General features: G+C 45.7%; 5 protein-coding genes across 6 annotated transcripts in view; 2 read left to right on the top strand and 3 right to left on the bottom strand.

The window, feature by feature from the left end:
* Nucleotides 1-32,131: 32,131 nt before the first annotated feature.
* Nucleotides 32,132-32,614, bottom strand: LOC124700793 (histone H4). Its single transcript, XM_047232865.1, has one exon. It carries the CDS (start codon nt 32,580-32,582, stop codon nt 32,271-32,273), a length of 312 nt encoding a protein of 103 aa, XP_047088821.1. The 5' UTR covers nt 32,583-32,614; the 3' UTR covers nt 32,132-32,270.
* An 8,086-nt stretch (nt 32,615-40,700) lies between these two features.
* Nucleotides 40,701-41,296, bottom strand: LOC124700791 (mavicyanin-like). The gene is made up of 2 exons (XM_047232863.1): nt 41,125-41,296; nt 40,701-40,984 (listed from the first exon to the last, which is right to left on the bottom strand). The coding sequence occupies exons 1-2, from the start codon at nt 41,294-41,296 to the stop codon at nt 40,701-40,703; spliced, it is 456 nt and encodes a 151-aa protein (XP_047088819.1).
* Nucleotides 41,297-55,633: 14,337 nt separating this feature from the next.
* Nucleotides 55,634-58,811, top strand: LOC124704525 (zinc finger A20 and AN1 domain-containing stress-associated protein 6-like). Of its 2 annotated transcripts, XM_047236794.1 has the most exons (3): nt 55,634-55,841; nt 56,252-56,254; nt 58,006-58,811. In XM_047236794.1, the coding sequence occupies exon 3, from the start codon at nt 58,014-58,016 to the stop codon at nt 58,488-58,490; it is 477 nt and encodes a 158-aa protein (XP_047092750.1). In that variant the 5' UTR covers nt 55,634-55,841; nt 56,252-56,254; nt 58,006-58,013; the 3' UTR covers nt 58,491-58,811. The 2 variants fall into 2 exon arrangements, with proteins under 2 accessions (XP_047092750.1, XP_047092751.1); XM_047236795.1 differs by lacking the exon at nt 56,252-56,254 and having other exon boundaries at nt 55,635-55,841; nt 58,013-58,811.
* A 928-nt stretch (nt 58,812-59,739) lies between these two features.
* On the bottom strand, nt 59,740-61,388 carry LOC124697659 (glucan endo-1,3-beta-glucosidase 8-like). The gene is made up of 2 exons (XM_047230213.1): nt 61,036-61,388; nt 59,740-60,958 (listed from the first exon to the last, which is right to left on the bottom strand). The coding sequence occupies exons 1-2, from the start codon at nt 61,386-61,388 to the stop codon at nt 59,824-59,826; spliced, it is 1,488 nt and encodes a 495-aa protein (XP_047086169.1). The 3' UTR covers nt 59,740-59,823.
* Nucleotides 61,389-67,259: 5,871 nt separating this feature from the next.
* LOC124700790 (replication factor C subunit 5-like) overlaps nt 67,260-71,402 on the top strand; it is a 4,743-nt gene continuing 600 nt past the window's right edge. The window contains exons 1-10 of the mRNA XM_047232861.1: nt 67,260-67,392; nt 67,489-67,599; nt 67,717-67,749; nt 68,106-68,274; nt 69,074-69,255; nt 69,652-69,788; nt 69,943-70,041; nt 70,584-70,653; nt 70,743-70,817; nt 71,037-71,082. Coding sequence (XP_047088817.1) covers nt 67,309-67,392; nt 67,489-67,599; nt 67,717-67,749; nt 68,106-68,274; nt 69,074-69,255; nt 69,652-69,788; nt 69,943-70,041; nt 70,584-70,653; nt 70,743-70,817; nt 71,037-71,082 — 1,006 coding nt within the window. The 5' untranslated portion in view covers nt 67,260-67,308. The remainder of the gene's footprint in view (nt 67,393-67,488; nt 67,600-67,716; nt 67,750-68,105; nt 68,275-69,073; nt 69,256-69,651; nt 69,789-69,942; nt 70,042-70,583; nt 70,654-70,742; nt 70,818-71,036; nt 71,083-71,402) is intronic.

Below are 71,402 nucleotides of genomic sequence, written 5' to 3'. Positions count from 1 at the left end.
TCCGGCACGCCGCCGGGACGGGGAAGTGCCCCCGGAAGGCTTCTCCATCGACGCCACCGCCTCCATCATGCTCCGTGAGTAGTTACCCCATGGACTACGGGTTCTAGCAGTAGCTAGTTGGTATTCTCTCTCCCATGTACTTCAATACAACGATCTCATGAGCTGCCTTACATGATTGAGATCCATCTGATGTAATCGGTGTTGTGTTTGTTGGGATCCGATGAATTGTTATATTATGATCAGTCTATCTATAAAGTTTGTGAAGTTATTGTTGCTACAATCTTGTTGTGTTTAATGCTTGTCACTAGTGCACGAGTGGCATGATCTTAGATTTAAGCTCTATACTTATTGCTTAGATTGTATCTACAAGTTGTTTGCACATGTCTATGTCCGGAACCCGAGGCCCCGAGTGACGGCAAGCTGGGATAAGCTGGAAGGGATGGCTTATATATGAGGATCACATGTTTTCACCAAGTGTTAATGCTTTGCTCCGGTGCTCTATTAAAAGGAGTACCTTAATTACCGATAGATTCCCTTGAGGCCCGGCTGCCACCGGCTGGTAGGACAAAAGATGTTATGCAAGTTTCTCATTGCGAGCACGTATGACTATATATGGAAAACATGCCTACATGATTAATAGACTTGATGTTCTGCCTTAATGCTATTTCAATACTATCAATTGCCAACTGTAATTTCTTCACCCAACACTTGTTATTGGAGAGTTATCACTAGTGTAGATAGCTGGGAACTCCGGTCCATCTTTCATCATCAAATATTCACTCGGTCCTATATGTCATTGGAAGTAGTATCAACTATTTTCTGGTGCCATTGCCTGCTGTATTCTCGCTTACTGCTGATGTGTTACTGTTACTATTGCTCTCATATTACTGTTGCTTTCACATCACCCCTGTTACTAGTGCTTTTCCAGGTGCAGCTGAATTGACAACTCAGTTGTTAAGGTTTATAAGTATTCTTTGTCTCCCATTGTGTCGAATCAATAAATTTGGGTTTTACTTCCCTCGAAGACTGTTGCGATCCCCTATACTTGTGGGTTATCAAGACTATTTGCTGGCGCCGTTGCCGGGGAGGCATAGCTCTACTCATAAGTTCACCTGGGGAGTACACTCTACCTCTCTCTCTCTGTTTTTATTTTATTTTTTTTTGCTTAGTTTACTTTTGTCTAGTTTATTTGTGCTTAGTTTATTTCCGTCTAGTATTATTTTGTTTACTTTTGTCTAGTTTGTTTTTGTCTTGTTTTATTTTCCCTATATACTCGAAAATCCATAAAAATTTGAAAAACCGAAAAATAAAAACTGTTGTTATGGAAGAACCCACAACCTATTTGGAGCTTATTGAATTATATATGAATTATAGAGAATCAAGAAAGGGTAAAGTCATGAGTCTTTGTGATAGAAAAATTGAATACAATTGCTAAAATCTTGCTTAAACGCCATGATATAAACTGTTGCTCTAAAGAGGATACTAAACATCTTAAATTCCAATGTGGCTTTAGTGAGGAAGTTTTAATTATGAACTATAATTGGAATAACTATATTCATCTTGCGTTCGAAGAAGTAGAACAATTTGTTATATTTATGGGAGCTTCTGAAATAGAATCCTTCATGTCTAAAAATTATGAAACCTTTGTTGCTTGTAAGGACCTTAAATATTATGTCTATTCTATCCTTAATTTTTGCATACAAAGTTACAGCAATAATCCTTATATCATTGATTATAAAGAGAGACTCATTCATGCACAAGAATGCACTCACAATTTGCAGGAACCTGTGAAAGAAGAAATTGATGAACCTGAAAGCTCATTGGATGAAAAATAGGAGGAGAGTGATGAACAAAAGGAGGAAGAATGGATTAGCTACCCATGCCAACCTTCTAATGAGAGTAACTCTTTATCTCTTACACTATTTGATTGTCCTCCATGCTTACCAAAGGAGGATGAATGTTATGTTCATGTGGATTCTCTTGAAATATTCCCTGTGAGTAAAACTTGTGAGAATAATTATGCTACTGTTATCTGTGATAATCCATGCTATTTTAATAAATCTTATGATAATGCTTTGTTTGTGCCTGATATCGAAATGCATGGTACTAAAGAGTTTTGCTTGGCAAATGTTCATGATAAATCTCTAGATGATGGTCCTATGTTACTTGATAATATTAATTGTACCACTAATGAAAATGGGATTGGAGAGATCTTGACTTTATCTAGGAGTCCCATATCTTTTGAGATTGATCAATCATCTTGTTATATTATTGATAAAAGTGGGTTTGATAGTTTTAATCCCATTATTATTGAGCTTGATAAAAATTATGTGTTTATAGATCATGAAAAACATGCTTTATGTGATAGTTATATTGTTGAGTTTATTCATGAAGCTACTGAAAATTATTATGAGAGAGGAAAATATGGTTGTAGAAATTTGCATGGTACTAAAACACCTCTCTATATGCTGAAACTTTTGAAGTTACTTGTTTTATCTTCCTATGCTTGTCACTTTGTTCTTCATGAATTTATTTGTGTACAAGATTCCTATGCATAGGAAGTGGGTTAGACTTAAATGTGTTTCGAATTTGCCTTTTGATGCTCTCTTTTGCTTCAACTCTTATTTCCATGTGAGCATCATTAAAATCTATTGAGCCCATCTTAATGGCTATAAAGAAACAACTTCTTGGGAGATAACTCATGTTTTTATTTTGCTACTGTTTTGTTGTGTCTTCGAAGTTGTTACTACTGTAGCAACCTCTCCTTATCTTTATTTTATCGCATTGTTGTGCCAAGTAAAGTCTCTAATAGAAAGTTGATACTAGATTTGGATTTCTGCGCAGAAACAGATTTTTAGCTGTCGCAAATTTGAGTAGATCTCTCTGTACGAGACTCTAAAAATTCTGCAAAATTTCATGCGTGTTCCTCAGATATGTACGCAACTTTCATTAGTTTTGAGTTTTCTGATTTGAGCAACGGAAGTACCTCTAAAAAAATCGTGTTTACTGGATGTTCTGTTTTGACAGATTCTGTCTCTATTTTTTGCATTGTCTCTTGTGGACTTTAAGTAAGGCTTTCTAGACGTGGAGAGCTGTAGCTAATGTTTTATTGAGTTCTTGCAATGTGTCACTACAGGGCTAAAGTGGATTAAAGTTTTTTGAGTACTAACCCCTCTAATGAAGTTTATGAGAAGTTTGGTGTGGCGGAAGTTTTCAAGGGTCAAGAGAGGAGGATGATATATGATCAAGAAGAGTGAAAAGTCTAAGCTTGGGGATGCCTGATGGCGTGTAAGACACACGTCCGTTGGGAACCCCAAGAGGAAGGTGTGATGCGTACAGCAGCAAGTTTTCCTTAGTAAGAAACCAAGGTTATCGAACCAGTAGGAGTCAAGGAACACGTGAAGGTTGTTGGTGGCGGAGTGTAGTGCGGCGCAACATCAGGGATTCCGGCGCCAACGTGGAACCTGCACAACACAATCAAAGTACTTTACCCCAACGTAACAGTGAGGTTGTCAATCTCACCGGCTTGCTGTAAACAAAGGATTAGATGTATGGTGTGGAAGATGATGTTTGTTTGCGAAGAACAGTAAAGAACAATTGCAGTAGATTGTATTGCAGATGTAAATAATGGACCGGGGTCCACAGTTCACTAGTGGTGTCTCTCCGATAAGAAATAGCATGTTGGGTGAACAAATTACAAGTTGGGCAATTGACAAATAAAGAAGGCATAACAATGCACATACGTATATCATGATGAGTACTATGAGATTTAATCAGGGCATTACCACAAAGTACATAGACCGCTATCCAGCATGCATCTATGCCTAAAAAGTCCACTTTCAGGTTATCATCCGAACCCCTTTCAGTATTAAGTTGCAAACAACAGATAATTGCATTAAGTATGGTGCGTAATGTAATCAACACAAATATCCTTAGACAAAGCATCGATGTTTTAGACGTAGTGGCAACAGCACATCCACAACCTTAGAACTTTCATCCACTCGTCCCGCATTCAATGTAGGCATGAACCCACTATCGAGCATAAATACTCCCTCTTGGAGTCACAAGTATCAACTTGGCCAGAGCCTCTACTAGCAACGGAGAGCATGCATGACGTGGGCCTTACCCTTCGGCTAACCAATGTTGCCCTATGATACGTCTCAAACGTATCTATAATTTCTTTGTTCTATGCTACTTTATTGATGATACTCACATGTTTTATACACATTATATGTCATTATTATGCATTTTCCGGCACTAACCTATTGACGAGATGCCGAAGAGCCAGTTGTTGTTTTCTGCTGTTTTTGGTTTCGAAATCCTAGTAAGGAAATATTCTCGGAATTGGACGAAATCAACGCCCAGGGTCCTATTTTTCCACGAAGCTTCCAGAAGTCCGAAGAGGAAACGAAGTGGGGCCACGAGGTGGCCACACAAAAGGGCGGCGCGGCCCAAGCCCTGGCCGCGTCGGCCTACTGTGTGGGCCCCTCGTGACGCCCCTTGACCTGCCCTTCCGCCTACTTAAAGTCTTCCAGTACCGAGAGCCACGATAAGGAAAACCTTCCAGAGACGCCGCCGCCGCCAATCCCATCTCGGGGGATTCAGGAGATCGCCTCCGGCACCCTGCCGGAGAGGGGAATCATCTCTCGGAGGTCTCTTCATCGCCATGATCGCCTCCGGATCGATGTGTGAGTAGTCCACCCCTCGGACTATGGGTCCATAGCAGTAGCTAGATGGTTGTCTTCTCCTCATTGTGCTATCATGTTAGATCTTGTGAGCTGCCTATCATGATCAAGATCATCTATTTGTAATCCTTCATGTTGTGTTTGTTGGGATCCGATGAATATTGAATACTATGTCAAGTTGATTATCAATCTATCATATATGTTATTTATGTTCTTGCATGCTCTCCGTTGCTAGTAGAGGCTCTGGCCAAGTTGATACTTGTGACTCCAAGAGGGAGTATTTATGCTCGATAGTGGGTTCATGCCTCCATTAAATCTGGGACAGTGGACGAAGGTTCTAAGGTTGTGGATGTGTTGTTGCCACTAGGGATAAAACATCGATGCTTTGTCTAAGGATATTTGTGTTGATTACATTACGCACCATACTTAATGCAATTGTCTCGTTGTTTGCAACTTAATACCGGAAGGGGTTCGGATGATAACCTGAAGGTGGACTTTTTAGGCATAGATGCATGCTTGGATAGCGGTCTATGTACTTTGTCGTAATGCCCCGATTAAATCTCATAGTACTCATCATGATATATGTATGTGCATTGTTATGCCTTCTTTATTTGTCAATTGCCCAACCGTAATTTGTTCACCCAACATCTGTTTATCTTATGGGAGAGACACCACTAGTGAACTCGTGGACCCCGGTCCTATTCTTTACATCTGAAATACAATCTACTGCAATTGTTCTTTACTTGTTCTTCGCAAACAATCATCATCATCCACACTATACATCTAATCCTTTGTTTACAGCAAGCTCGGTGAGATTGACAACCTCACCGTTATGTTGGGGCAAAGTATCGTGATTGTGTTGTGGAGGTTCCACGTTGGCGCCGGAATCCCCGGTGTTGCGCCGCACTACACTCCGCCACCAACAACCTTCAACGTGCTTCTTGGCTCCTACTGGTTCGATAAACCTTGGTTTCTTTCTGAGGGAAAACTTGCTACTGTACGCATCACACCTTCCTCTTGGGGTTCCCAACGGACGTGTGTCTCACGCGCTGATACGTCTCCAACGTACCTATAATTTCTGATGTTCCATGCTTGTTTTATGACAATACTTACATGTTTTGCTTGGACTTTATAATGTTTTTATGCATTTTCCGGAACTAACCTATTAACAAGATGCCGAAGTGCCAGTTCCTGTTTTCTGCTGTTTTTGGTGCCAGAAAGGCTCTTCGGGCAATATTCTCGGAATTGGACGAAATCAACGCCAAACATCTTATTTTTCCCGGAAGGCCCCAGAACACCGAAGGAGAGTCGGAGGCGAGCCAGGAGGGGCCCACACGACAGGGCCGCGCGGGCTCCACCCTGGCCGCGCCGGCCTATGGGGAGGAGGCCCCGTGGCCCCTCCGACTCCGACTCTTCGCCTATATAAGCCCTTTCGACCTAAAAACTCGAGACCAATTGACGAAACTCCAGAAAGACTCCAGGGGCGCCGCCACCATCGCGAAACTCCGTTTCGGGGACGAAGTCTCGTTCCAGGCACCCTGCCGGGACGGGGAAGTGCCCCGAAGCCATCTCCATCGACGCCATCGCCTCCACCATGCTCCGTGAGTAGTTCCCCCATGGACTACGGGTTCTAGCTGTAGCTAGTTGGTATTCTCTCTCCCATGTACTTCAATACAATGATCTCATGAGCTGCCTTACATGATTGAGATTCATCTGATGTAATCGGTGTTGTGTTTGTCGGGATCCGATGGATTGTTACGTTATGATTGTCTATCTACAAAGTTTATGAAGTTATTGTTGCTGCAATCTTGTTGTGTTTAATGCTTGTCACTAGGGCCCGAGTGGCATGATCTTAGATTTAAGCTCTATAATTATTGCTTAGATTGTATCTACAAGTTGTATGCACATGTCGCTGTCCGGAACCAAAGGCCCCGAAGTGACGAAATCGGGACAACCGGAGGGGATGGCGGTGATGTGAGGATCACATGTTTTCACGGAGTGTTAATGCTTTGCTCCGGTGCTCTATTAAAAGGAGTACCTTAATTTCCGATAGATTCCCTAGAGGCCCTGGCTGCCACCGGCTGGTAGGACAAAAGATGTTGTACAAGTTTCTCATTGCGAGCACGTATGACTATATATGGAAAACATGCCTACATGATTAATGATCTTGATGTTCCGTCTTAATGCTATTTCAATCCTATCAATTGCCCGATCGTAATTTGTTCACCCAACACTTGATATTGGAGAGTTACCACTAGTGTAGATAGCTGGGAACCCCGGTCCATCTTTCATCATCATATACTCGTTCTACATGTCATTGGAAGTAGTATCAACTATTTTCTCGGTGCCATTGCTCTCATATTACTATTACTCGCTGCCGTGTTACTCGTTACTATTGCTCTCATATCATCTGCTACTTTCACATCACCCCTGTTGCTAGTGCTTTTCCAGGTGCAGCTGAATTGACAACTCAGTTGTTAAGGCTTATAACTATTCTTTACCTCCCCTTGTGTCGAATCAATAAATTTGGGTTTTACTTCCCTCGAAGACTGCTGTGATCCCCTATACTTGTGGGTTATCACGCGCCATCACCCTATCATGTCTTTCCTTGTTGGAGGCCCATGAAGGCACTCGATGGCAAGGTTGGCCACTAGGACGGTGCGGCGGAAGATTCCTTGAAGTACAAGACACGGAAGGAGCCGAACAAGGAAAGTCTAGAGATAGATCTACTGTAAACCTAGTCGTACTCGATTAGGCCTCTTGAGACCTGGCCTCCTAAATAAAGGCCAGGAGAGGGGTTGTCGAGGGACACAATCAATCTTAGCGATCTTAGCCAACAGAAGCTTAGGGCTAGGTCACCTTAGCACTTAGCCATCTCGACGAGATCTCAGCCGAACTATTCGGCACCCCATTGTAACTCATTATCATCATAATCAAGAACGGACGAGCAGTGACGTAAGGGTTTTACCTCATCGAGGGCCCCGAACCTCGGGTAAATCGCTCTCCCCGCTTGTCTGTGAACCGATGTCTCGTGTCAGCTTGCAGGATTCCATCAACCCTAAGCCCCTATCGGAGGGCATTGCCGAGGAGCACCCTCGACAATTGGCGCCGTCTGTGGGAAACCTGTCGGCACAAGGCAGGTCATCGGCAATACCAGTCACGTCTACGGCGTTCGTACTCGAGTTGCCAACGCCACCAGATCCAAAAGACCCGATCCGTTGCGGATCCTTTGAGTTCGTACCACATCTCGAGCCGCCGCATTCGATCTCTGCAGAATCGCATGACGGCATGACCACAACTTTCGGAGGCGTTCACTTCATCATCGACTCCGGAGGCTTTCTTCGCCTCCCTAGGGCAAGTACATCTGGCTCGAGAACCTCAGCCTCGGCACGTGACGTTCCGGCGGCAACCTTGGAAATCCCGCCCAGAAACGCGCAGGGAGGCATCCGAGGAAGTTTCGACCTCGCAACGGGACGAAGGAAAAGATGAAGGGATTCGCACCATGGAGAGGAAGAACGTACAACGACTCACCCTCGCAAGTCCGAACGAAGGCAGCAGGACATGCAACCGATCCACGGCCGCACCCGTTCACCGTGTTTATCGGCTACAGAGCAACTCGAGGCACCATGTTACCTCCACTCCTACATTGATCCGAAGGATGGTCGAGAGAAATCCAGTCACCTACTAAGGAACTGCCGACACTTCCTAGAGATTCCACAGTTCTGTGATGATCTTAGAGCCGAAGCCATATCAAGAGTTCACATGATGGAGAAGAGGGCAAGATCTTACGGCCATCCGCCAGAACCGTATGTACCAGAGCCGTACGAACCAATGGAAAGAGACGAGTATGTACCGGTCGAAGCATTCCCGAGCCACGCGGACAGGTCAACATGATCCATAAAACCAGCTTTTCAAAGAGGGAAATCAAGAAATTCTCGCGAGAAGTGAAGTATGCAGAAGTGGCTATGGTTGACACACCCGAATTCATCGACTGGTCGGAGCAAAGCATCTCCTTCGACAGGATAGACTACCCGAAAGCCGTCCCTAGACCAGGTCATGCAGCCCTTGTCCTTGAGGCGCAGATTGGAGGGTACAATATGAGCAAAGTATTCATGGATGGAGGAAGTGGCTTGAACCTACTATTCGCCAACACAATGAGAGCAATGGGTTTAACGATCGACATGCTAAGAGAGTCTGACACAGGGTTCCATGGCATCATACCGACTCGACCCGCTTATTCTCTTGGTAAAACATCATTGGATGTAGTCTTTGGTACGCCCAACAATTTCAGGAAGGAGAAGATCGAGTTCGAAGTAGTCGACTGGGAGTCTCAATATCACGCCATCCTTGGCAGGCCCGCGTTTGCCAAATTCATGGCCGTACCTCATTATGCGTACCTAAAGCTGAAGATGCCGAGGCAACAACGGGACCCCAATAACCGTTCATGGGAGCTTTGCTCGATCAGACACCTGCGATAGGGAGTTCCAGAAGATCGCCTCAAAGTTCGGTGCCAAGGAAGAACTCAATGCAATCGACGCTGCCACAGATCATACGCAACCACTAGCCGACAATCGAAACGTAAGATCCGATGAATTCGATGCTACAAAGGAAGCCAAGAAGCTGCAGGTGCATCCCACTGACCCAAAGAAAACGGTCAATACGTCGGCTGACCTTACGGTCGCATAGGAAGGCGCGCTCATCGAGTTCCTCCGTGAGCGCTGGGAGATATTTGCATGGGAACCATCCGACATGCCAGGTATCCCCAGGGAACTCGCCGAGCACGCCCTTAATGTTGACCCGACAGCCAAACCAGTGCAGCATCCAATGCGCCGATTTTCCGAACCTAAGAGGAGAGCAATTGGCGAGGAAGTCAATCGACTCCGTAAAGCAGGATTCATCCGAGAGCTCAAGGAATCTGAGTGGGTGGCCAACCCTGTCATGGTGCCCAAAAAGGACACCACCGCTCTGCGTATGTGTATCGATTACACCGGCCTCAACAAACACTGTCCAAAGGACCACTTCCCGCTGCCTCGTATTGATCAGATAGTCGACTCCACAGCCGGATGTGATCGCCTCTCCTTCCTTGATGCGTACTCCGGATACAATCGGATCAAGCCGAAGAAAGAAGACCAGGAGCTAACCGCGTTCATCACCCCACACGGCGTTTTCTGTTACAACGTCATGACCTTCGGGTTGAAAAACGCAGGAGCAACTTATCAACGTTGCATGCAGGCTTGCCTTGGAGAGCAGATCGGGAGGAACATCGTCGAAGTCTACATCGACGATATCGTGGTGAAGACAAAGCACACTGCCACTCTCATCGATGATTTGCGGGAAACTTTCGACAACCTAGACAAGTATAAAATCAAATTGAATCCCAAAAAATGTTTCTTTGGAGTACCAGGGGGACAAGTACTCGGGTACTTCATCTCAGCCAGGGGGATTGAAGCCAACCCTTTGAAGATCAAAGCTATTCTCGACATGGAGCCGCCAAAGAATCTGCACCAAGTGCAGAAATTGGCAGGACAATTAGCAGCGCTCAGCAGGTTCATCGTCAAGCTAGGGGAAAAAAGCTTTGCCCTTCTACAATTTGATGAAAAAATCAGAAAAGTTCGAGTGGACAAAGGAGGCGCAGGAATCCTTCGACAATCTGAAGAGAATCTTGTCGACATCTCCGATCCTTGTAACCCCCGTGAGAAGGAAACACTCGCTCATGTATATAGCCGCAACGGCCCAAGTCTTTAGCAGGCGTCTTGGTCGTCGAAAGAGAAGAAACGAGGAGAGTTCATGGCGTGCGAGAGGCCCGTTTACTACCTCGGTGAAGTGCTCACACCCGCAAGACAGAGGTACCCCCATCATCGAAGCTGGCATATGCGATATGGAGGTCAGCCCGCAAGTTACGGCACTACTTCACAGAGCACCCGATTATCGTCGTGAGCGAAGCACCACTGAAAAGCATAATGACCAATCCGAAGACCACAGGTCGAGTGTCCCAATGGGCTATCGAGATAGCACCACACGACATAACCTACGTCAATCGAACAGCAATAAAATCCCAAATCATCCCAGATTTCGTGGCAGATTGGATCCAATCACAGACGCCAGCAGCACCCGACATGTCGGGGTCATGGGTAATGTACTTCGATGGGTCAAAACGGAGTACAGGTGCGGGAGCAGGAGTGGTGTTGATATCACCGCAGGGAGATAATATGAAGTATATACTACGTATGAACTTCTCTCTGCCGACGAACAACGAAGCAGAATACGAAGCGCTGCTGCACGGAATGAAGATGGCGAAGGCATGCGGGGCAACTCGTCTAGAAATCTATGGAGACTCAAACTTGGTGGTGCAGCAGTCGATGAACCTGTGCGACGCAGTCAGCGACAACATGATCGCCTATCGGCAGCTGTATCAAAATATGGAAGCTAAATTCGAAGGATGTGAGCTCAAACATATCGGCAGAGCCAGCAATGAGGAAGACGACACTTTGGCAAACATCGGGTCCATGTGCTCCCCTATTCCAGACAGAGTGTTTTACGAAGTGATCACTCAGCGATCAATAAAAGAAAAGGCGTCGGCACCTCCAAAATCGTCGGCTGATGAATTAGAGGCGAGCTCGCAGCAAGCTGCCGAAGAATCTCTAACTCCTCCCTCCGAACAAGTCCTCCTCTTCGAGCCACTATGGACCAAGCCGTTCTTAGCGTATCTGACGAAGCAGGAGTTACCAGAGGATCCGGTAGAAGCGAGACGAGTCGTTAGACGATCGAAAGCCTTCACCATAGTAAACGGTGAACTTTACAAGCGCAACATTTCCGGTATTTTCCAAAGATGCATTGCCATTGACGATGGAAGAGCACTGTTGCGCGAGATACACGAAGGAACTTGCGGACATCACGCAGGAAGCAGGGCCCTCGTGGCGAAGGCCTTCAGAGCGGGATTTTACTGGCCAACGGCGGCATCGGATGCTCGAGATCTGGTCATGAAGTGCGACCCCTGCCAGCGATTTTCACCAAAACCACACGCCCCTGCCATAGACCTGATGACGATACCTCTGGCGTGGCCGTTCGCTCAATGGGGACTCAACCAAGTTGGACCACTGCCAAGATCATCGCCTGGAGGACACACGTATCTATTGGTCGCAGTCGACAAATTCACAAAGTGGATCGAGGCAGTACCGGTGCGAAACCAGAAAGCAAAAACAGCAGTCCAATTCTTCAGGGGAATAACATGTCGATTTGGTATGCCTCACAGTATCGTCACAGACAACGGAACCAACTTTGACTCCAAAGAGTTTCGAAAATTTTGCGATGACGGAGGAATCAAACTAAAATTTGAATCAGTGGCCCACCCGCAGACCAATGGCCAGGTGGAAAGGATCAACGGTCTCATAGGGGATGGCCTCAAGAAACGCCTTACAGGTGCAGCTGGAGCCTGGGTCGAAGAATTACCATCCGTACTTTGGAGTTTACGCACTACACCTAATAGGTCGACTCAGTACACCCCATTCTTCTTGGTGCATGGAGCCGAGGCAGTCCTACCAGCCGACGTTCGGTTTGAAGCACCTCGGGTGACAGCATACACGGAAACATCTTCCAATATCGCGCTACAGGACGCTGTGGACCTCCTCGACGAGGCACGAGATATTGCCTTGGCAAGAACGACGGTATACCAGCAGGCGCTGAGAAATTATCACAGCTGACGAATACGCAGTCGAAGCTTTAATGTCGGGGATATGGTACTTCGGCTGAAGCAAGAGAGACCCTTGAAATCGAATCCCCATGGGAAGGACCGTATATCGTCACTGAAGTGATACCAGGAGGAGCCTATCAGCTCAAAAACCCAGCTTCCGGAAATGACGTTGAGAATCCATGGAACATCGCACATTTGCGACGGTTCTATACATAGGATACGACTGTTTTTAAGTACTCGATAGCCCTTAAGGTTGCTTTTGCACTATGAATAAAAGTTCTAATCAGGTTTTCTACCCTTTTTCTTGCTCCAGGCCTTATCACCCGAACGTACCGTATGGGGCCCTGCCATTGGCTCTTACTCCCATCGGGAGCGCTGGCCTAAAAAAAATAAGCTTACACAGTGTCATTAATTAAATACTCTCAACGGGAGCTAAGATTAATGATGCACAAAAACAACCAATCCAAGCCTCGAGAAAATACACGAGTGCTGCAGTCGATGGTTACATTATCACAAAATAAGGCTCAAACCGGTGCACCGCGTGACGAAGCCAAGCGTCTAATTCCCTCGACTAAGTCGATGGGTCTCGCTCTTACAAAACTTACATATAGGCTTCGCAATAACATTGCATAATTCAACGAAGTCGTCGAGAGAGCAGGTTGAACTGATCACTCAGCCACCCTCGACAATAAAATATCAATCAAACTAACATAACGTGCAACGTACGCAGTAAATTTATACAAAACAATCTTATGCAGGTATAAGGTTATTACATTCATGATCAGGCTCCCCGGTCCCAGTGGGCCTTCAGATCCTTCTCAAGGCATGACTCCATCCGAGAAACAATGGTGTAAGCAGGACCTCTAGCAACATCATAATATTGGCCTAAACTCCTCTCAGTGTTTGCTACGGCTCCCAAGTCTAAAGACGGATGGCACTCCAATATCGAAGCAAAGGCAAGCTCAGCACCAGCCAGGAGTTCTTTCCGCACCAACTGTCGAATCCTTTCGGGAGGCTTGAATCGGGTGAACAGGGCAGATAAGGTTTCGGGTGCTTGGTCCAGAGGGAACAAGGTGTTCCAAACCATCGTGAGATGAGCGTGGAACTTATCAAAGTAATAATGCGCCTTCCCCACCCGGTACTTAAACTTTGCCATGACAACAGCCTTCAGACGATGCAGCCATAAATCGTGCTTCGGGTGCGCAACGTCAGTCATCGCCTCGACCTCTTCATGGATCTTCTTGTTCTCCTCAGTTGCATCTGAAGCTACGACTGGAAAAGGAACGAATGTCAGTTAAAAGAACATTCAAGCTATGTCAGAAATCATAAGATGGGCTAATACTTACAGCCCAAACTTTCGGTAGCAACATAAAGACCATCGAGAGCGTACTGTTCGATAGCAGTCGCTATCTGTCCCTTTTTCTTCACCAAGGCTGCCATCGCGCGAAGAGAAGTGATGTCTTTATTTAGACAAGACACTTGGTCACGTAAGCGGCGAACAAGGCCTGATTCATCATTACTCGAAGGGTTCGGAAAAAGCTCGACACGGGAAGAAGATGAAGGAATCTGCAGTACAGTCCCTAGTTGAGACCAGCATTAACATAAAAACTCCCATCGGGAGCGCTTGGCATATATGATACATTCAAAAGGATGTTCGAATTGGCAACAGAGCCGAATTAAAACTGGACTACGTCAAGTTACGGTTGATCTTATTTAAAACAAGTCAAACAAAAGTTCAAGGGTTCGCCGATGATGAACCGAGGCGGATTCAGGAATAGGCTTGGCTTGTGCTTCATCTACCGACTTCGAAGTTGATTGGCACAAGTTACTGCCGATCTTTTGAAAGGCTCAAGGTCGAATAAATGGTTGTCATCATCGACAGGCAATGCCTTAGATAACTTCTCCAATTCTGACCCCATCCCATGGCCCGTGAGCAACTGGAAAGTAAGAACCGCCCCAAATAAGCGGTTACGGCGTTTCAATACCTCCACAGGCTCGGAAGGATCAACAAGGAAAGCATTCGCCATCTCGTCGAGAGTCTTGTCCTGCTTCATCTTCGGGAAGATCATCGAGTATAGCCTCGACAATGCTCCTTTGGTCTTTTGCAGAAGTCCAATGACTTAGACATTAGACTCAGCGGCAAGCGATAAGGCATCGGCTGTAGAGTCCTCCCGAAGCTGATGACATCGAGTGAGAGTTATGTCGGCGGCCTCTGAAAGAAAGACAGATCAATAATCAATGAAGAAACACCAAGAAAGAAACGGTGTACCATGGATTTTACCTAATAAATCCTTGATGGATTCGCGGAGGACGCCTTCCTTCTTGTCGACTGCAGCCGCCGCCGCACGCCTGGCATCTTGTTCATCCTTCATCTGCTGCTTCACCTTCTTCACCTCCTCCTTCAGCAAGGCGTTCTCATTCTTGGTGTCGGTAGCAAGCTCTGTTGGCTTCAAGCACCCGGTCGGCCGAAGATCCGATAGTCTTTCGAAGTTGGGAGTTTTCAGCCTCAAGTCGGGTGAATTGTTCGGCGAAATCCGCTACAACATCGATCGTAACGTAAATCGGTCTGCAGCAAGAAAAATCAAGAGGACTCAGTCGACAGAAACTCGACAAAGCAGGGCAGATTAAATACTTACATGATCATGACCAGCCGACAGAGTGGGAGCATCGCCAGGAGGAATAACTTTCGATACTGGAATCTTCTCTACACCCGTTCGCGAGGGAGGTGTCGACTTGGCGGGAGAGGGATTCGATTCCTTAGCCGATGCCGCTCTCCCAGAGGCTAATTTGGCCCTCTTCGCGAGAGGAACTTCATCATCATCATCATCAGAGCTACTTAAGTGCAGTGCACGGTTAGCATACAAAATGATAGGAAATAAATCAGGAAAAGAGTATAGATGCTCACAGGTCCAGATCATCTTCGCCTGCGAAGAAACTTGTTGAACTCTTCTTAGCAGGAGGAGGTGAAGCAGTTCCATCGGCATAATTATCTCCTCCGCTAGGACTTGATTCAGCCGTTGTAATGAAATCGTCGTGTATCTTCTTACGGCGCCTGCTCCTGACGAAGGCATCATCCTCGGCAGCTTCTTCCTCTTGGACATCGTTGTCCTCGAGGGCATGCTGAGCGTCCTCGGTCCCCTCAGAATCATCATCGTCGTCCTCTAGTACCACACCTCTTTCGGGTGTAGGAGGATAGCATTGAGCAACGGCGGGGGCCTGTCGAAGAAAAGAAATTTGTGAGACACAACGGAAAAAGGAGTAACAACGAGCAAGCGAAAAACAACGAGAGGATTACCTCGGTCGAGAAGATGGTCAAAATCATAAGGAGGACGAGCCGATGTCGGGACGATGTTGTCCTTCATGCTAAGGCACGTCAGCGGCGGACTTCATCTCGGAGGTCTTCAGCCGAAAGGTCGGCAGAGCTGACTCTAGACCTATCGTCCTTGCCCATGTAAAGCCACAGTTGATGGGGTCGAGACATTAACGGTTGCACTCGACGTTGTAAAAAAACTGAGACTACCTCAGTGCCGCACATCGTCAAGCCTCCCGTATTCTTCAGAATGACGACCTGGTCGAATAGCTTGTCGGCTGTCGCTCTCTCTTCGGGAGAAAGGGCGTTTTGCCAGGACTTCTTCGGCTTAGCTATCGGTTTATCTTCAAAGGGAGGGAGATTCGAGCGCCGTCCAGGCACCAAAGGGTCTCGCAGATAAAACCATTTGTTGCGCCAGCCTTGGACGGATTCCTTCATTGGGTAGTCAAGATAATCGACTTCCTTCCTAACAACGAAGTCGACGCCGCCTACGACGGGAGGACCATTGCTGTCGTTGTGACGCTTTACATAGAAGATCTTCCTCCAAAGGCCCCAGTGGGGGTCAATGCCAAGCAAGGCTTCGCAAACAGTGATAAAGATGGAAAGATGGAGAATCGAATTAGGGGTCAGCTGCCAGAGCTGGATCCCGTAGAAGAAAAGGAGGGAACGTAGAAACTCGTGGGCAGGAAGAGAGAGTCCACGGAATAAGAAAGCAGTGAACATAACGGTGAAGCCCTTCGGAGGCCTTGGGCGAGAAACGGCACCTGGAAGACGGATGTCATCCTCAGATGAGGAGATGAGGCCAAGGGCTCGCAGCTTGTTCACATCTCGGTTGGAAATGGCGGAGGCGCTCCAGTCACGGCTGACCTTGGTTGCGTCGGAGGCGCTTGCACCCTTCTTCTTGCCCATGGCGACTAAAGCTCTTGAGGGAAGAACAGAGGAAGCACGAAAGGACGGGCGAAGAAGATGAGCAGTAGGAGGCGTAAAAAGTAAAAGCGAGAAGGCCCCCTATTTATGTCGTAAAAATTGAGGCGAGATCGTGGCCATAACTCCACAAACGTCGTGGGAGGTGGAGCAGATCTGGCTGTACACGTGGCGCTTAAAGAAGGAACAAAAACGGCGGCCCATTATTCCCACGTTTGCGCGAAAATCGAGGAGGCGCCTCGGTCGCTGCGCATGCACTGGTCAAATCCTAGAAACTGCCCGTGCAGAACTAGGGCGGGCCCGTTAGGTCAAGTCCCGTCAACCAGGCCACAGCGGTGGCACGTCATCAATGACAGTCAAAGTAGTCGAAGGAATAAAAAGGTATCAGATGGTGAACTTGAGTCTACGCACGGATTGCAAGCATCCGCACCTAGACTCGGTGGCTACTCCCATCGGGAGCGCTGGACGCGCACCCGACAGAATGAAGATTCGATGGAAAAAGGCCTTGAAGGAAGAGATAATTGTTCGACTCGAGTCCGCACCCGGTTGCAAGCACCCGTGCCCAGACTCGGGGGCTACTCCCATCGGGAGCGCTGGGCGCGCACCCGATAGAACTTTTTCGCACTCCAGGATCATGCTCGGGGACTTGATTCTGTGTAGGGTAACGTTGTTTTGCCATCGGCAGTTAACCAGCAAAAGTTGGGCACGTTACTCATTATCCCTTGCATTTGGAAAGTATATCGGATGACCCACGAAGACTCGCGGAAAAACTTCGGCAGAGCAAAATGTTCGAGTGGTACAACTTGAGTCTACGCACGGATTGCAAGCATCCGTACCTAGACTCGGGGGCTACTCCCATCGGGAGCGGCGGCGCGCACCGACGGAAGAAGATGATGCGAGATTCAAGAAGAACAAGAACAATCAAGGAGAAGAACATTGGGTGGAGGCATGCTTTAGTCTCTACCCGAACTACCTTTGGCTAGACACTCGGGGGCTACTGACGTGGGCATTACCCTTCGGCTAACCAATGTTGCCCTATCCTGTCTTTCCTAGTTGGAGGCCCATGAAGGCACTCGATGGCAAGGTGGGCCACTAGGACGGTGCGGCGGAAGATTCCTTGAAGTACAAGACACGGAAGGAGCCGAACAAGGAAAGTCTAGAGATTGATCTACTGTAAACCTAGTCGTACTCGATTAGGCCTCTTGAGACCTGGCCTCCTATATAAAGGCCAGGAGAGGGGCTGTCGAGGGACACAATCAATCTTAGCGATCTTATCCAACAGAAGCTTAGGGCTAGGTCACCTTAGCACTTAGCCATCTCGACGAGATCTCAGCCGAACTATTCGGCACCCCATTGTAACTCATTATCATCATAATCAAGAACAGACAGGCAGGACGTAAGGGTTTTACCTCATCGAGGGCCCCGAATCTGGGTAAATCGCTCTCCCCGCTTGTCTGTGAACCGATGTCTCGTGTCAGCTTGCAGGATTCCATCAACCCTAAGCCCCTATCGGAGGGCATTGCCGAGGAGCACCCTCGACAATGCAAGAACATAAACAACATATATGATAGATTGATAATCAACTTGACATAGTATTCAATATTCATCGGATCCCAACAAACACAACATGTAGCATTACAAATAGATGATCTTGTTCATGATAGGCAGCTCACAAGATCTAACATGATAGTACAACGAGGAGAAGACAACCATCTAGCTACTGCTATGGACCCATAGTCCAGGGGTGAACTACTCACACATCGATCCAGAGGCGATCATGGTGATAAAGAGACCTCCGGGAGATGATTCCCCTCTCCGAGCGGGTGCCGGAGGCGATCTCCTGAATCCCCTGAGATGGGATTGGCGGCGGCGGCGTCTCTGGAAGGTTTTCCGTATCGTGGCTCTCGGTACTGGGGTTTTCGCGACGAAGGCTTTAAGTAGGCGGAAGGGGGGAGTCGGGGGCGTCACGAGGGGCCCACACGCTAGGGCCGCGCGGGCCCAAGTCTGGCCGCGCCGCCCTAGTGTGTCGCCACCTCGTGGCCCCACTTCGTATCTCCCTCGGTCTTCTGGAAGCTTCGTGGAAAAATAAGACCCTGGGTGTTGATTTCATCCATTTCCGAGAATATTTCCTTACTAGGATTTCTGAAACCAAAAACAGCGAAAAACAACGAATCGGCTCTTCGGCATCTCGTCAATAGGTTAGTGCCGGAAAATGCATAATAATGACATATAATGTGTATAAAATATGTGAGTATCATCATAAAAGTAGCATGGAACATAAGAAATTATAGATACGTTTGAGACGTATCAAGCATCCCCAAGCTTAGTTCCTACTCGCCCTCGAGTAGGTAAACGATAACAAAGATAATTTCTGAAGTGACATGCGCTATCATAATATTGATCAATACTATTGTAAAGCATATGAGATGAATCCAGCGATTCGAAGCAATGGCAAAGATAATGAGTAAACAAATGAATCATATAGCAAAGACTTTTCATGAATAGTACTTTCAAGACAAGCATCAATAAGACTTGCATAAGAGTTACTCATAAAGCAATAGATTCTTAGTAAAGGCATTGAAGCAACACAAAGGAAGATATAAGTTTCAGCGGTTGCTTTCAACTTCAACATATATATCTCATGGATAATTGTCAACACAAAGTAATATAACAAGTGCAATAGGTAAACATGTAAGAATCAATGCACACGAGTTGATACAAGTGTTTGCTTCTAAGATAGAAGGAAGTAGGTAAACTGACTCAACAATAAAGTAGAAGAATGGCCCTTCGCAGAGGAAGCATGGATTACTATATTTGTGCTAGAGCTTTTCATTTTGAAAACATAGAAACAATTTTGTCAACGGTAGTAATAAATCATATGTGTTATGTATAAGACATCCTATAAGTTGCAAGCCTCATGCATAGTATACCAATAGTGCTCGCACCTTGTTCTAATTAGCTTGGATTAACATGGATTATCATTGCATAGCATATGTTTCAACCAAGTGTCACAAAGGGGTACCTCTATGCCGCTCGTACAAAGGTCTAAGGAGAAAGTTCGCATTGGATTTCTCGCTTTTGATTATTCTCAACTAGACATCCATACCGGGACAACATAGACAACAGATAATGGACTCCTCTTTAATGCATAAGCATTCAACAACAGTTAAAATTCTCGTAAGAGATTGAGGATTAATTGTCCAAACTGAAACTTCCACCATGGATCATGGCTTTAGTTAGCGGCCAATGTTCTTCTCTAACAATATGCATACTCAAACCATTTGATCATGAAAATCGCCCTTATTTCAGACAAGACGAACATGCATAGCAACTCACATGATATTCAACAAAGGTAAAAGTTGATGGCGTCCCCAGAAGCATGGTTACCGCTCAACAAGCAACTTATTAAGAAATAAGATACATAAGTACATATTCTCCACCACAATAGTTTTTAAGGCTATTTTTCCCATGAGCTATATATTGCAAAGACAAAGGATAGAATTTTTAAAGGTAGCACTCAAGTAATTTACTTTGGAATGGCAGAGAAATACCATGTAGTAGGTAGGTATGGTGGACACAAATGGCATGGTTATTGGCTCAAGGATTTGGATGCACGAGAAGAATTCCTCTCAATACAAGGCTAGGCTAGCAAGGTTGTTTGAAGCAAACTCAAGTATAAAACGGTGCAGCAAGACTCACATATGAACATATTGTAAGTATTATAAGACTTTACATCGTCTCCTTGTTGTTCAAACACCTTAACCGAGAAAATATCTAGACTCTAGAGACCAATCATGCAAACCAAATTTTAACAAGCTCTATGTAGTTCTTCATTAATAGGTGCAAAGTACATGATGCGAGAGCTTAAACATGATCTATATGAGCACAACAATTGCCAAGTATCAAATTATTCAAGACATTATACCATTTACCACATGCAGCATTTTCTGTTTCCAACCATATAACAATGAATGAAGTAGTTCAACTTTCGCGATGAACATTAAGAATAGCTAAGAACATATGTGTTCATACGAAACAGTGGAGCGTGTCTCTCTCCCAAACAAGGAATGCTAGGATCCGAATTTATTCAAACAAAACAAAAACAAACAGACGCTCCAAGTAAAGCACATAAGATGTGACGGAATAAAAATATAGTTTCACTAGAGGTGACCTGATAAGTTGTCGATGAAGAAGGGATGCTTTGGGCATCCCCAAGCTTAGATGCTTGAGTCTTCTTAAAATATGCAGGGATGAACCACGGGAGCATCCCAAGCTTAGACTTTTCACTCTTCTTGATCATATTGTATCATCCTCCTCTCTTGACCCTTGAAAACTTCCTCCACACCAAACTTAAAACAAACTCATTAGAGGGTTAGTGCATAATTGAAAATTCATATATTCAGAAGTGACATAATCATTCTTAACACTTCTGGACATTGCAAAAAACTACTGAATGTTAATGGAACAAAGAAATCCATCAAACATAGCAAAACAGGCAATGCGAAATAAAAGGCAGAATCTGTCCAAACAGAACAGTCCGTAAAGACGAATTTTTTAGAGGCACTGGACTTGCTCAGATGAAAATGCCCAAATTGAATGAAAGTTGCGTACATATCTGAGGATCACGCACGTAAATCGGCAGATTTTTCTAAATTTTCTACAGCAGGGGCGGCTCAATTTCGTGACAGCAAGAAATCTGTTCCTGCGCAGATAATCCAAATCTAGTATTGACTTTACTATCAAAGACTTTACTTGGCACAACAATGCAATAAAATAAAGATAAGGAGAGGTTGCTACAGTAGTAACAACTTCCAAGACTCAAATATAAAACAAAAGTGCAGAAGTAAAATAATGGGTTGTCTCCCATAAGCGCTTTTCTTTAACGCCTTTCAGCTAGGCGCAGAAAGTGTGAATCAAGTATTATCAAGAGACGAAGCATCAACATCATAATTTTTTTCTAATAATAGAATCATAAGGTAAATTCATTCTCTTTCTAGGGAAGTGTTCCATACCTTTCTTGAGAGGAAATTGATATTTAATATTACATTCCTTCATATCAATGGTAGCACCAACAGTTCGAAGAAAAGGTCTTCCCAATATAATGGGACAAGATGCATTGCATTCAATATCCAAGACAACAAAATCAAAGGGGACAAGGTTACTGTTAACCATAATGCGAACATTATCAATCCTCCCCAAAGGTTTCTTTATAGCATTATCAGCAAGATTAACATCCAAATAACAATTTTTCAATGGTGGCAAGTCAAGCATATCATAAATTTTCTTAGGCATAACAGAAATACTTGCACCAAGATCACATAAAGCATTACAATCAAAATCATTGACCCTCATATTAATGATGGGCTCCCAACCATCTTCTAACTTCCTAGGAATAGAGGTTTCAAGTTTTAGTTTCTCCTCTCTAGCTTTTATGAGAGCATTTGTAATGTGTTTTGTAAAGGCCAAATTTATAGCACTAGCATTGGGACTTTTAGAAAGTTTTTGTAAGAACTTTATAACTTCAGAGATGTGACAATCATCAAAATCTAAACCATTATGATCTACAGCAATGGGATCATTGTCCCCAATATTTTGAAAAATTTCAGCAGTTTTATCAGTTTCAGCAGTTTTAGCAGTTTCAGGCAATTTTGCACGCTTTGCACTAGAAGTAGAAACATTATCAACACCAATTATTTTACCATTGATAGTAGGGGGTGTAGCAACATGTGAAGCATTATCATTACTAGTGGTGGTAATAGTCCAAACTTTAGCTACATTATTCTCTTTAGCTAGTTTTTCGTTTTCTTCTCTTTCCCACCTAGCATGCAATTCAGCCATCAATCTAATATTTTCATTAATTCGAACTTGGATGGCGTTTGCTGTAGTAACAATCTTATTATCAATATCCTTATTAGGCATAACTTTCAATTTTAAAAGATCAACATCAGAGGCAAGTCTATCAACCTTAGAAGCAAGAATATCAATTTTATCAAGCTTTTCTTCAACAGATTTGTTAAAAGCAGTTTGTGTACTAATAAATTCTTTAAGCATGGCTTCAAGACCAGGGGGTACACTCCTATTATTGTTGTAAGAATTCCCATAAGAATTACCATAACCATTACCATTAGCGTAAGGATATGGCCTATAGTTGTTACCGAATTATTCCTATAAGCATTGTTGTTGAAATTATTATTTTTAATGAAATTTACATCAACATGTTCTTCTTGGGAAACCAATGAAGCTAAAGGAACATTATTAGGATCAACATTAGATCTACCATTCACAAGCATAGACATAATAGCATCAATCTTATCACTCAAGGAGGAGGTTTCTTCAACGGAATTTACCTTCTTACCTTGTGGAGCTCTTTCTCGTGTGCCATTCGGAGTAATTTACCATCATATCATCAAGAAGCTTTGTTGCCGCCCCCAAAGTAATGGACATAAAGGTACCTCCAGCAGCTGAATCCAATAGGTTCCGCGAAGAAAAATTCAATCCTGCATAAAAGGTTTGGATGATCATCCAAGTAGTTAGTCCATGGGTAGGGCAATTCTTTACAAAAGATTTCATTCTATCCCATGCTTGAGCAACATGTTCATTATCTAATTGCTTAAAATTCATTATGCTACTTCTCAAAGATATAATTTTAGCGGGAGGATAATATCTACCAATAAAGGCATCCTTACATTTAGTCCATGAATCAATACTATTTCTAGGCAGAGATAGCAACCAATCTTTAGCTCTTCCTCTTAAGGAGAAAGGAAACAATTTTAATTTTATTATGTCACCATCTACATCCTTATACTTTTGCATTTCACATAGTTCAACAAAATAATTAAGATGGGCAGCAGCATCATCGTAACTAACACCAGAAAATTGCTCTCTCATAACAAGATTTAGTAAAGCAGGTTTAATTTCAAAGAATTCTGCTGTAGTAGCATGTGGAGCAATAGGTGTGCATAAGAAATCATTATTATTTGTGCTAGTGAAGTCACACAACTTAGTATTCTCAACAGTACCCATTTTAGCAGTAGTAAATAAAGCAAACTAAATAAAGTAAATGCAAGTAACTAATTTTTTGTGTTTTTAATATGGAGAACAAGACAGTAAATAAAGTAAAACTAGCAACTAATTTTTTGTGTGTTTTTGATATAGAGAGCAAATAAAGCAGTAAATAAAGTACAACAAAGCAAGACAAAAACAAAGTAAAGAGATTGGATGTGGGAGACTCCCCTTGCAGCGTGTCTTGATCTCCCCGGAAACGGCGCCAGAAAAAGTGCTTGATGGCGTGTAAGACACATGTCCGTTGGGAAACCCAAGAGGAAGGTGTGATGCGTACAACAGCAAGTTTTCCCTCAGTAAGAAACCAAGTTTATCGAACCAGTAGGAGTCAAGGAACACGTGAAGGTTGTTTGTGGCGGAGTGTAGTGCGGCGCAACACCAGGGATTTCGGCGCCAACGTGGAACCTGCACAACACAATCAAAGTATTTTGCCCCAACGTAACAGTGAGGTTGTCAATCTCACCGGCTTGTCGTAAACAAAGGATTAGATGTATAGTGTGGAAGATGATGTTTGTTTGCGAAAACAAGAAAGAACGATTGCAGTAGATTGTATTGCGAGATGTAAAGAATGGACCGGGGTCCACGAGTTCACTAGTGGTGTCTCTCCGATAAGAAATAGCATGTTGGGTGAACAAATTACAGTTGGGCAATTGACAAATAAAGAAGGCATAACAATGCACATACATATATCATGATGAGTACTATGAGATTTAATCAGGGCATTACGACAAAGTACACAGACCGCTATCCAGCATGCATCTGTGCCTAAAAAGTCCACTTTCAGGTTATCATCCGAACCCCTTCCAGTATTAAGTTGCAAACAATAGACAATTGCATTAAGTATGGTGCGTAATGTAATCAACACAAATATCCTTAGACAAAGCATCGATGTTTTATCCCTAGTGGCAACAGCACATCCACAACCTTAGAACTTTCCGTCACTCGTCCCGCATTCAATGGAGGCATGAACCCACTATTGAGCATAAGTACTCCCTCTTGGAGTCACAAGTATCAACTTGGCCGAGCCTCTACTAGCAACGGAGAGCATGCAAGAACATAAACAACATATATGATAGATTGATAATCAACTTGACATAGTATTCAATATTCATCGGATCCCAACAAACACAACATGTAGCATTACAAATAGATGATCTTGATCATGATAGGCAGCTCACAAGATCTAACATGATAGCACAATGAGGAGAAGACAACCATCTAGCTACTGCTATGGACCCATAGTCCAGGGGTGAACTACTCACACATCGATCCGGAGGCGATCATGGTGATGAAGAGACCTTCGGGAGATGATTCCCCTCTCCGGCAGGGTGCCGGAGGCGATCTCCTGAATCCCCCGAGATGGGATTGGCGGCGGCGGCGTCTCTGGAAGGTTTTCCGTATCGTGGCTCTCGGTACTGGGGTTTTCGCGACGAAGGCTTTAAGTAGGCGGAAGGGTAGAGTCGGGGGCGTCACGAGGGGCCCACATGCTAGGGCCGCGCGGTCCCAAGCCTGGCGGCGCCGCCCTAGTGTGTCGCCACCTCGTGGCCCCACTTCGTATCTCCCTCGGTCTTCTGGAAGCTTCGTGGAAAATTAAGACCCTGGGCGTTGATTTCGCCCAATTCCGAGAATATTTCCTTACTAGGATTTCTGAAACCAAAAATAGCAGAAAACAGCAACTGGCTCTTCGGCATCTCGTCAATAGGTTAGTGCCGGAAAATGCATAATAATGACATATAATGTGTATAAAACATGTGAGTATCATCATAAAAGTAGCATGGAACATAAGAAATTATAGATACGTTTGAGACGTATCAATGCCCCCGTGGTTCATCCCTGCATATTTCAAGAAGACTCAAGCGTCTAAGCTTGGGGATGCCCAAGGCATCCCCTTCTTCATCAACAACTTATCAGGTCACCTCTAGTGAAACTATATTTTTATTCCATCACATTTTATGTGCTTTACTTGGAGCGTCTGTGTGTTTTTATTTTTGTTTGTGTTTGAATAAATTCGGATCCTAGAAATCCTTGTGTGGGAGAGAGACATGCTCCGCTTTTTCATTTGAACACTTGTGTTCTTAATTTACTTTAATATTCATGGCGAAAGCTGAAAGCTGTAGCATTTATTGCTATTTGGTTGGAAACAGAAAATGCTTCATATTGTCTTGAATAATTTGATACTTGGCAATTGTTTTGAGCTCTCAAGTAGATCATGTTTAAGCTCTTGCATCATGTAGTTTAAACCTATTAGTGGAGAACTACCGCAGAGCTTGTTGAAATTTGGTTTGCATGATTGGTCTCTCTAAGGTCTAGATATTTTCTGGTAAAAGTGTTTAAGCAACAAGGAAGACGGTGTAGATTTTTATAATGCTTGCAATATGTTCTTATGTAAGTTTTGCTGTACTGGTTCATACTTGTGTTTGCTTCAAACAACCTTGCTAGCCAAAGCCTTGTACTGAGAGGGAATGCTTCTCGTGCATCCAAAACATTGAGCCAAAACCTATGCCATTTGTGTCCACCATAACTACCTACTATGTGGTATTTTTCTGCCATTCCAAGTAAATACTTCATGTGCTACCTTTAAACAATTCAAAAGTTTTTATCTCCTTATTTATGTCAATGTTTTATAGCTCATGAGGAAGTATGTGGTGTTTTATCTTTCAATCTTGTTGGGCAGCTTTCACCACTGGACTAGTGGCTCATCCGCTTATCCAATAATTTTGCAAAAAGAGCTGGCAACGGGGATCCCAGCCCCAATTAATTAACCTTAACTAATAATTCTCTTCACATGTTTTGCCCTGTTTCATCAGTAAGCAACTTAATTTTGCAAATACACACTCCTTCATGGTATGTGAAATGTTGGAAGGCACCCGAGGATTCGGTTAGCCACGGCTTGTGAAAGCACAAGGTTGGGAGGAGTGTCATCTATAAATAAAACTAAAATACATGTGTAAACAAAAGAGAAAAGGGATGATCTACCTTGCTGGTAGAGATAACGTCCTTCATGGGAGCCGCTCTTTGAAAGTCTGTTTGACAAGGGGGTTAGAGTGCCCACTACCATTCGTTGACAACAACAAACACTTCTCAAAACTTTATTTGTATGCTCTCTATATGATTTCAAAACTTAAAAATCTCTAGCACATGATTTAATCCCTGCTTCCCTCTGCGAAGGGCCTTTCTTTTACTTTATGTTGAGTCAGTTTACCTACTTCTTTCTATCTTAGAAGCAAACACTTGTGTCAACTGTGCATTGACTCTTACATGCTTGCCTATTGCACTTATTATATTACTTTGTGTTGACAATTATCCATGAGATATGCATGTTGAAAGTTGAAAGCAATTGCTGAAACTTAAATCTTCCTTTGTGTTGTTTCAAAACCTCTTATTAAGAACTTATTGCTTTATGAGTTAACTCTTATGCAAGACTTTTTGATGCTTGTCTTGAAAGTACTATTCATGAAAACTTTTTGCTATACGTTATCTATTTGTTAGCAAGCTATAGATCATTGCCTTGGGTCACTTCATTCATCTCATATGCTTTACAATAGTATGATCAAGATTATGTTAGTAGCATGTCACTTCAGAAATTATTCTTTTTATCGTTTACCTACTCGAGGGCGAGTAGGAACTAAGCTTGGGGATGCTTGATACGTCTCCAATGTATCTATAATTTCTGATGTTCCATGCTTGTTTTATGACAATACCTACATGTTTTGCTCACACTTTATAATGATTTTATGCATTTTCCGGCACTAACCTATTAACGAGATGCCAAGTTGCCAGTTCCTGTTTTCTGCTGTTTTTGGTTCCAGAAAAGTTGTTTGGGCAATATTCTCGAAATTCGATGAAACAAAAGCCAAACCTCCTATTTTACCGAGACGGACCCAGAACAGCGAAGGAGAGACTGAGAGGGGCCAGGGGTGCCCCACACCACCTGGCGGCGCGGCCAAGGAGGAGGGCGCGCCCAGGTATGGGGTGGGCCCCTCGGGACCCCTCCGACGCCGCCCTTTCGCCTATATATTCCTCGCGACGCGAAAACCCTATGTCAATCAATTATATTCTAGAAAGACTCCACGGGCGCCGCCGCCATCGCGAAACTTCGTTTCGGGGAACAGAATCTCTGTTCCGGCACGCCGCCGGGACGGGGAAGTGCCCCCGGAAGGCTTCTCCATCGACGCCACCGCCTCCATCATGCTCCGTGAGTAGTTCCCCCATGGACTACGGGTTCTAGCAGTAGCTAGTTAGTATTCTCTCTCCCATGTACTTCAATACAATAATCTCATGAGCTGCCTTACATGATTGAGATCCATCTGATGTAATCGGTGTTGTGTTTGTTGGGATCCGATGAATTGTTACATTATGATCAGTCTATCTATAAAGTTTGTGAAGTTATTGTTGCTACAATCTTGTTGTGTTTAATGCTTGTCACTACTGCACGAGTGGCATGATCTTATATTTAAGCTCTATACTTATTGCTTACTCCCTCCGTTCTGAAATAGTCTACATCCTAGCCCCAAATTTTGTTCTGAAATACTCTACATTCTAGCTTTTAGTCAACAACAACACTGAAAACGAGGTGGTTTTACTCTCTTCATTGGATGTTGTTATTTTCAATGTAGCTTGCATTGGTTGTTCAAATATCTAAGTAGTACTAATAAATGCACTACTAATTTGTCTCATTTTTTCTAGAATGTAGACTAAATTAGAACGGAGGGAGTAGATTGTATCTACAAGTTGTTTGCACATGTCTATGTCCGGAACCCGAGGCCCCAGAGTGACAGCAACTGGGATAACTGGAGGGGATGGCTTAGATATGAGGATCACATGTTTTTACCAAGTGTTAATGCTTTGCTCCGGTGCTCTATTAAAAGGAGTACCTTAATTACCAGTAGATTCCCTTGAGGCCCGGCTGCCACCAGCTGATAGGACAAAAGATGTTATGCAAGTTTCTCATTGCGAGCACGTATGACTATATATGGAAAACATGCCTACATGATTAATAGACTTGATGTTCTGCCTTAATGCTATTTCAATCCTATCAATTGCCCAAGCTGTAATTTGTTCACCCAACACTTGTTATTGGAGAGTTACCACTAGTGTAGATAGCTGGGAACCCCGGTCCATCTTTCATCATCAAATATTCACTCGGTCCTATATGTCATTGGAAGTAGTATCAACTATTTTCTGGTGCCATTGCCTCTGTGTTACTCCTACTGCTACTGTGTTACTGTTATTATTGCTCTCATATTACTGCTGCTTTCACATCACCCCTGTTACTAGTGCTTTTCCAGGTGCAGCTGAATTGACAACTCAGTTGTTAAGGCTTATAAGTATTCTTTGTCTCCCCTTGTGTCGAATCAATAAATTTGGGTTTTACTTCCCTCGAAGACTGTTGCGATCCTCTATACTTGTGGGTTATCAGGTCCCCACAGGTACCGCTAACAAAGGTGAGCCCACATGTCAGCGAAAGTACTGAGGCCCATAAACTCATAAGCAAACTGCGGTAGAGCACTGGAGGGCGCAAGCATCATCGCCCATCCACTGGATGGATGTAAGCGGTCAGATCCTACCGGTAGGTCTCAAGAGCGAAGAATACTCGTGGACCCGCCGATCATACATAGCAATGGCCGCATCATCCGCACTCTTGGCGGCATCCTTGTGAGCCTGAGTAGCATCAGCAGCAAGGACTAGTGGCGTCGGTGGAGTAGGAGTCGTATGAGCAACGGGGCACAGCGGACAAGAGACCTCGCAAGATAGCACACCCCAGAGACGAAAACCACGCATATGAATGCGCATAAAAGCAGCGAAATCAAGGTAGTTTGCGCCATTAAAGATTACGGGGCAGGGAGAAATTGCAACATAGCTCAATGAGGCAAACATCTTTTCTTAACTTTTTCTTTTGGAACAGGACGGGTCAACTAGACCGGATCGAGAATCTGGAGAAACCGTAAGGACGAGCCGGCCATGGAGCGGATACGGGTGGTGTCTGGCTGGAAGGTTGGCGATCGGCGGCGGGCTAGGAGCGAGCGGGCCGGCAACGGATCTGGAGGAGTTGGCTGGCGGATGGCCTGGAGATGGGCAGACGGGCCGGGAGGATGCTATAATACCATGTTAGAGCAACTCTAACAGAGCCCGTAAATCTCGCCGGAACCGAACTTTTCCGGCGGATTTACGGGTTCAGGCCGAAACAGGCGCAGATTAGCGCCCGAAAAAGTGGGCCGGCCCGAATCGAGAGTTCGGGGGCCCGAGAAATCCCCCGCACGGCCCCTATTAAAAGGGTTCGCGGAGGGGAGTTCGGTTCGGAAACCCTACTCCCCTCCCGCCGCTCATCTCCCGCCGCCGTAGCCCGCCGCCGCTCCGATCGGACGCCGCTCGGCCGCTACGGCCACCACCCCGCCGTCCTAAATGACGCATGCAACACGCGTGGGTAGGGGCGGCGGCCGGACAGGCGCCGGAAGGGCAAGTCGTCGTCCCCCGGGCGTACGGGCGGACACGGAGCACGGCAGGCGGGCGCGCTCCGACGGCGCATGGAAGCGGGCCGGCCGCAAGTGGCCGGAGCTGATGGCGCGCCACCTTCAAGCGCGCTCGGAGGCGGCTGCGGCTGCGGAGGCGGCGGCAGCAGCAGCCTGCGGGCCGGGGAAGCGGAGGAGCCCCCGCCGCCGGCGGGTGCAGCCCGCCGCTGCCGCCGTTGCCCCCGGCGGCGACGACGACGATGCGGACGGACCGCCTGCGCTTCGCAGGGCGCCTCCGGCGCGGCGGCAATCGAGCTGGCGGCCCTCGTCGTCGCCTAGCAACCGACGGCGTCGAAAAACCCTCCGCCGCCGCCCGGTGACAGTATAGTCGCCGGGGAATTTAATTTCTAGTCTAATTAGGTCCAATGCGGTTGTATTTTGGCACTATTTAGTGTGAATTATGATCGAATTAAGGTTGATCGGATGAAATCGACTGCAATCCCTTCGATAATTTTCCCGCGTCGTTTGATTTTCGTTAGTTCGGTTTGTGTTACAGTTTCTGTTCTGCGCCGTGCCCAAACGCTCGCTCATTTCGTTTTTCGGGAGACTGAACTCCGTTTTTTCGGTTCGGCCAAATACGGACTCTGTTAGAGATGCTCTTAGGGAATAAGCAACTCGTATTCCAGGGGGGCAAAGTCCACAATATATATTACATGTACAGGTGTGAAATATGCAGGGAACCCTCGACAATATACAAATATCTCTCTACCAGTAAGCACATGAAGTTGAATAGGTCCAAATTGCATATCTTTCAAACACACCTAAATTGTTTTCACTGGTTAGCCTGTAGGGTGGAACAATAAGCAGAGAACAGAGGGCAAATTACAAAACTATGATTCTGAAACAGAGGAAGAATCCTTAAGCCAATTTGATTGAACCTAGTGGTACTGCAATTTGACTGAACCTGTACTAATGGCAAGCCAATTTGACACTGCAGCGGCCTACGCCAAGATTCAGAACCGTGATTTTACGACCTTATATCACCATGAATTGACACACGAATTCAGAAAACAATATGACAGGACACGTGATTCGGATGCATTTCGAACATAGTACAACAGTGCAGGCATTCTACTCATTGGTTTCATTCTGACGCAGCACCAAATCCGTTCATTCATCCATATGAGCCTGTATGTAACATGGAACAATAAACAGAAAACAGGTCAAATTACTGTTATGCTAGTGGTATAGCAATTTGACTGAAGCGCTTTCAATTGCAGACCAATTTGACACTTATCGCGGCCTAAGCACAGCTTCAGAATCATGATTTTTACAGTCATATATTCGGATGAATCGTGCCACCGAGATTAAGAAAAAAGTATATGCACAGTAAAAAAGAAAACACTATGACTGCTTGGGGGACCCATCTAAATTTGAAATCAGGCATGGCAGAAAACGTGATTCAGATGCATTCGAACATAGTACAAAAGTGCAGCCATTCTACTCATTGATTTTCATTTAAACAGCACCAAACCAAATTTGTACGACATGTATGCTTTCAGGTTGACAGTCCTGAAACTGTATATTATATCGTGAGAAGTGATATTATTCATCTTGCAGGCCGCAGAAGAGTTGAGATAACCCAAGTAGACAAGTTGAATAGTGGCAAATAGCACATTCAAACAAAGCCAGGTACTAGTTTTCACCAGTTTTTAGCCTGCAAGATGCAACAATGACAGAGAAAAAAGGTCAAATTGCAAAATAGTGATTCTTAGACTGTTGATCGCAGACCATAACGGGCCCATCTGTAGCTGCATACCATTTTGAAATGATGTAAAGCTTCAGATTCATGATTCCAGTTACAGATTTCAATGAATGAAGTTTGAAACCAAACAGTGACTGAAGTTTAGGACTCAAAGTAGGAAACCAAGCATCGCAGAATACATGATTCAAATGCATTTCTACGTTTCTACTTTACTGGTTTCATTCTGACACAGCTCCGAAGCAAATTTCCAGCAACACCAGATCTATTCATCCATATGCAACAAATTCCACCACAGATTACAGGCTACCGACCACAACCAACGAAACCCTAACAGATCTAAGCATCAGACACCGAGGAGAGAACACCCTAGGAATCTTCTTGAGGCTCAGCCGCCGAAGCCGTAGAGGGTGCGTCCCTGGCGCTTGAGGGCGTAGACAACGTCCATGGCGGTGACTGTCTTGCGTCGTGCGTGCTCGGTGTAGGTGACGGCGTCGCGGATGACGTTCTCGAGGAAGATCTTGAGCACGCCGCGGGTCTCCTCGTAGATGAGCCCGGAGATGCGCTTCACGCCGCCACGGCGAGCAAGGCGGCGGATCGCCGGCTTGGTGATGCCCTGGATGTTGTCGCGGAGCACCTTCCGGTGGCGCTTGGCGCCGCCCTTGCCGAGCCCCTTGCCTCCCTTGCCGCGGCCCGACATTGCCGACTATGGGAGGAGCTCGAAGAGGATGAGATGGAGATGGTTGGGGAATTTTTTCTGCTGTGAGGTGTGAGGTGGAAAAGCGGGGTGTGTGGGGTATTTATGGCAGAGGGAGAGCGCGCTGGTGGCAATGGAGGCGTGGCTTCGCGCGTTCGATTTGATATGGACGGGTAAGATTCATGGGCGTGGCAGCAAGGAGGGGCGATCCGCGGGGCAGGAAATCGAGCTACCTGATTGGTTAGCTCGGCAGGGTCTGGATCGCTGACATGCTAAATTTGGTTTGTACAAGGCTGGGCTGGATATCGGAGAGTGGGCTCTTTTTGAAACTTCCGTGAATCCCAGGCATGGATTCTGCAAAAAAAAAAAAAAAAAAAAAAAAAAATTGGCATGGATAATTGCTCCGTATTTGCAGCAGCAATTTTAGCGGGACAGTGCTGAAATAAGGATATGTATTTTTCAAACGGAAGTCTAAGTTACTTACAAAAAAGTACTTGAGTTGCACTTTTCTGTTAGAAAAATGCAATTGCACTTTTCTGTTAAAAAATGCAATTGCACTTTTCTGTCACAAATGTGCAACTGAACTGAGTTGCACTTTTCTTTGAACTGCAGTTGCACTTTTCTGAGTTGACTGGGACTTAAGAAAATCTCAGTCAACTGAGACATAGACACACCCTTTTTCAAAGAGGTGGTATGGATTTTTACAAAGCCACCCGCTAGATATGGATGTGGTGCGAATATTGGTTGGTAAGATATTTGATGGACACGGTCACACGGTAGAGGATATGTTATTGCCGATATCTGATGGATAGGAATATCCTATCTGTTTGCGGGTGATTCGAGGCTCTCACATAGGATAATCTGACCCAAAGTTGTGCAGGATACCTCTCTTGCTACGCAATAATATTGGTATTATTGCACGTCTGCACTATCATTGCTTACCGTTGTTTCTTATCATTACCATATCAGTTTGCTTTTGGATGCTTATGAATTGGTGTTATCAGGTAAGTTGCTCTGTTGTGCGAAAAAAAAAAAGTACACAATTTTGGCCAAAGTCTAGTGTCCACTACTTCATTTAAGAGTATATCAAAGACATTTTATTAAAAGTTATAAAAACATATATATATGTAAGATATTTGATGAACATGTGAGGATAATATTAACACATTTTCTAGAACACACTGGGAAGTTATTTAGATGTGTAACGATAAGTATTAACGCGAATATCATGAAACATGCCATACTGCATTAAGTTGTGCATGCTGACATAAACTGGTATAGCGACAAGAAAAACTTACGGTGGGATATGTTTGTTCCCCTTACCAAAATTTACGGTCAACTCATCTTCGCAAAATAATTTATAAGATATCCCTATCTAAACTACTAAAACCTAAAATTTATATGGAAATATTTGCTTTCAATTGGGCACAAGTAGTGACAAATAATGGTACCTATAACAAACATTATGTCTTAATATTTAGCAACATTGTTAATTATATAGTATGTATATAATGACATACAATCTATGGTGTAGCGAGATAATAAAGTTCGGTACAAATAGGTGTGAAATCCTAGATTATAATATGCAGAGTTGTTTGCAAAAGGAGGACTATAGCCCACTTAGGTATGGGGCTTAGTAGCAATTATGTTGGCCCTATTTAGACTTCTAACAAACCCTAGTTGCTTATCTACATAAATGCTACTTGACGTGGCCATGGTGGCGCAATAAGCTCGCAATTGAAAAGTAGCTCATGTCCGAGCCGTTTGAATATATTAGAACCCCTAGTGAAACAAGTAGCTCCCCTCCTACCACAACTACTCCCACAACCACTCATGTCATTTTGAAAGATCCACATTAATTGAACAAGTGGACTCACCACCAGATCACTACCAACTCCCCAAGCTAGAAAAAGGCTGACCACGTCGGCGTACAGAGGAGTGAAAAATCAGATTTATGAGTTCTTTGTTTGAAAATGTTTTTCCAAAAGATCAGACAGTGTTTGGGCGCCATCTCCGCGTAAATAGAGATGACATTGTATACAATAAGTGATCTTCAGCCTTTCGGCGACGAGACATTCTTTCGACATCAATGGTAGTGTTGAAAGATTAGAATGTACATGCAAGGTCTTTTACATGTTGGTTCGTTAGATTGATTTTGGAATTTATATAAAGGTTGTTAGGAGGAGGATGGTTCTCTCAATTTTGTTCCGGATGTTACTTCTTCTTCAACAATGGTGGTTCGTAAAATCATCTCCCAGCGCCGCCCTTGCCCAAACCCCTGCCTCCCTTTCTGCGGCCAGACATTGTTGGCGATGAGAGATTGAGAGGAGCTCGAAGTGGACAAGGTGGAGAATGGGGAATTTTGTATGCTATGTGTGAGGTGGAAGCGTGGGGTGTGTGGGGTATTTATGCCAGCGGGTGGGCGTGGTGATGGAAGCGGAGGTGTGGCTTTGTGCGTCCAATGCAGATGGACGGGTAGGATTCAGAGGCGTTGACGAGGTGGCTCCTAGGCAATGCCCACCATGAGGGGCTTGTGTTTAGAGAAAGGCGACGATGGAGGTTCCGGGAGCGAGAGAAGGCACGACGTACCCAGGTTCACGTCCCCGCGGTGGAGGATCGCTACGTCCTGCTAGCAATCTACTATATGAATATATGTGTACAGGGGCCGCCATAGGCAGAGTTGTTGTATCTAGTCTAGTTCTAACTTGCGGGTTGTGATGTCTAGGCGTATCGCCTCTATGTTTTCTGTTTTTAAATATGTGTCCTCTAAGGGGTGCCCCTGTCTGGCTTTATATATCCGCCAAGCTAGGGTTTACAAGAGTCCTAGTAGGATTCGTATTGGAGTCTTCTTTCTTGTAATCCAAGTTGATATTCCTTGTGGGTTCAGCTTGTCGAGTCCTTGTGCTGGTCCATCTTTATAATCTATATCGGGTATAAAAATGCCGGGTACCCGAAGCGTTATGCCCACATCAGTAGCCCCCGATTGTCTGGCCGAAGTGAAGCTTCGGGCAGGAACTAAAGTTGTCATCGTTCGAATGTCTTGATCATCTGTTGAATGTTGAATCTTGTGCTTGATGTAGAGTTGAAGTTGCTTTTTGTCGGGTACGTGAAGCGCTCCCGATGGGAGTAGCCCCCGAGTCTATTGACGGGTGCTTGCAACCGTGCGTAGACTCAAGTTGTACTACTCGAAGAACTTGATGTTGATGTCGACATCTTCGAGTTCATTCTTCTTTATTGACGAGGCTTCCATCTTTTTATCGGGTGCGCGGCTAGTGCTCCCGATGGGAGTAGCTCCCGAGCGGGTAGATGAATATGAAATAGTCATGTATAGGGTGTAAAAAATGTTGAGTTGAATACCATAGACTTCTTCGATTTACGAGAACATTTGGATACTTTTGATGATGTCGATGATTTTGATGATATCATAGATAGACGAGTTGATGATTTTGACGATGTCACAGAGGAATCGATGATTTTGATGATGTCCCGGAGGAGTCGATGATTCGGATGATGTCCCGGAGGAGTCGATGATTTGGATGATGTCCCGGAGGAGTCGATGATTTTGATGATGTCCCGAAGGAGTCGATAATTTTTATCGGGTGCGCGTCCAGCGCTCCCGATGGGAGTAGCCCCCGAGTCTAGGCACGGATGCTTGCAACCGTGTGTAGACTCAAGTCGAGCAACCCGATGTTATAGTTTTCTTCAGATGCCGGTGGCAAATATTTGTTATCTACGAAGAAAATCTCGATGCTCTTAGTATTTTTAGGCATCAGTATTGTGATGCTATTGTACGAAAGTTATCGGGAGCAAATTTTTTGAGTGATCAGCTCATGTTGCAGGTTCGATGAACTCGTTATAATCGCAACTTTGCTTCAACCGACGATGTATGTTTTGGCGACTGCCCCCGAACGAATCGAGGGAACTATGCCGGCCGTCGACTCCGTCGCTCTTTAGTACCTCCTTTGTTTGAAGTACCAGCATGGGTATTTTTGTAAGTAGTTTTTATCTTTGCTATCAGCAGCACTCACTTGGTCTGTGAGGCTTCAGCAAAGGATAATTGTATATTGTTATAAGTCCCGTTGATTATCATCTATTGCAGCGCTCGTATTTTTCTTGAGGCTTTAGATGATAACTTCAGGTATAAAGAGTCTTCAAGTTTGCTTGAATTCCAGCGAACCAGCGCTCCCGATGAGAGTAGTCACACTAGTCGAAGATCTTCCAGGAGCCCTCGGGTAAATCCAGCGCTGCTGAAAGTGTATCGTGTCCATATTTACATAGCCATAGAAGATAAATCCATTGAAAATCATAGATGATATGGCCATCGACCCGGGAGTGCATCGGGTCACTTATATAAGATGATATCCATTGATAAACATAGGTGATGAAGCCATTGACCCGGGAGTGCATCGGGAGAAGATATATCCAGAGCCGAAGAAGATAGATCCATTGATAACCATAGATGATGAAGCCATTTACCCGGGGGTGCATCGGGAGAAGATATATCCAGAGCCGAAGACGATAGATCCATTGATAACCATAGATGATGAAGCCATTGACCCGAGAGTGCATCGGGAGAAGATATATCCAGAGCCGAAGAAGATAGATCCACCGAGTAATCGAGAGTACTGGCGGTAACGATGTAATGGCGCCTCCCCGAGCGTCGGGCGTGGCGAAAGGAAGTGGAACAGTTAGCTCGGCTGCGGCGAGGCCTAATGTGGAGGCAGGTCGCATGGTAGACGCAGTCAAAATAATTGCGCAGTCATAAATAGTTGATGTAGCGGGCGCAGTTGAAGTAATAGCCTGACCAGAAATAGTTGATGTAGCCGCGCGGCGCATGGCCCGCGTGGCCGATGAAGAAGACGTAGTTGATATGGCGGATCCGTGAGCACCCGAATATATCAAGTCCGCGATGGCAGGCGCGGTCGTCCGAGCAAAGTAGTCGAAGCTTTGTTTCAATCTGATATTTTTGTATCAGATATTTTGTCGCTGATGAATTTGGTTGGCTTGATCCATGTAGGGGAGTAGCAGTCGATGAAGCGGATGTAGTCGTTGGCGAACGGGGTCGACAAAGCGAAGTAGTCGAAGCTTATTCCCGATCTGATGATCCTTGTCGGATAGCAAATTCATGATCGCAGGTCTGCGATAGTCAAAGTTGTTGGCTCGGACGCCTATGGCTTTGTTCGGCAAAAGATCGATCCTTGATACTTCGGCCGGCCGGTCGAGACAGTGTAGCCTCATCGGCAGACGTGAATGTAGACACCAAATTATAGATACAAGTATCTCGAGGCGACTCAACTGGGCGCGGACATGATTTTGGAAGCCTCATGGAAGTCTCATGCATCAGTTCTTAGGCGATGCATTTATGTCAAACCAATGTGTTGAATCACGCTGAGAGGATGGGGGGTGGCCTTAGGACTTGGTGGTTGCCTTTTTTATCTGAGGCTCCAGCCTCCCGGTAAGGAGACATATTCTGATCGATCTAATCCTCTCGGAACTTGTCCTAGTATTATTCTTTTTTGCCGCTAGTCCATCCAAAGAAAAACAGCCGGACATCGCTAGTTCCAGGAAAGATGGATCGACACTTGACGCGATCTCCAGCCGATCACCAGGACCACGATGCCCCGTGCAGCCAATGAGTTCGCCCCACGCAGCCGATGAGTTCGCCCTGCGCCAAGCCTTGCTGATTGTAGCGACGGGAAAGGCACCATGCCACGGTGTTTTGCAGAGCTTTATCAAATCGGATCTGGTTTCTTCGATCTCCTAACTTGGTGATGATTTTTAGCCCGAACGATGAGATGCAATTCGAAAGTTGCTGATAACTGTGATAAGAGATCCCGCCCGGATAACAAATATCCAGTCATCGTATTTCCCACAGACGGCGCCAATTGACGAGGCGGCTCCTCGGCAATGCTTACCATGAGGGGCTTGGATTTAGAGAAAGGCGACGATGGAGGTTCTGGGAGCGAGAGAAGGCACGACGTACCCAGGTTCACGTCCCCACGGTAGAGGATCGCTACGTCCTACTAGCAATCTACTATATGAATATATGTGTACAGGGGGATGCCATAGGCGGAGTTGTTGTATCTAGTCTAGTTCTAACTTGCGGGTTGCGATGTCTAGGCGTATCGCCTCTATGTTTTCTGTTTCTGAATATGTGTCCTGTAAGCGGTGTCTCTGCCTAGCTTTATATATCAGCCAAGCTAGGGTTTACAAGAGTCCTAGTAGGATTCGTATTAGAGTCTTCTTTTTTGTAATCCAAGTTGATATTCCTTGTGGGTCCAGCTTGTCGAGTCCTTGTGCTAGTCCATTTTTATAATCTGTATCGGGTATAGCAATGCCGGGTACCCGAAGGGTTATGCCCACATCAGGCGTGGCATAGAAGGAGGTGCGATCCGTGGAGCTAGAAACGCCGCGGTGTGATTGGTTCGCTGGGGAGATGCGTGATCAAGGACGTTGCAGATAAACAAGTATAGAACAAACATTAGCTAGAACATATTCTACTGAAAGGAAAATTTGATCCCTTGTTATACCTTTCTCAACAAGACACGGTGGGGTTGATAGGCTAGCCTCCACCTCCACCTCCACCTTCACGGCTTCATCATAAATTGGCTCCCCCTCCTTTGGTCGGCCTTACCGACATAGAAAGGACTGTGAGTCGGATATGGAGTGAAGTTTTCAATAAAAGTAGAGTTTCAGATATATTAGTTTAGGATTTCAGTAGCCGATTTATTTTTAGCCTCCACGACAATGGATGTGTCATCGCTCATAATAAGTGATTTTTAATCCTTTGTTCGATCACGATATTTTCTTTTGACAATGGTGGTGGTCGAAGGTTAAATTTCTCTAGGTATGATCCTTTTAGATCTTGCTTCACTAGATGGATTTTGGACATTTCCTCATGGTTGCCGCGAGGAGGATTCTCCTCGCAATATTTTTCTCGGTAGCTACGTCCTCTACAATGTTGATTTGTATTCTCGGCTCCCAACGACGTCGACTATTCGGTTGCTTTTTCCTAAAATACTAGTATTCGTACTCTGGCCGATGTTGGTTGATTACTCTAATAGGTCTAGAATTAAAACTTGAAACTCACGACTCGGCTCGCCTCGACTCAAACTCTTTGTATAACAAGCCGAGCTAAGTTTTAAATATTATCGTTAAATGAGTTCAAGCTAAATGAGCCGAGTTCATCGAACTCGCTGCGAGTAGCTCATTTAGCTCGGTAAAAGTGAATAGTAGGTTGTATAATCTGGAGAAACAAATTAATCCAGCTGAAATGAGCAAGTAGTGTAGTGTCTGCCCAGGCCTACCATAATGGGCAAGTATATTTGTGCTTTCTCGACATGGCGGTCTTACGCTCATGATATATTGATTGTTGTAGTTTATTGTTCTGATACCATAATCATAATGATTGTTGTGCATCATTCATGCTCAAATATTCAGATTTAATGCATTATATGTTTTATATATTTTATTTGACAATTTTAAATGAGCTACTGGTGAGTTACTCGCGAGTTTTGCGAGTTGAGCCGAGTTTTAAATTTAAACTAGATTGTTAAACGAGTCAAGTCGAGCTAAATCGATTGCTGGCCGAGCTTTAGCGAGTCGAGCCAAGCTGGCTCGGCTCGGCTCGAATTCCAGCCCTACTCTAATGATTGTGCCGGTACATGTAACCTTAGCAGCTAAACTTAAAATTATGAGAAAACCTTACACCTTTGTGTTTTGACGCAGTTGCCTTTTCATTAAACAAGAGAGAAAATTGTATAATGGCTAAAGAAGCCCATGTCTGTTTGTTTTAGGCTTCATTTAGAAAAGCACGAGATTATATTAGAAGAGCCTTTTAATTGATTTGCTCTTGTGCTTTCCTTTTGTTTTTGTTCTTGGTAGCTTGTTTTTTATTCTTGTTCTTGTTATGGAACTCAGCCTGCTGGTTTCCCTGTCTAGCACTTTCTGCAACTTTATGGGGAAACAATTGAACGGCGCAATTTGAAGAATTTTATTGCACGTGTTGAGCATGAATCAAAACAATTACAACATCGGTATGATATGGAAAACATTAATCATTACACTTGGAAACACACGAATGGGCGTCGTAGTTGGTTTTACAATGAGAAAGGCAGGTGATCACCACTTGGAAACGAAGGGCCGCCTGGACTTGTGATGGGCAGACGACGACGGAGCAGGAGCAGGCGAAGGAGCGTCCGCCGCGATGATGGTGACGTTGAGCTTCATGCCCATCTGGCAGTGCTTGCCCACGGCGCAGACGAACCACCTCCGCCCCGGCTTCTCCAGCTCGACCACATCGCTGCCGGAGCTCCATGCGCCGAGGCCCTTGGTGTTGTTGCACGCCTTGAAGTCCGGTCCGGTCACCTCCACCACGTTGTGGTTTGCCTTGTTGTAGTTGAACACTGCAGAGAGCAGGCACGCGTCTCGACGAATCAGTTGAAGTTAAGGATCATTTTACTAGCAGAGCAGTCGCAAATTCATCAAATGTGCAGCGTTCTTATGCTCTGCATTCTGCATGAGCAATGAGAATTCGAGTTGTTACCTAGCGCGTCGCCGACTCTGAACTGCTTGCTCTCGGACCAGGTGGTGTAGTCGAACCCAAGCGTCCACCCGCTCCCGTCACCCACGGGGTGGACGACGGCCGAGGCGAGCGCGGGGAGGAACAGCACGGCGATGGCCGCCGCCACGGCAAGCATTTGATTGTTGGAAGCCATGGAAATTGTCGAGAGCACGGAAACTGAAACTGAACTGCAACTACTCCTTCTTGGTAGTTCCTCCTCCTTACTGGGATAGCAAGCATATGTCTGCATCGTTTTATAGAGATTTTGATCTTCTCCGTGTCGACGCACACGGAAGAAATGGTCAAGACGGGCGTGGAGCTCTGCATTGGAGTGACCAACGGAACAATGGAGGCATCGATAGAAGAGCAGGAAGATTCAGGTTGACAAGGTCTGCAGCTAGTTTTCTTTCCGGCTCTCCGACCGCCTGTGCATTTGTGAGCGTACATGACGTACACGTACCTGGCCAGACAAATGTGCGACTGACGGGGCTTGCGATGCCGGCGTGTAGTGCACCCCCACTCGATCGGCCGGAGGCACACTGCTCGGTTTTACAAAATTTCTATGCAGTCTACATCTCTAGAAAATCGCAGTACCCAAAACTCGTGCAGGTGTTGGGCCCTGACAAGTCTCCAAACCCGCGGGAAAATCAAGCCCACATACGAAAATACGATTCTGTAAGATTGTATTATGTCTCACAATTGATACAAAACTGTTTGGGGTACAAAGAATATAAATAGTAGAGCCAACCGACTAAGCCTAAAACCTAGCTTGCGTTACAAGTCTAACTTAACCGAAACATATAATCTAACATCCCCCCGCAGTGTCAACGTGGGGTTCAATCACGTTGAGACTGAAACGAATGTCATGAAACGGCTGTGTTGGCAGTCTCTTGGTAAAGATATCGGCGAACTGCGCTGTAGTGGGAACATGAAGAACTCGAACTTGGCCCAAAGCAACTTTCTCCCTGACGAAGTGAATATCTATCTCAATATGCTTTGTCCGCCGATGCTGAACTGGATTGCCGGACATGTAAACCGCTGAAATATTATCACAATAAACAATAGTGGCCTGCTGGATGGGACGATGAAGTTCAGCCAACAACTGTCGTAGCCAAACTGTCTCAGCAAGCATCGCATGTGCAACAGCTCGATACTCAGCTTCGCAGACGAGCGTGAAACCGTAACCTGTCGCTTAGAAGACCATGAAAGCAAATTGTTACCCATAAAAACACAAGTATCCGGACGTGGACCGACGAGTATCGGGGCATCCAGCCCAGTCCGCATCGAGTATGCTCGTCAAACTGGTAGGTGAAGTGGTGTTTATGTGAAGGTCATAATCTAATGTTCCTTTTAGATATCTAAGAGTGCGTTTCATGTGATTGTAGTGAGGAACTCGTGGATCATGCATATATAGGCAGACTTGTTGGACAGAATAAGATATTTCTGGGCGTGTTAGAGTAAAGTATTGTAGAGCACCCGCAATGCTACGGTAGAGAGTTGGGTCTGAGAATGGTTCGCCATCAGCAGAGAGTTTGGCGCTAGTGTCAACAGGTGTACGAGCAGGCTGACAGTCAATCATGCTTGCGCGGTTGAGAAGATCTAGAATGTACCGACGTTGGGAAAGAAAAAGACCATTAGAGTCACGTGTAACGTTGATGCCAAGAAAATGATGAAGCACACCAAGATCAGTCATAGAGAATTCAGAGTTAAGCAAGTGTAATAATATGATCAAGAAAAGTCTTAGTGGAAGCAAGTGAGAATGATATCATCAACATAAAGAAGAAGATAAGCTGTGTGTGTGGAAGTGTGATAGACAAAAAGAGAGGTGTCGGTGAGAGAGGGAGTGAAACCGATTGTTTGAATGTAAGTTGAAAACGTTGGAACCAAACCCTAGGGGCTTGTTTGAGACCATAAAGAGATTTTTGAAGGAGACAAACATGATCGGGAGCAGAGGAGTCTTCGAAGCCTAAAGGTTGTTGACAATAAACAGTTTCTTGGAGAGCACCATGAAGAAAGGCATTTTTGACATCGAGTTGGTGAATGGGCCAAGAAGAGGAAGTGGCGATGCTAAGAACAAGTGCGAATAGTGCTAGGCTTGACAACAGGAGAGAAGGTCTCGTCGTAGTCGATGCCGTGCTGCTGAGAGAAACCACGACAAACCCAGCGAGCCTTGTAGCGAGAGAGAGTTCCGTCGGAGAGAAATTTTTGGCGGAAAACCCATTTGCCGGAAACAATATTTGCACCGATAGGGCGAGGAACAAGGCGCCATGTATCATTGTGAATGAGAGCAAAAAACTCATCACGCATAGCGGCAGCCCGAGCTTAGGATCGAGAAGAGCACTTTTGTATGTTTTAGGGATGGGGAGATCGGAGAAGTGGTGGCATGAAGATTGAGACGCGGCCCTTTTGGAACGTGAAATCCCGTTTTGGCCCGAGTGCGCATTGGGTGATCATTTGTGGGAGCTTGGGTAGGAACAACATGGGGTGGTAGAGGTGGAGTGGGATGAACAACGACGTCAGGCGCAGCGGATGAGTCAGACGTCGAAGATGGTGGAATAGGTGGAGGAGGAGCGGCGGGGAAGATGGGTGTATCGGGTGGAGGTGCGGACTCGGCAGAGGAAGCAGCCGACCCCGCTGTCGCGGCAGTGGAGTCGGCTGAAGGGACTGCCGCGGCAGGTGAGGAGGGCACTGGGGTGGCGGTAGGAGCGGTGTAGTGGTGAGGAAACCTAGCGGGGTGAGCTATGGGATGATGTAGGGTAGGCGATGGGTCAATGGGAGTTTGGGAGGGTGTCCGTGTGGAGAAAGGGAAGATATGCTCGGAAAAAGTGACGTGCCGAGAGATGTGGACGCGGCCAGAGACGAGATCCAGAGCAGCGATAACCCTTGTGTTCATCGAGTATCCTAGAAAGACACAGGGAATGGAGCGAGGTGATAGTTTGTTGGTGGAGATGGCGGCGGTGCTTGGAAAACAAAGACAGCCAAAGACGCGAAGTTCGCAGTAGTTGGGATGACTAAGATAAAGAGAGTAGAATGGTGTAGAGTTTGTATTGGACTTGTGAGGCCGGATGTTAAGTAAGTAGGTGGCTGTGCGTAAGGCTTCGGCCCAGAATTTTGGTGGCATTGAGGAGTGGATTAAAAGGGTGCGAATGATGTCGTTTATTGTGCGAAGCGAGCGTTCTGCCTTGCCGTTTTGAGGTGAAGTGTATGGGCATGAAAATCGGAGAAGAATGCCATGTTGAAGAAAGAAGTTTCGGTTTTGAAAGTTATCAAATTCTTTGCCGTTGTCACATTGGATAAATTTAATGGGAAGAAAGAAGTGTGTGGCGACATATTTTTAAAAGTTTAGGAAAATGGTGTGTACGTCTGATTTGTTGCGTAAAGGAAAAGTCCAGACAAAGTGTGTGAAGTCGTCTAGAACGACTAGATAATATTTAAAGCCAGAGACACTAGTATGGGGAGATGTCCATAAATCGCAGTGCAAAAGTTCAAAAGGAAAGGTACTAACAGTAGTAGAGAACTAAAGGGCAAGCGAACATGTTTTCCTTGCTGACAAGAGGGACACATGGAGGTATTATGACTATCCTTATTACAATTTATTAAAAATTTGCTAAGTATAGAAGACAAGGTAGCGTGGTGGAGGTGGCCGAGACGGTGATGCCAGAGGTCGACGGACGCCGCCATGGAGGTGGGTGGGTCGTGGGTGGCGGCGCCATGGAGAGTGTAGAGGTCGCCGGAGCTATTGAACCGAGCGATCTCCGCTTTGGTCTCGGTAGTCCTTCACGGATAAACCAAACGGATCAAATTCCATAGAAACAAGATTGTCACGGGTGAACCGACGAACGAAATTAAGTTTTTGATTAGCGCGGGTGCAATAAGGACATCACGTAGGAGGAGTTGTTTGGTGGATGTAGGTATGGTGGTTTGGCCGGTGCAATATATAGGTATAGTAGTGCCGTTTCCTAGGACTATGGATGAAAGTGGTGTGGTGGAAAAATTTGACAGCATATTACTAGAAGCAGACATGTGACTAGAAGCACCGGAATCGAAAATCCAGTCCATACCTGAGTTTCCCTGGGCAGCGAAGTTGTTCATGGCCTGCAAGAACGCAGATTGGTCCCAGCTCGGTGAAGGAGCGGAGGTCGGTTGATGCAGCGGGGCAGTTGGAGCAGGCGGCATGAGGACAGGCGAAGGCTGAAACATCTGGGGGTGCTGATATGGCATGTATGGCATCACCCCGTCGTAGTAGGACGGGGCGGCGTGGTAGGCGTTCGGCGGGGCGCGCTGGCCGAGGAGTCCAGGGGAACCAGTGTGGGGGCGAAGACCCGGCGCCCAGGCACCCGTGTAAGCTGGAGGAGCGCCGATCGGAGAGGGGCCGCCCAGGGCATGGACCAAGCCTGAACCATGCCGGTCCGGGGATCATGAGGAGGGCGCCGGGTAGGCGGCGCGGCAGTGCGCCGGCGCAGGCGTCGATACCGCCGGTGGCGGGCGCCAAGCGGGAGGAGCGGCAGGTGCCGGCGCGGGCGTCGAGGCGGCCGGAGGAGTGGCGGATCGCGGCGGCCGCACATCGGATTCTTGCCCTTGTAGTTGGGGCTGGGACGCCGGCCGAGGAGGAGGCTGCCCGGCCGAGGCCGGAAACGGTACCGGGGGTCCTGCCGCGGCAGTGGGCTGGCTCGTCGGGCCCGCCGGTGCAGGAGTAGGCAGCGAGGGCGGCCGGGTGGAGGCGGCGAAGACGTGAGGCCGCGCCTCCCGCCGTGTGAGGTCATCATCGGCGTTCGGCAGCGAGGGACCGGATCTCCTTGAAGGAAGGGCGAGGCTGCATGAAGGGAATCATGGCCGCTTGAGTCTTGAACCGGTCGCCGAGCCCCCGGAGAAGGATGTTGATAAGCCGGCGATCGAGGCATAGGATCGCCTAGTTCGCGGAGCTCATCCGCCATCGTCTGGATGCGCTGACAGTAGACGCTGAGCGAGGAGTCCCCCTGAGGGGTGTTGCGGATCGCGGAGTGGAGGTTGTTGATCCGGGCGTCAGCGTTGTCCTGGAAGAGTTGGCGCAGGGACGCACAGAGGGCGGCGGCGGTGGCGGCCTCACGGAAAACGAGATTGAAAATCTCCGTGGACACGCGTGTGTAGATCCATTGGATGATGGCGAGATCATCTGTGATCCAGCGAGCGTCGTCGGGACGAGGGCGGCGTCGGCGGCGATGTGATGACGGAGGTTGCAGCGCCCGAGGTGAACCTCAAAGAGGTGGCGCCAATGGTAGTAGTTGTGTTGGGCAAGATCTAAAGTAATAGGTATGAAGGGGGTGACATCGGCTATGGTGTCTGTGTAGGAGAGAGGAGTAGCCGTGGGATGGGTAGAAGAGGCCGAGGCCTCGGCGGCGGCGGCGGCCTTGGCTTGCTGGTCGAAGTAACCAGGCGGCGGCGGCGGCTTAGGCGGCGGCGCCATAGGTCAGGATCGATTACTCTGATACCATGTAAGATTGTATTATGTCTCACAATTGATACAAAACTGTTTGGGGTACAAAGGATATAAATAGTAGAGCCAACCGACTAAGCCTAAAACCCTAGCTTGCGTTACAAGTCTAACTTAACCGAAACATATAATCTAACAGATTCGGCTCCCACTGACAAGTGATAACTACCCCAGGTTGTCCTCTAGTTTTCCTTTGAATCGAGTCAAGAACATCAATGCGTTCGTGCACAAGGTTTACACAGTAGACACTCTAGTGTTTGCTGTGGTGAAACGTATCTACAAAGAAAGCTCAAATATTATTGGAATCACACGTAAAAGAAACCAGGATGATAAAAAAATGTATATTATGCATTGTGGGACTAACCAGCTTAACATCGTAGGGGTCATTAACTCATTATATTCTAGATGTTGCTTAGCAATCTCTTATCTCTGCAGCAGCTGCTGCTGCTGCTTCAAACTTAGCAAGTGGGAAATGGTCGTCTATATTAAACAGATGCCGAGTAAAAGAATAACAGAGTACAAGTTTGGTAAAAATATACACTCGTTTATAGACTTTAGATAAATTCCGAAAATCCCCAGTTCAAGAAAATATTATAAAGCACCCGCTGCTGGTCTCATCGTCTTCTCATCATGACGAAGGCAAACAGTAAAGCAATGCATGAAATCTGTATGGATGTCATGTCCATCAGCAAACGAATCAAAAATATCTTTGCCAATTCCGTAAAGAGATATCCGGAGTTATATGATGAGTTGATCACTGCAAGTAAAAGAAATAGTGAAACCATGACGTGTAAAAAAATAAAAATAAATAGTAGTTTGCCACTTTGGTGTAGAGGCGGCGTGTATTTCGCAAAATAAAAATAAAAGATTAGAATATTGAGTAATGAAATTGATGTTAGATTATGATATACCTGATTGTCATCAATATTTGGAGCCAAACCAGCATCCTTAAGTTGCTAACTCGCTTTCCACAATTGTGTGGGTTCATCCATGCAATCATCTAAAGGATGGCAAGAAGTATTTCCATGCATCGTGGGAACCACCCCACGAAACAATTACAACATCAACAGTATAAGTATTAAAGCCCATAAGTAGTAATTTGCAAAACACCGGATTGTTCATTGTTTAGGTTAGACATTAGCACCTCGATGGGAGGAGAATAAGGGTGATCTTCACCATTATAAAACTAATGTATCCCGATATTCAAGTTGCCGATATTCATGTTATCTACAGAATTGGTAGAGGCTCCGAGAAAATCCTAGTCAACATAATGACTAACGGTTTACAATATTTGTTTACCGAAATGGTACCCTTTGTACGAAAATGAGTTGATGCCTATATTAACACCTTTGTCGCTTGCTTCTATATCTCTTTCATCCTCTGTGCCACGTCTGATATTTTGCATGCGCAGTTATGCACTCATCTCAGTTGTTCGTGAGAAGATTTGTTCCTCGGTTTGTAGTTGTCACTATGAAAAATTGATATTAATTTTACAAGTGAAAATGTATAGCATACCAAGTTCATCGCAACTTGAACATCCAACTCCATCACCATCTATGTGTTCATGAACCTGGGAGGTATGTGTACAACCCTTGTTCTCAGTCTCCATGTTCTCGTTGAGTTGTATGACATAGTTGATGATGGTATGATTCATCATGACAGGTTCTTCGTCATTAATAGTTGTAGCATTGGTTGACTGAGCAACGTGGGCCGATGCCACTGCTTGTTTCTTGTTGATCTGCATTTAAAAGTTGAAGAGTAAAAAAATCAAAGGGAAAAAACTCCTTGAACACTCATGGAATTTCTTTGACATCTCATATAATTTAATTGATAAATTTTGGAAATAAAGAAACTGAAATTCACCTGTAAAAAAGCTGGAATGAAACCTCAAATTCACCTCTAACGATTTGTGTAAGAGTAATGTGAGATGTACCCTAGCACATTGATACGTCTCAAACGTATCTATAATTTCTTATGTTCCATGCTACTTTTATGATGATACTCACATGTTTTATACACACTTTATGTCATTATTATGCATTTTCCGGTACTAACCTATTGAAGAGATGCCGAAGAGCCAGTTGCTGTTTTCTGTTGTTTTTAGTTTCAGAAATCCTACAAAGGAAATATTCTCGAAATTGGACGAAATCAACATCCAGGGTCTTATTTTTCCACGAAGCTTCCAGAAGACCGAAGGGGATACGAAGTGGGGCCACGAGGGCCCGTACCCATAGGGCGGCGCGGCCAGCATGGGGCTCGCGCCGGCCTATGGTGTGGGGCCCCCGCGCCGCCTCCAACCCTACCCTTCCGCCTACTTATAGTCTTCGTCGCGAAAACCCCTGTACCGAGAGCCACGATACGGAAAACCTGCAGAGACGTCGCCGCCGCCAATCCCATCTCGGGGGATTCAGGAGATCGCCTCCGGCACCCTGCCGGAGAGGGAAATCATCTCCCGGAGGACTCTTCATCACCATGATCGCCTCCGGATTGATGTGTGAGTAGTTCACCCCTGGACTATGGGTCCATAGCAGTAGCTAGATGGTTGTCTTCTCCTCATTGTGCTATCATGTTAGATCTTATGAGCTGCCTATCATGATCAAGATCATCTATTTGTAATGCTACATGTTGTGTTTGTTGGGATCCGATGAATATGGAATACTATGTCAAGTTGATTATCAATCTATCATATATGTTGTTTATGTTCTTGCATGCTCTAGAGGCTCTGGCCAAGTTGATACTTGTAACTCCAAGAGGGAGTATTTATGCTCGATAGTGGGTTCATGCCTCCATTGAATCTGGGACAGTGACAGAAAGTTCTAAGGTTGTGGATGTGCTGTTGCCACTAGGGATAAAACATCAATGCTTTGTCTAAGAATATTTGTGTTGATTACAGTACGCACCATACTTAATGCAATTGTCTGTTGTTTGCAACTTAATACTGGAAGGGGTGCGGATGCTAACCCGAAGGTGGACTTTTTATGCATAGATGCATGCTGGATAGCGGTCTATGTACTTTGTCGTAATGCCCTGATTAAATCTCATAGTAGTCATCGTGATATGTATGTGCATTGTTATGCCCTCTTTATTTGTCAATTGCCCAACTGTAATTTGTTCACCCAACATGCTATTTATCTTATGGGAGAGACACCACTAGTGAACTGTGGACCCGGTCCATTCTTTTACATCTGAAATACAATCTACTGCAAACTCTGTTCTTTACTGTTCTTCACAAACAAACATCATTTTCCGCACCATACGTTTAATCCTTTGTTTACAGCAAGCCGGTGAGATTGACAACCTCACTGTTACGTTGGAGCAAAGTATTGTGATTGTGTTGTGCAGGTTCCACATTGGCGCCGGAATCCCTGGTGTTGCGCCGCACTACACTCCGTCACCAACAATCTTCACGTGTTCCTTGACTCTTACTGATTCGATAATCTTGGTTTCACACTGAGGGAAAACTCACTGCTGTACGCATCACACCTTTCTCTTGGGGTTCCCAACGGACGTGTGTCAACTGCACGCATCACACATCATCGGAGAAACTAGGTTGATTTGCATTATGCCGGTGTGATGTGTTGGTGCCTGAAAATATTGTCATAACAGGTGAACACGGTCATTCAGCGGTAGGAGAATAGTTTCGCAAAAAAAAAAAAAAAAAAAAAAAAGCGGTAGGAGAATAAGCGTGACATGAACAAGTAGGCATCAAATATTCCGAACTTTGCATGATATCTTTAAGCTCAAGGAGCACGTGTGAGTGGGAGTGCTGAAACACAAAAACAACATTATCTAGGGCCAACATGCTCTAATCGGTCCCTTCTAAACCTTGTAGAAAAACTGCCTTCAATTAATATTTAAAAGTGGCGGTGGTGGTGGTGGGTGGGGGATAACACTGTTTGTACCAAAATATGAGAAAAAAGGCTTACAGTATAGAACAAAGTGCATTCATTCATGGAGGGGGTAACACCACTCACTTTCTTGGAGTCAAAGTTTATAAGACATTCACGTAGATCATCGGAAACCACCTTACACCAATCAATATAGGGGATGTTTCTGATGTCATTCGATGTCAAAATTCCATGAAACATCCCTCCATGCGATATATACTCTTGGTGGGGAATACAAGATGTTTGAAAGAGAAAGAAACATCTAATCAACAATGGATTTTCCTCCCCAAGCATGATTTGTTTGAGCAAGGTTTAAAAGTTGATGTCTTTATTTTTGGAGTCACCACCCAATTGCTTAAGATTGGCATGTTCCTTGCATTTTTGCATGTAACACATCATAGTCACCAGGCAATTCTATTTATTGAGCAACTCTTGATCAAAGGTTTGTACGACTCAACAAAATAATATACCTTAAATAACAAGAGAGTAGCATAAGCTTTCAATAGTACTCTAATTCTATCAATAGAGAGTGGAAAATTGGGGCTCTTAAGTTTTACAAAACTTGGAGGTCATTCTAATAAAAATATTCCGAGAAGAAGTATGCATTTATTTCAAAAGCGTGGAAACTCTTAATCCAAAATTTGTTATATTTTGGTCTACACAAAAAATGATAAATTTGTGAAATTTTATAGTTTTAAAATGAGCACTATTCACTATACTCAGGCCAACATTTTTATTATTTTGATGTAGCCTAAAATATAGAGATTTTTGCATTGGGATTTTACACGATTTAGTATACCTCTTTGGCTACCTCTAGGTTTTTTTCCCCATAATTTTCAAAATTTGAGAATACTGAGTTTCTCTATAGCTCAACCTCCGTTTAGAGTTCATGTTTATCAACAAGCCTTGTTTACCTTCAAAAAAATCGCCTAGGATGATATCGTAACCGTATTTCCTCCACATGTTTTTTTTAATATCTCGGAATAACTTTCTCCGTTTCATAATTCTTGCCGTGATTTATCACTGAAAAAAACTATGAAAATAATTAAAATTCAGTGTAGTTCAGAAACACAGACCAAAGCTCATCACAACCTTTTCTTCTGGATCCAAATACACAATTAAATCATCTTTCAGAACAAGAAAATAAAAGCGTATCCGACTCAGTGTACCCGATGTGCAGCGGCGTAGGCAGGAGCAAATTGGCCTCGTGCCGTGTATGCCGTTCATCTAGAAGCATCCCCGCCCTAACCCCAGCCGGATTAGCCCCACTTTTTTTGAGGGAAACAGTAGGACTCCGTCCTAGCTGTGAGCTTTATTGATTAAATAATAGTTACATCGTCAATTGATATCGAAATAATAAAACTCGGCGGATCATCTACCTAGACATTCGGTAGTGAATCCGTCTCTCTCAATAACCAATGAGCAACACAGTTGGCTTCCCTATTACAAAAAGAAAACTCGCATCTAGAAAATGTTGACGCTTGGACATAGATATCATCAAATAGTGCTACCGCTGCAGTTGAGGGAAAATCACTAGTTTGAAGGGTATCAACAACTTGCTGACAATCAGACTGAACAATAATACGGGAGCACCCCACCTGATTAGCCAAATCAATGCCCCTGGACACCGCTTGAGCTTCCAACGTGGATGCATCAATTACATATTGAACCTTTTCATTGCATGGAGCGTTGAAGCTCCCCGTATGATCTCTGATTACTACTCCTATACCTCCTCACAGATACCCAAGGTTGAAGCTAGCATCCACGTTAATCAAAACATAACCCTCCCTTGGGTTTGGCCCAAACGCTTTGCTTCTTTATTGAGTTTTTCCTCAAGGATCTAATATTGTTTGTAGTAATCACTTGGATAGACATAGCAGCAACCGGATTTGTGAGGTACTTTTCTCCATGGATAAGTTGATGACGCATCCACCAGATATACCACGCATACGTCAAAATAAGCTCTCTCAACCCATCATCATGTTGATGTACTAAGAGCTCCTCAAGCACTGCAGTACCTGCTCTGTCCGCTATCATAGCTTCTTCTATTTTTTTCTACCAAACCAAGCTTTCTCCATATGTCCAAAGCATGCTCACAACTAAACATCACAGGTTTTATGTCTTCGTAATGAATATTACACCGGAGGCATTGGCTGGACACCGGCCGTGACATGCCGATTTGCTAGAACTGCATAACATGGAAGAATTCCATGGAGAGATTTCCAAGCAAATATTTTTACCTTTGCCGCAACTGATGTTTTCTAGAGAATATCCCAAACAATATTTTGGCTTGATTGCCCAGGTGCATATAGGTCTCTTTCTTTTCTACCAAATTGGTATTTTCACTCACCGTGATATGCCGATCCAACTGAGAAGAGAGAGTTCTTTGTGTACCTCCATGCAACAAAATCCTCGATACCGTTCGAAGATAGTGGTATAGCTAGAATTTATTAGCATCAATAGACAAGAAATTTTCCCTTATCAGCTCCTCATCCCAAGATCCAGTGATTGGATTAATAAGTTCTTCAACTTTTAAAAGAACAATATTTCCTCTCGGTGAAATAACCAAACCATGAGGATTATTAGGAATCCAAGAATCATGCCATATATCAATTTGCGAACCATCACCTACTCGCCATATACAACCTCTGTTAAAAGTTTTCGCCAAGATGCTTTGCCAAGTTTACCTTCAAAAAAAATCGCCTAGGATGATATCGTAACCGTATTTCCTCCACCTGTTTTTTCAATATCTCGGAACAACTTCTTCCGTTTCATAATTCTTGTCATGATCAAAATCACTGACAAAATTATGAAAACAATCACAATGCAATGCAGTTCAGCAACACAGACCAAAGCTCATCACAAACTCTTCTTCTGGATCCAAATACACAATTAAATCATCTTGCGAATAAGGAAACAAAAGGGTATCTGACTCAGTGGACCCGATGTGCAGCGGCGTAGGTAGGGGCCATTGGCCTCGTGCCGTGTATCCCGCGCATCTAGAAGCGTCCCCGCCCTAAGAGCAAGTCTAACAGGCCCCGTATAATTTCGCCCCGTATAACGCGAGTAGAGGGCCCTGTATCGGGTTTTCGCCGGCCGAAAACTCGGACGAGCTAGCAGACCCCGTATACCCACCCCGTAAAACAGAATATTCTGTTTTACGGGGTGGGTATACGGGGTCTGCTAGCTCGTCCGAGTTTTCAACCCCTCAAAACAGGGTTTTTTGACAAATTGCATATTAGAACCAACACACCATTCACATAAAATAAATGTTTTACATCACACAATAATCGTCATAATTATTACAATAATGTTTTCGGAAATGTCAACAAGAATTAAACAAATAAAAAACAAATGTTTCACACATACAACAATAGGAAATGAATGTTTAACACATACAACAATAGGAAATAAATCATTGGCCATGCAACTGCCAATGGTGATCAATCAAATCTTGGGTGAGCTGGTGATGAGTCTCGGCATTTTCAATGCCTCGATGAGCTGCAAGAAAAGCTTCAATCCGATCAGGGTTCCTCTCGGGCTGCACTCGGGTGCCAACATTGTCATAGAAACACGGCAAGTTCAAACCGCGTTCATCTTCAATGATCATGTTGTGAAGAATCACACAACATGTCATGACATCAACAAGAGTTTCCTTGTCCCAAAACCTAGCAGGACCCCGGACAATTGCAAACCTTGCTTGCAAGACACCAAATCCATAAGTCTTGAGAGGCCACAGCTTCAAGAACAATGGTAGCATCGCGGCTTTTGCCACAATACATTCCATGCCATGCTTTTGGACAATTTTTCCATGTCCAATGCATGCAATCCAAACTACCAAGCATCCCCGGCCACCCCCTCTTTTCATTGATCTCCATGAGCCTTTTTGTATCATCCTCATTTGGAGCTCGGAGATACTTCTCTCCATACAACTTGATCACCATCTTGGCAAACATACGCACGCAATCCGTGGTTGTTTGCACACCAATGCGCAGGTACTCGTCGGTATAATCTGCTTGGTATACCGTATGCAATAACCCTCATGGCGGCGAAATTTTTTGATATGGGCTAAATCCCATGACTTGGGCAGCATTTCTTCTTTGCTTGAAATAATCGCAATTTGCCTCGCAATCTTTGACGATTCTCTCGAACAAAGACCTACGCATTCGGTACCGTCTACGGAAGAGGCGGGGAGGATAGGTCGGTACCTCGGCGAAGTAATCTTGCATCGGCTGTTCGTGGCCGAGCGCGCGGTTCCGCGGAATGCACATACGCCCCATCACGGATCCTTTCCGCCGATCCAGCGGCTTCAAGCGGTCCTCCATTTGCTTCAAGCCGAACAGGAGCACCATCATCTCCGTCTCGGCGTCGTTGAGCAACTCGTCGATGTCGGAATCATCCGAATCCGACGACGACCAATCGGTCGACGTCGCCTCCAAATCCGCCATGTGCACATCCTCCGAAGCCATCTACCACGGGGAACCATAGATCAGCCCGAAATCCGACCAATTTACCGGCGGCAACGAGCAAGAACGCGGCGGAATACTCACCGGCGACAAACGGCGGAGAAGACCACGGGCCGGACGGCGGCGGCGCGCGCGGAGGGACGCGGAACTTCGGCCGGGGTGCGGCGGAGGTGCGGCGGGCGTCGCGCGCAGCTCGGCGCGGCTCGGCGGACGGCGGAGGGCCGCGGATCCGACGGATTCCGGCGGCGGCGCGCGGGTGGCTGCGCGGCGCGCGGGGAAGAAGGATGGGGACAACCGAAATGTCCGCGCGCGCTTTCGGAATTGGGATAGTGGTTTCGCCCACTATCCCCGGCTCCCACCCCGCACAAGTAGGGGGCGACGACCCGCCCCGTAGTCGAAAACAGGAAATATCGATGCGGGGGCCGTTTTTACGGGGCGTGCTAGACGGCCGGGTAGACGCGAAACCCTCAAATCGGCGGTTATTATACGGGTTTGCCCCTTTTACGGGGTCTGTTAGACCTGCTCTAAGCCCACTTTAATCTAACCCAAAACGGAACCCAACCACCCCGTAATCGGAACACCAACTTTTACATTTAAAAAATTCTGAAATACAAATTCAGACGGAAAGCGACGCCGCAGTCCAATTCGGAAAGGCGTCTCCGGCCTTTACACAAATTCCCACGAATAAATATATTTGTAGGCCGACGCCACCACCCCACCCAAAAGAGAGAGAAAAGAAAGAAAACCAAGAACGCGAGCAAAATATAAGAACCGAATTCTATCCAGGCGGAGAAGAGGAGCGAGGAGACGAGAGAAGGAGAACCCGGAGGCTCCCCCTACCGCGGATCAGATCGATCGAGTCCCCCGCCAGGCTAGGTAAACGACGACGGCTATTTGTTACTTTTGGATTCTTTGTACTGCTCATGTTGATGGTTATCGATGGATTGGTGGATTCTTCGCAAAAAAATTGTTGTTTTGCTTGATTTGGCCGATGAGGTCTGGCTGTTCTGTCTGTACCCGGTTTTGGATAGGATTCTCGTGGTCTGGTTCGGTTAGGTCTGTTCGATCGGCGGATGCGTTGTTCTTGGCTGCTAGTATTGATTAGGATCGATTTGTTCCGTCGGATCAATAGTCTTTGTCTGAAGCTCGACGAAGAGGGATTAACATGCCTGAATTCGTGGTGGTTACGGGCGATTACGGTTGGGTGGTTGCTTTTGACTTCGGTTAAATCGATTACGCGTAAACGAGGATTAGTGTTCAGACTTCAGACGAGGGAATTCATTTAGCCCTGGACCGTACGCCATGATTTTGCTTCTGCCGTGTGGCCTTGGTGCCGAGGTTTCTTGACCATCGTTGCAAGCTGGACGCCAAGAGTATTGCTTTCCTTGCGGTTGCGGGTGTTGCCGATCTAGGTATGATCGTTTCTTATACTCAAGGGGTTAGTATGTCATCTAGATGGCGAAGTCGATTGCCTTAGAAAATTTTCTAAGGACGTGAAAATTCATCGTTCTGTTGTGTACATAGGTTTTCTTCCTTTAAGCAAGGAAGCTAGGATAGTGCCAAGGCGGCGAGATAATTTACAAAAAATTGAACTTGTCTCTATGTTGCTTGATAAGCATAGGAATTGGCTGACGAGAAAATTCGACAAGGTTTATCGATGAGCATACGTGTGTAGGGATACGAAATTAATGGTGACTTGATTGCTTCATTCCTATTCTTGGTTTACCTTACGGACATGACATTAAGTCCAGTTTGCTGTGCTGGTTTGATATATTTTCTCCAGCAAGCTATCTGAACTATGTGTATTTTGAGCTTCTCTATCACGTTTACGCGGTATTTAAGTCTCTAGGGAATAACTGCTGAAAAGGAAAAGGGGAATGCCCAATCAGGAAAATAATAATGAAGAAGTCAGTGTCAAGGTTTGATCACGCCCGTGGGCCGTGGGGACTTGAGTGGGAAGGGGTTCCTCTTTCCACAAATATGGTGCTTGTTTCATGATGTTCAGACTTCAGACGAGGGAATTCATGTAGCGTTTGACTGTATGCCATGATTTTGCTTCTGCGGTGTGACCTTCGTGCCGAGGTTTTTATCCATAGTCGTCACAAGGTATACACTTAGACGACAGGATTGTTTTCCTTGCGGTTTTCGCTGCTGTAGGTCAGGTCATTTCCTGTGCTCAAGGGGTTAGTATATGTCATCTAGATGGTGATTGGCGAAGGAGATAGTTGTAGAAATTCTTCTAAGGGCGTGGAAATTCACCTTCCTGCTGTGTACATGAGTTTCTTCCTTTAAGCAAGGAAGCTAGGATGGGTCAAGGCAGCGAGATAATTGCTTATTGCACATTTTTTTCTGCTCGTCTCTATGTTGTTTGGATGAGCATACGTGTGTAGGGATACGAAATTAATGGTGACTTGATTGCTTCATTCCTATTCTTGGTTTACCTTACAGCCATGACACTAGTCCAGTTTACTGGGATGGTTTCATTCTATTTTTCTCCAACAAGCTATCTGAATTCTGTGCATTTTGAGCTTCTCTATCACATTTATGCGGTATTTAATCTATAGGGAATAACTGCTGAAAGGGGGAATGCCCAATCAGGAAAATAATAATGAAGAAGTCTGTGTCAAGGTTTGTCATGTGCATGGGCCATGGGGACTTGAGTGCGAAGGGGGTCCTCTTTCCACAAATATGGTGATTGTTTCATGATGTTCAGTGCCTATCCAGATGATCGGAATCAACAACTAAATCGTTCTTTCTATAGGTTATAGGATGAGCGCTCATCATAGCCAGGACAGTTTATTTTATTATCGGGCTCGGTTGATGAAATGCTACAGAGTTTTATCATCACATTTGAGATGCGTTCTTGTAATTGTCAGACCGTCTTGCAATCATGTTTATGTTCCACAGTTGCAGGGAAAGCATTGATTTGTGATGCCCATCTGACTCTTACCTGCCTTCTTTGAATCAGTCATATTGACGATTATGTTTCAAACCTTTTTGATCAGTGATTGTTCATTCTTGATATTGATGTTATTGGTGTTCTATAGAATGGCGCAAGAGAGTTGGAACGAGGCAGATGAGACTGTCCACGCACCTGAGGCTCCGATATTGTGCGTAAATAACTGTGGCTTCTTCGGCAACCGGATGACGGAGAACATGTGCTCGAAGTGTTATAGAGACACTGTTAAGGCCAAGACAGTATCCATTGTGGTGGAGAAGAAACCCGTTGCTGTATCCTCGCCCGCGCCTTTGGTGGCAGAAATCAAGGCTGAAGCATCTGCTTCAGTCAAAGATGGGAAGCAAGTAGTTGAGGAGGAGGCACCGAAGCCACCCAGCAACCGTTGCTTGTCATGCCGGAAGAAGGTCGGGTTGACAGGATTCAAGTGCCGCTGCGGAGATACCTTCTGCTCAATGCACCGTTACGCTGACGCTCACAAGTGCACGTTCGATTACAAGGAAGCTGGCAGGGAGCAGATAGCCAAACAGAACCCTGTAGTCAAAGCTGACAAGATCACCAAAATCTGAATTCCCTTGCGATGCTGCTTGATCTGTCAAGTTTACATCAGAATTATGTGTCGAGGATTGAATTGTGTCTATCATTCTTCTGGAATTTGCTTTACCAATGAACTGCCCTTGGACAAACACCAGCAACTGATATCTGTCACCGGTGCTTGAGCACGAACCAACGGGCTACTTCACTGAGTTGGCAACGCCTTAGGGCAATACTATCATGTTGGTGTTTTGTGGGGAGCATTCATTGGCACAAGTGAACATATATTTATTTGCGATATGAATAATGTAAATGTAAATATTTATCCTGAAAAGTATGCAGTTCTACTGATCAAATTATCTTTGCTCTAGGCTTGTCAGGTTTCCATGGTGACCTGTTAATGTAAATCACTGTACATATTTGTCCGTTTTATGTTCAGATGCTTCGCTTAGAGAATTATTTTGGATTTGAGATGCGGTATTGTTGAAAGTTTCACTAATAGTTTGCCGCACAGAATGATATAACAGTATAATAACATGCTGTGTATTTGTTCAGAGTAATGCAGATTATCCATGTCACCTTCTCCACTGCTCCACATCAGTGCTTGTTCAAAATGTTAAACCACCAAGATCAGAGTTTAGTGATCCTGTGATGCAGAGTTTAGTGCTCCACATTTTGAACAACAGCAGAGCAGATATTGCACCTCCACATGCCTGGTTGCATCAGATCGAGAGACTAGTTATTGGGTCACCTCACACCTGCATTGGAAGCATTTATTTTCTCCCTTTTTTGCCGACTTGCATTGAAAGAAAAGTTGTGCATCTAGATCATGTTATGGTAGATCCGGGAATCATGTGCTGCAGTGGTACTATATTGCCAATCCAATCTTGTTCCTCACTTGTGTGTTGTACTAGTAGCCATACACACCCATGCTGTGAGATCTGGGATTCTGAATGAACTGTACTGTAATTTAATCATCAAGCTCTGGTATTTTGTACTTTGTCAGCAGTTCAGCACATCAAGTGTTTGAGTATAGTTTCAGCATATATGTCCTGAAGTATAAATATGTTTCGATGCAAGACTTTACAAATTTCCCATGCTGTGAGATCTGGGACTCTGAATGAACTGTACTTACTTTAATCATCAAGCTCTGGTAATTTGTAGTACTCTGTTAGCAGTTGAGCACATCAAGTGTTTGAATATCATGTGAAATATCAATTTCAGCATATATGTCCTGAAGTATACATGAAGTCTCAGTGCAAGACTTGTAGTCTTGTACTGCTAATTACTAATCCCCCCTCCCAAAAAATGAAGTAACAAATGATCCAGTGTCGTAAATCAAGAAGACTCTCTGAACTTCTGAAACGCCTAATGCAAAACGAAGAAGAGCTGGAGCAGAGCCAGCACGAACAGAGCAGGGGCGCCGATCAGGACAGACTGCGTCCGCCGGTGGGCTGCGGACGTCGACGAGTCGGCGGCGATCTGTATGGTGAAGTTGCAGGTGGCGGTTGACGGGTCGGTCTGCGTGGGCACGGCGAGCGCCTGGAAGTCGCAGGCCTCGTCCCTCTGGTTCTGCACCTGGAAGTAAGCGTTGAACGCGTAGGACGCGTTGCCGATGGCGTCCATGCCGGCGCAGGTGGAGCCGTACCCGAGCGCGGTGCAGTCGGCGAAGGTGCAGGCGAAGTTGACGTTCTCGGCGAGCTTGCTGGTGTCCTTGGCGTTGCCGTTGTAGACGCACCAGGTCCTGGGCAGGTAGTCGACGCCCTTGGCGGGCACGAGCATGGTGTTCTGCCCCTGGCCGGTGAGGTCGATGGGGAACTTGGGCTGGCCGTCGAAGCGCAGGATGCCCCAGTGCCGCTCGAAGGCCCCCGGCGCGACGCTCTTGACGTCCTCGTCGAGGAGGCCGAAGAGGTACACCTCCATGTACTGGTTGGGCCGGAGCGGCGTGCCGGCGTTGGCGGCGAGGCGCTTGAGCAGCCCGTTGTAGAACCGCTCCGCGAGGGCGTTGGTGGCGCGCCGGTCGCCGTCGGTGGGCCAGCCGACCTCCCCGATGAAGATGGGCAGGTCGCCGTGGCCGACGGCCTTGAGCGCGGAGACGAGCGTGTCGAAGTTGGCGTCGAAGACGTTGGTGTAGGAGATGGCGCCGTCGACGACGGGCGCCGCCTGGCCCTCGAAGAAGGCGAAGTCGACGGGGAAGTCGTCGCTGAGGTAGAGGGAGAGGTAGGGGTAGATGTTGACGGTGAATGGCGCGCTGTTTTTGGCGAGGAAGGAGACCATCTCCGTCATGAGCGCCGTGATGTCGGCCCGGAAGCGGCCGGCGGACGGGACCGGGTTGCTGGTGGGGGAGTTGTAGACGTCGGCGTTGAGCGGCACGGTGGCCTTGACGTCGCTGAGGCCGGCGTCGTTGAGCGCGTTCTGGATGTTCCGCAGCGCCGGGAAGGTCACCTTGTCGAACGTGCCGTTGTATGAGGCCAGGAACGGCTCGTTGCCCACGGCCACGTACCTGCGAGCGACGAGCTCGTCACACACCATTACCACATCAACGAGGAGCAGGGGAAGGATGAGAGATACAGTGCTCACTTGATGTTGACGCCGCCTTGGAAGTGGTAGCGCGAGACGTTGTGCCTGACCCAGTCGCGCGCGTTGTCGTAGTCGGTCATGAGGTCGAGCAGGACGTTGGGGATGGCGACCATGACCTCGATGTCGGTGCCGGCGAGCGCGTTGAGCGTGCCGTGGTCGGCGTCGAAGAGCTTGACCTTCTTGATGCCGTTGTCCTTGAGCATCTGCACGACGATCTTGGGCTGCAGCGCGTGCGTCGCCTGCGTGCCCCAGTTCATCCCCAGCGCATCCGCCGCGGGGGCGGCCGCCGCCGCCAGCACCAGCAGCACGCACAGCCACGCGGCGCCGCGCGCGGCGAGATTCGGCGGGGCCATTGTGCTTGCTCCTCCGTCGAACTGACGAACGAAGATCTCCCGGCCGGCTGCTGGATGCGACGGTTTGGGAATCCTGGGACAGGAATCCGATGGACCAGGAAAAAGGCCGTAGATTTTTGGACCAAAAGAGAGGCCCGGATCGAGATTCAGACGAGCAGGGGCGAGCAATGTCGGCGCGCGAGCTCTGGGAAGAATAAATCGGAGCCTGGATGGTAGAAGCTCCAAGAAACGGCAATGAGGGGGGAGTGGAGACGAAGCACGGTTTCTTCTCCGCCTGGGGTTTCCTATCCGGCGAGATCCTCGTGAAAACAACAGCTGGGATTCACCGAAAACTCCAAGAACGGGGTATGGAAGGAGAGAAACCGTGGCAGAAAGAAAGAAACAGAGGGAAAGAAAGGTACAGTGACCGGTGATAATGGCAAAAAGCGTGGGCGCTTTCGGATGAAGGAATGAAATCCGGCGAGCGCTTTCTCGAGGGAGGGAGAGGGAAATCAGCGGGGATCGAGATGGGTCAGAGGGAAGAAAGCGGCAGCATTTAACTCCGAGACCGGCGACGCGGTGGTGTGTTTGGGGAAGAAAAGGAGGCAGAATTTATGAGCGCCGGCACCGGCAGAGGTGGACGCGGGGGGTGGATTGCAACGGAACGGATTGGGATCGTGGTGGACTGCACTGGACTCTGGAGTGGAGCGTGCCGCGAACGGGAAGCAGAGGTGGAGGGAGTGGTCAGTTGTGGACGACTGGTAGTGGAGAGGGAGGGGTGTTTTGGTCATTGCAAATTTAGCGTCTCGGTGCGCGACGTGGCGCGTAGCACGCGCTTCCACCCGCGGTTGACTGGTGGTATCCCATGTGGGGCGCCTCCCCTTCTGTTTTACCGCGCACGCCACCCAAGACCGGTACCTATAGCGCCACGGTAAAACTTGGTTTTTTTTTTTTGAGAAACACAGTACAAACGCAGACGCTCACATACACGCGCATACACTCACCCCTATGAACGCACACACGCACACCCTACCCCTATGAGCACCTCCGGAAGACTGAGCCGGCGGATTGGATCTTGAAATTGACGAAGTCACCACAGGCGCCTCGCTATCGACGGGAACGTCGCCTCCCATTGAATGAATATTCCGCCTTTTTATGAGACACACAGATGTCAAACCTGGGGTTTGAACTCTGGTGGGCTGGGGTTTTGGTGCCAAGAAACAAGAATTTCAAAATTTTCATGTAAGCTTCCTTTGCTTTTCTTTTACAGATATAAAAGACAACTTAGAATTATTTTTCCTCGAAAATAATTTCGTCTAAATGCATCACACCGATCCTCATGTCGCCTGATCATTTTCTCGGACTCATTATGAGTATCTATATATGTACAATGTTTCGTAAAACGACGAGATTCAATCCTCGTACTAACGAATTGCAATTGCGGAATTGTTGCCCTAAATGTGTCAGTTTGACTCAATTTTGTCTTGAAGCAACTCATCCAACAACTCCGGTGATGCGGACGGAAACATTGGCATGGGCCCACATGGAGGGGACGAGCTAGCGAGCGTTTAGGGTGGGATGGATATATAGATAAGATCTTACCTCCCCCAAATCCCCAGTTGTGCCAAATCACTAAACCTAGTTGTTCTGCATTGGCCCCGGTTCCCCCAATAGTCATCCTACAGTCGTATTCATTGCAATCAAAACGTCGGCGGACAATTCTAGGTGAGGCTTACATAAACAAGGTCAACACGGCCATCAATATCTCCTCAACTCGTCTTCCCTCCCCAATCGTCGCTTGTCTTCATAGTCGAGCGATTGCCGCCACTATCGCAGATCGCCTCCTCGTGCCTCCTAGCCTCCCTTCCCTCAAACCAAACTTGATAGAGCTAAATCGGTTGCAGGCGCTAGTTTACAGACGATATACGAAAGAGCATAGTTTGCAAAATTAGGGAAACGCTGGTTAATTGGCGAGATGTAGGGTGGATGACTCGTGCGTGTGGGTCTCACCTGTCATCTATGTCACTATTATGTTCAACAATGGGCTTGATCTGGACCAAATCGAGTCAAAATGTCAAAACAAAAAATTAGAGCGCAAGAGCTCTTCCTTTTCATTAAGAAGAGGAAAATTGGACAGTTAAACTCTAACAAGAGCAACTGCGTACCACACGAGCCGACTATTCTTTCGCCCTAGCGGCAAAAGACAACATCTACACCTTGACAACAACTTCTGGAGCCGCAGCTCTGACATCCAACCTCTGCAACACACCCACACAAGTCCTAGGAACACGTTACCAGCGAGGCCGACAACTCTGCCACCCAAGCAGTCACAAGTAAACCCCTAACAACACGACAGCGAAGGCCACGCGATCAACATTGTCGTAATCCGGAGCCACCGCTTCGGCATCCATGCCAATCCCGAGATCGCGCACCTGTCTGGCCGACGACAAAGCTACCAAGCAAGCAAACCAACACTATCTGGCGGAGTACAAACCTCCAAGACGACGCCTCCGAGGGGAAAGCGTCATAACACTGCTGGCGCCCGCTTCGACAAAAGCTAAAGCTTGGGTTTTCACCTGGAGAATTCGAGTCTAAAATGACGAGAGGGGTGAAGGAACTCCTCGACGATGCCAAGTTCGGGTAAACTAATCTGGACTTCACAAGCACGATTACTAAGTCGAGTCAATGGCTAAAGTGCAGTGACCTTAGATGCATTTTTTACTCTCTTTTCTTTCATGGAGCGTTTACCACGGTCGGTAATTTGTTTTGCGTTAAGGGAATTATTGTCTTCCAAAATGGTGATATGATATGGAATGGAGAGACAGGACAAGAGGAAGTAGTAGCATGAAACGGCGGGAGTGGCCGGCGTCCTGCCGGAGTCCGCACAGACACCCACGCCCCGGCCGTACACCCGGGGTCTGATTCGCCCGTTACGTCCGACACGGCACGGCTACCCAAAACGCCCCTGGCTGATTCAAATATGAGGACCCAGCCACAAGCGGACAGAAACATCCACACCGCGTCGCACATGCCGTCGGTGCGCAAACGCCGCGTCGTGTTGCTACGGCGCTACGCTCCTCCTCCATCTCCATGGACCGTCGACAGGCGACAGCCATATCTCACCAACCCCAAGTCCCGAGTGACACTGTACCGGCACTGTGGTGGCGACGCAGCGCAGCCCGCACGTGGCACCGCCGATCGGATCTGCTTATTATCGGCTGTTGGGCGCGGCCGTCCTGCCGTGTCAAGCTGGCGTTCGTCCTACCAGACCAAAACAGAAAAATTGTTGGCCGTCCTGCTACGACCAGCTGCTATTTTTTGAACCAACTAACGGTACCACAAAAACAGCAGGCGTGTACTCTGCAGGTGGTTGGGTATCGAACTGCCGAGCAGTTGATGCCGAGAGCCAGCTTCAAGCACAAGCAAAGTATGGTGGTGGGAAACGAAGCCGCCGTGCCGTGTATTTTGGTTTCCAGCTCTTCAGAGCTGGCGTCCGTGACGATCTACTGCGGGAAAGGAGACTTCTCAGTCGAAATAGCAAGCGGTGACTCTGCATACGATCGTTGTTTCTGCGCGGCGATTGCAAAAAAGGCCAGCTGCTGCCTTCATTGCTGGTAGAATTTCAGGTTTCAGGCACCTGTCGAACTAGACGATCTACACGAAGGGGCAAAAAAGTTGCACCAGCCGGGAATCGAACCCGGGTCTGTACCGTGGCAGGGTACTATTCTACCACTAGACCACTGGTGGATTGTGTCGACTTCAAGCCCATTTCTTTATTGACCTGGCCTGCGCTCCCGTGTCTAGCGTTTTATGTACTCCGTTCATCTCGCGCGATCTCTCTGGTTTTCCCGTGCCTCTCGGTTGGCATGTCTGCCGTTTTAGTCTCAGTTTCACTTCCCCTGTTGCTCGTCTCAAACATGTCTTGGCACATCCACCGGCATTATTCGGTGTCACGAACAGCAGTAGCATACATAATGCATGCTTATGCCGTTTGATGTACCTAGACTTAGGTTTTTATGACATTTTGCCTACTGGGCTTAGGTATTATAAATTTGCTACGACTGCTTGATGAAAACTCGCATAGCTAAATAGAGTACTCCTTCTGTTGCGATGGCTACTGGAGTCTTATGAGGATTCTCATATACCCAAAGTCGACAATTTTCTTTATGTCAAAACCACAATGGATCTTTTTCAAAGTTCAATCCAATAGGGTAGCTTACCTCCTTTTATTTCCTAGCCTCTTTCTTCCTCCGCACTATTTCCGCCACCTTGATCCAATCTAACCTTTTTTTTGGGTCGTCACTTCTGACTAATCATGTTCGAGGATGGCCAACACTCATTTAAGCCTTTCTTACAACCCTCACCACTTCCTCTTCTAACTCCCATGTATAGATGCAAGTGGTCCACCATTAGGGTACCCTCTACCCTCTTTAGTCCAAAAAAATGAACTAACTTGATGATGCCAGGGATAAAAGTTAGTTCAACTTTTAGACAAAAAGGGTAAAGGGGTACCCTAATGATAGACCACTTGCATCACTACTCCCATGCACGCTCGTAACATCAAATTTCATGTGGGTGCATCGGACCCGGACATCAAATTTCATGTTTAGAAACTTTAGAAAGTAATCTAGAAATGCAGAGTGTGTTGAAATTCTAGTTCTATGTTCAAAACATCACTACTTGGGGAACAAAAGTGAGAAATTTTTCTTCGGTAGTGCTAAAGGGCCAAATTCATAGACAAATGTAGATCACTATGATTCTCATAAATATTTCCCTTCGATCCCACGAGTTGTGTTCGAGATATCACTTACTCCCTCCGTCCTCAAATAAGTGGACATCTAGCCCTAAATTTTGTCCATAAAAGAGTGTACCCCTATCTTCCTAATGCACTTTAATTGCATCTCTATCAGTGCACGGAAATCAAACCCAATAATATTAACCACATATTCTTCTTGTTTTCTACATGCACTTAGCTTATTGGAGGTCAAAGAATTAAAGAGGAGAGATGCATGTTCCCAATATATTTTTTACTCCACTTCATAATTTGTCTTGAAAAACCCGCGTGTACACTTATTTGTGGAAGGAGGGAGTAGATATTTAGTTTATTTGCAAATAGTTTTCTTCTAATTGTTTGATAATCTGTAGACAAGGTATGGAGGTCTTGGGTATGAAGGTCTTGTGTATCGGGTGCATCATAAGCCATTGTGCGCGAGATAACTTATCCCCCATCAGCTCCACTGCTATTGTTGCTTTTACCTCTGCCTCGCAACTGTTACATTCTCAACTATATTTACTCTCCTAGTATCTTGGTCTTCGTGGTTGTTGTATGACCAAAGCTTTTGCCTAATATTTCAGTGACGTACGTCCGCCATCGCAATATACATTTTTTACTTCGAAACGTTTATATGTGTCCAATTTATATAGTTTTGCATATATATTAATGGTCAAGGATCCTGCTAATCACCCTTCAAAAGTAAACCCGGCTTATATATTGAGAAGAAGGAAGTGCTAGCAAATTAATTTGTAGCTTTCCAAATGTCATCCACTATTTCGGAAAATAGGGAGTACTCTCTCCCATCTCTTTTAACTGACTCGAATTTATTACAAAGTGGTACTTGTTTAAAGTGAAGGTGAATGAGCTGAGGTTCACCAAGAAGGAGAAAAATAAAAGTAGGTGACCCAGAAACCAAGAGTTTTTTTTTCAAATCGAAAGCAAAGAGTAGGATCCACATATTTGGGCAGAAGGCAGTAGGGTTGGGCGACAGATAAGCGCCTACCGCTCGGCAAAAACCTCATAACCCTCCTCCGCTGCCCTGGCGCGAGAGTCCGCCCCCAATCCCCCAATCACTCCGAGTTCCCGCCACTCTCCTCCATTCCCCTCCCTTCTCCCCCAAATCCAATCCCCAATCTCCCCCTCTCCCGGCGGCGCGGCAAGACCAAGATGCTGTGGGTGGACAAGCACCGGCCGAAAACCCTAGACAAGGTCATCGTCCATGAGCAGGTGGCGCAGAACCTCAAGAAGTTCGTAAGTACCCCCGACCCTTTCACCCTCAGATGAGTCTTCTAGGGTTTCGCCCGCCTCCTTGTGCTGATCTGTTCCAGCGGTGTTTGTTTGGTCCAGGTGGCGGAGCAGGACTGCCCGCACCTGCTCTTCTACGGGCCGCCGGGGTCCGGCAAGAAAACCCTAATCATGGCGCTCATCAAGCAGATGTTCGGCGCCGGTGCCGAGAAGGTAGTGCATTTTGTGCTTCATAGATTTACGGAGATCTCTATTTTATCTTATTATTTGGCCCGTGGAGGGGTGGATTTTGTTGGTGACATTTTTCTGTGCCTTGACGTTTCTTTGCAGGTGAAGATGGAGAACAAGACCTGGAAGATAGATGTGAGTCATGGTCCCTCTTTTTTCCCTGTTCTTTCCTATCATGGTTACCTTTGCAACTTGCAATATGCCATTGGAGAATTGTCATAGAGTAGTAGTATGCAAAATAAGTGTTTCAGTTGTGAGTAAACGTGCAGTGTAGATAATGAATCTTCCTTTTTTTTCATTTTGTGCTTTTGTTGAACACATCAACGAGGCACCCTGATAGGACAACATCCCATTTTAGATATTTTGTGTGGGCAAGTGGTAGCATTTCTGTTTAACTTGATAGCTGAATGCTCTGTGATTATCTAACTGGCCAATTTAGATATTTTGTGTAAACTCGTTTTTGAGTTTGAGGTTCTGGTTCCTGTCTACAGACTGGGACGAGGACATTTGATCTGGAGCTGGCGATGTTGTCGAGCTCCCACCACGTAGAAATGAACCCTAGCGATGCGGGGTTTCAGGACAGATATGTTGTTCAGGAGGTCATAAAAGAGATGGCCAAGAGCAGGCCAATTGATGCAAAGGGCAAGAGAGCATTCAAAGGTTGGCACTTTTCCTTTCTTGACTTCTTGGACACTCTGATTATGTTGTTATGCTCCAGTAGGTTCTTCGTTGTCTTGCAAAGAAAGTGCTGCTAAATTCTCTCCCCTGACGTATTGTTTTTTTTAACAAGGCAAAAGCTTTGCCTTATCCATTAATTAAGAAGAAATTGCTGAGTTAATTAACGGAAAACCGGGCTAAAACCATACAACAACAATGCAAACACCATGTTCTATGCCCACAACACCACGGGGCCAAGCCCACTCATAACCCGAGAACACCAAGGACCAAGCTCAAAACACACTCCACCAACACAAGACGGCCTCCCACCACCGTCCGAGAGAAATCACCATGACTGCTATGGGAGGAGCAGACACGGGACGCTCCAACATCGATGAAAAAACCAAACCTCCGAGGGCAAGGTTGCCCTCAAAATGCTAGTTGCCGGCGTCGCGGTGGCGTGTCACGGCCTCCCACCAGCATTTTGAGGGCAACCTTGTCGTCCGCACGACCAGAGATCAACGCCCTCAACACTGTCAAAACTTTCGCCCCCCCCCTGACATTATTGTTAATGAATCATGAAACAAAGACTCGTCTCTACATAGCATGCAGTTGTCTTAAACAATGCCTGTACATCTGCTAAATAGAGGATGCTTTTTTCCATCACTGTACGTACTAATAAGAGCGTAAATAGAGGGTTCTATTGAAACTGAGCATACCACTTGTTCAGGCCAAATGCCTTGCTTTATTTAACAAATTCTTCTTTCAACATAAACTTGACGTAGTTTGTGTAAACTTGCAGTGCTTGTCCTAAATGAAGTTGATAAGCTCTCACGAGAAGCACAGCATTCTCTCCGTAGGACAATGGAGAAGTACAGTGCATCTTGTAGGCTGATATTATGCTGTAATAGCTCCTCAAAGGTGACAGAAGCTGTAAGATCCCGTTGCCTGAATGTGCGAGTGAATGCACCTAGTGAAGATCAGGTTAGTGTGGATATTTGATGTCTGATGTGCCATCTTTTAGTGCCACTAGTTGTAGTACATCATTGGCTTGACTTGGTGGGTGGTAATATTATGTCTAATAAGGTTTTAAGAATTTGCATGTTTTTGTGTTTGCTTCTGTTTTTGCCAACTACTTCATTTATCTAATTTGAACTTTATATCTTCCTATTAAGTGCCATGATTTGCATCTTAACACTAGGGGTTATTTGAACTACTCTGTCTGGGGTTTGATTCTATGCTTATATCAATTGGTTGGGACCATGTTCACAGTAAACGAAAATTGTAGTGAAGTTCTAGCTATTCTCCAATCCTCAGTACCATATGCCTAATCAAAGAACTTTGCACCATACATCATTCCTAAAACTCGCTCATTTGCAGATTGTACAAGTTCTGGAGTTCATTGGGAAGAAAGAAAACCTGCAACTTCCATTTGGATTTGCTGCTCGGATAGCAGCTCAGTCAAACCGCAACTTGAGGCGAGCAATATTATTTTTTGAGACATGCAAAGTCCAACAGTAAGCGTGAATTCTACCTTTAATTGTTACTGCAGTTATATTATTACTGGTTTGCCATATCCCTGTTTTAAAATGCATAATGCATCCATTCTTTACGCCCTTCAGTATTTACATTTGTTTGTTTTTCTGAAAATTTTCTGCCTCTGGATTACAGATATCCGTTTTCACCGAATCAAGTGCCACCTCCTCTTGACTGGGAGCAGTATGTGTCTGAAATTGCGACTGATATCTTGAGTGAACAAAGCCCTAAAAGGTTTGTCATGTTTCTTCCCAACTTCTGTTGAGCCATTTCTCTTTCTATTTCCCGTATACGCTTTGTTTTTCATTCTTCATCTTCAATTAGGAAGACTGAAGGAACTATTTTCTTATGCAGTATTGCATTAGTTTTACATTGATTTTCTTATATGCTTGCTGCAAGTGCAGCACACATCAATTATTTGAATGTAAGGGGTTGCAACAATGTTTAACTGACAAGATGCAATGAATCCTTGACTATATCTTGTTGCAGTATGTGATTCTCCAAACAATAACTGTATTTTGTGACAAATTTGCTATATTTTGTCTGGAGTTGCACCTTTTTTATTTTAATATCTAAGAGTGGTGATGCATATGCTAAGAATTTTATATCCCTTGTGGCAAACAGTATGCAAATTAGATCAGCGATTTTCCCCATCCTATAGACACATTAATCCTTAACCACATATTTGTTTTTTTTACTGTGTCGCATAGTGAGACACAAGGGAGATTCTATGGGTTTTCTTTGGTTTGACTTTGAGCTGTAAATCAATATTTCAGGCTATACTCTGTGCGCCAGAAATTCTACGAGTTACTTGTAAATTGTATCCCACCTGAAAGCATTTTGAAGGTGATAAGATGCTTCTGTCACTGCTTTTAACTTTATATTTACATGTATTTTAATGTCGGTGTAAGTTAACTTGTTTTTGACTATTGCAGAAGTTGTTGACTGAGTTAATGAAGAAGTTAGATGCAGATCTGAAACATGAAGTTTGTCGCTGGGCTGCGCATTATGTAAGTAATATTATGCTAACATTTCTGCCATTTGACACTGGCAATTCAGTTCCATTTGCTCTCTTTTTTAAGTAGTCGCACACTAGATTTTAAATGTTCCATCTCAGCTGATTTCACTTAGCACTAATTGTATGGCCTTAGTTTGCCGTTTCTTCCTCATTTACTTCCATACCTGCTATAAATCTTACTTATTAAGCTCTGAGTTCATGTCTTTTTTAGGAACACAAGATGCGCCTTGGGTCCAAGGCCATTTTTCATCTGGAAGGTACATCTCATACCCTTTTAATGAACTGACTTGTGTTGTGCATAACATTGTCATGTCGGTTTAGTGTGTGCATGCTGTACTCTAGACAATTTGACTTGGTACTCTGGTTATCATCGGTATTACTGGACCTAGCTATACTTTGCTGTCTTCCTCATATAAGGCCTCCCTGATCCACTAGATCCTTAACATGCATGAATAGGAAATTCTCAGTACAATGTAATGTCTTCTTACCGTATGATTTGACTGCACCGTATGAAAATTTTACGATTAGAATGTACTGTTACCATTTGCATTTGATTGCGACATCGGATTTGTCCCAT

Source organism: Lolium rigidum, chromosome 3, assembly GCF_022539505.1.
Source record: "Lolium rigidum isolate FL_2022 chromosome 3, APGP_CSIRO_Lrig_0.1, whole genome shotgun sequence".
NCBI classification, from domain to species: domain Eukaryota; kingdom Viridiplantae; phylum Streptophyta; class Magnoliopsida; order Poales; family Poaceae; genus Lolium; species Lolium rigidum.
Note: the sequence above shows the minus strand (reverse complement) of the source record. Positions and strands in the feature narration are given on the sequence as shown.

Bases quoted from the DNA above. Each gene is read 5' to 3' on its own strand.
- LOC124700793 (XM_047232865.1), bottom strand. From the start codon at position 32,582: ATGTCGGGCCGCGGCAAGGGAGGCAAGGGGCTCGGCAAGGGCGGCGCC.
- LOC124700791 (XM_047232863.1), bottom strand. From the start codon at position 41,296: ATGGCTTCCAACAATCAAATGCTTGCCGTGGCGGCGGCCATCGCCGTG. The intron at 40,985-41,124 runs GTAACAACTCGA...TGCTCTCTGCAG, and splicing joins CAGAGTCGGCGACGCGCTAG to TGTTCAACTACAACAAGGCA.
- LOC124704525 (XM_047236794.1), top strand. From the start codon at position 58,014: ATGGCGCAAGAGAGTTGGAACGAGGCAGATGAGACTGTCCACGCACCT.
- LOC124697659 (XM_047230213.1), bottom strand. From the start codon at position 61,388: ATGGCCCCGCCGAATCTCGCCGCGCGCGGCGCCGCGTGGCTGTGCGTG. The intron at 60,959-61,035 runs GTGAGCACTGTA...CGTCGCTCGCAG, and splicing joins CAAGGCGGCGTCAACATCAA to GTACGTGGCCGTGGGCAACG.